This window comes from Solanum lycopersicum, chromosome 1 (genome assembly GCF_036512215.1).
Source record: "Solanum lycopersicum chromosome 1, SLM_r2.1".
NCBI lineage: Eukaryota > Viridiplantae > Streptophyta > Magnoliopsida > Solanales > Solanaceae > Solanum > Solanum lycopersicum.
The window spans coordinates 48,482,621-48,554,709 of record NC_090800.1 but is presented as its reverse complement, the minus strand read 5'-3'; positions in this window follow the sequence as shown (position 1 = coordinate 48,554,709).

Here is a 72,089-nt window from a genome sequence, read left to right as displayed (position 1 = left end):
ATTATGTTAAATAATTGTTTTAATGTACACATAATTGATTTGAAATTAGTTTTAGAACAAACGTCAAATAACGTCCGAGACGTTTGAAAGTTAGCCTTGAGATGTGCTTGTGTATCTTTGTTTGTCTTAGCATGTTTTATGAGTTTGTTTTGGTTGAAATTGATATGGAAGGTATTTAACTTATATAAGATCTTATATGCATAGGAAACGTACATGTAATTCGCTCCAAGGACAACCCAATGAGTCCTTGAGGAGGACCCTAAAGGCTGCCTATACACTACCTTGGTAGTGTCAATCTACACCTAAGAAATACGCCTCGTACTCTAGGTGATGCCACATCAATGAGGGTTGTTGCTCCGCACATTGTTTTGGGAATTTCATACCCCAAAATGAAGCCTCAATCACCATCTATGGAAGAACAGTACAACGCTGTCAACAAGGCAACATTCCGTCGACTGGCTCCAGTCGGTGTTGCCTAGAATTTGCAGCATGCACGCTTGCATGCTAAGAGGTAAACGGGAAATTCACGTCACGTTCCTAAATTAATATGGACGTTTATTATGCTTTATTTTAGGTATTTTAAGTTAGTAATAACATCAAAACGCTTTTCCCATTTGAATATTAAAAAATTAGACTTCCTTCTCAAAACAAAACATCTCGAGAAACCTCTCTTTGAGATGAAGCTCAAGAACATCTTGGCTAATGGATTGTGATTTTTTACTTTTGATGTTTTGGTTATTTTTTAATTATAATGTGTTATGGTGATCCTTTATCTTCAGATTTGAATTTATAAAGAGGTATCCTGCAATGGTTTTCAAAGAGAATTATTGATCAAAAGTCCATATTTTTCTACGTCCGTTCATATAATTTTAAAAATTATTCAATAGGTGCGGCTCTATTTTAGGTCATTGATTTTCTGGGTTGTTAAAGTATCCCCCCTTAAAATTCATCCCCAATTGTCACTTTTAACCTCTTATAGGGACAAGAAATAAAAGACTCAATACTAACAGACCAACAAGAACAATATAATACTTAGTCACACCTCATACGAGGAATTCTCTACACCTATCACCACATAAATCATATCATTAATGCAAAAAAACTTTATTACGAAGTCAAGACACATAATAGCTCACATTTTGATATCACATAAGGAAGAAGTACCTTTCACATTTCATTATGAGCTCACTATGAACATTTTTAAGAGTTGACATGCTAATTTATTTTAAAAACAGAACTAATTTATGCACAACACAACTCTCATAAAGACAATATAGAAGACTACATATAAGTGCAAGTTAACCATGAGGACAAATTTCATGAAAAATCTATATAAACATTACTTTCTACAGGGATGTGCAAATACAAGGAATTCATATCACCGTCCCAAACATATGAACCACAATTTATATTAAAATAGGAGGATGCAATAACCTTAACTTTAACTAGGAGTAAGAGGAAAGATATGATTATAGTGATTTTTCATGATAGGCTCGGCCTCTCATGTTGCACCTTCAACTAAATGGCTTCTCCAAACTGTTTTAAAGAGGCAACCTCTTTATTCCTAAATTATTTGACTTGAAGAGCTAAGATCTCAACCAGAATCTCTTCATATCAAAGGTTCTCATTCACCCCAAAACCTTCCAAATGGAGAATAGACACTAGTTCACCTATACATGTATTGAGTATAGAAACATGAAACATCGGCTGAACCGGGGCAAATTCATTTTGTAAATTCAAGTGATAAGTAACTTTGTCCAATTACTTCAAAATTTCATTGGGTCCCATATATCGGGGACTATGGTTTCCATTCATACTGAACCTCATCACCCCTTTAATGTGTGAATTCTTTATGTAGATGCAATAACCTTATTCTAACTCAAGGTCCCTTCTTCTATTGTCGGTATATGAATTTTTCTGACTATAGGCTATTTTTAACCTATATCTTATCCTTGGAACTTTACCCGTGGCCTTGTACACTACGTCAAGATCATGAAGTGCGCATTCACCTATCTCAAACAAACCAACTGGAGATCGGCATCTCCTACCATAAAGTGATTCAAATTGTTCAATGGAAATACTCGAATAATGGTTAACGTTGTAGGAGAATACTATCATAGGTAGTTGGTAATCTAAATTACCCTTGATGTCATGACACACACTCTCTATATATCTTGTAGGGTTTGGATGGTACGGTCCACTAGACCATCCCTCTGGATGTGAAATGTGGTGCTATATTTCACATGAGTGTGAAGCCCACTTTTGAATGACCTCAAAAAGTTAGAGGTGAATTGTTCACCTCTATCCGAAAGTAATGACGAAGGGGCCACATGAAACCTTACAATCTTATTAAGGTACAATCTAGCATATTGTTCCATTGAATAAAAAACTTTGACAGAAACGAAATGGTTTCTTTAATAAACCTATCCTCAATAAACCATAATGAGTTATGTTTCCTACGTACAAAGGGATCCACCACAATTTTCATGTTGAAATCTTCCCACTACCAAGAAGGTATATAAGTATCTTGAGCTAGACCTTCCAATCCTTGATTATCGGTCTTTACTTGTTAACATTTTAAGCATCTAGCACAAAGTTTGTTGTTTCCTTTTTCATTCATTCAATCAGTAAACCTTTTGCAAGTCACAATACATTTTTGTGGCTCCCGAATGGATATAATAACGATAACCATGCACCTTCTTTTAGATTGTTCCCCTTTGTCACGACCCAAACCGGGTTGCGACTGGCACCCACACTTACCCTCCTATGTGAGCGAACCAACCAATCTAAACCTTAACATTTCAATATAATATAAACAGAAAGTAATGCGGAAGACTTAAACTCATTAATAAAATCAATAACTATTATTATTCAACATCTATTATTCCCAAAACCTGGAAGTCATCATCACAAGAACATCAACTTTAAACTACTAATTCTAAGAGTTTCTAAGAAGCTAACAATACATAAGAAGCTAATCCATGCCGGAAGTTCAAGGCATCAAGACATGAAGGAGAAGATCCAGTCCAAGCTAGAAGCGTTAGCTCACCCTGAAGATCCGGTGTGACGAAGACTGGCTTGAGTTACTGTTGAGTCGAAGATGATGGCACGTTTGCTGCACTCCACAAATAACAAGAAGAAAACATAAAAGTAGGGGTCAGTACAAACCACGGGTAATGAGTAGATATCATCGGCCAACTCAAAATAGGGAACAGTTTATATCAAATATTATCGTAAATCAACTATAAAACTCAACATGTAGCAACAACAAGTACTATAATTATCAATAAGTACCATCAAGTTCATCCATGAGGGCTCAAGACTCAACACCATACTCATTTGGGAATTTAGTTTATTAAGTTTAGTATATTATCACCTTTCAAGATTCATTATCTTTCCTCCTCTTGTGTCGGTACGTGACACTCCGATCCCCTACCACTATGTGTCGGTACGTGACACTCCGATCCCCTAATTCTATGTGTTGGAACGTGACACTCCGATCCCCTACATTTCTCGGAACGTGACACTCCGATCCCCTACATGTGTCGGTACGTGACACTCCGATCCCCTACATGTGTCGGAACGTGACACTCCGATCCCCTACATGTGTCGGTACGTGACACTCCGATCCACTACTACTATGTGTCGGAACGTGACACTCCGATCCACTTATACTATGTGTCAGAACGTGACACTCCGATCCACTAATACTATGTGTCGGAACGTGACACTCCGATCCACTAATACTATGTGTCGGAACGTGATACTCCGATCCACTAATACTATGTGTCGGAACGTGACACTCTGATCCACTAATACTATGTGTCGGAACGTTACACTCCGATCCACTAATACTCTTCTGTAAATCATCAAGCCTTCTCTATTCCAAGGCATCATAGATCCCATTACTTTAATTCATCAAGCCTTCTTCTATACCAAGGCATCATCACTAATAATGTATATTAAAGTTTCTTTTCAAGATTTGGGATTCAATATTTTCATCATGCTTTTCTTATCATAATCACATAATCATATTCATGCAAACATACCATTAAGCATATAGTAGGGTTTACAATACTACCAATGCATATCATTCACTATTAAGAGTTTACTTATGAAGCATGAAAACCATAACCTACCTCCACCGAAGAATTGAAATCAAGCAAGTTAATCCTCAAAGCTTGGTGTTTTCCTCTTCTTCTCGATCGTTTCTCTCTCTCCCTTCTTGTTCTTTCTATTTTCTTATTCAAACCCTCTTTCTTTTACCCTAATTAGTATATAATTAAGAATAAAAGATGGCAATAATACCCCACTAATTAACTTAGGGTTACCTCTTTTAACCCCCAAGAATTTGAGTTATTAATATAAACCCACGAAATCTATAATTAAGGAAAGAATAGTCCAAAAACGTCCCTTAAAATGTGTAAGGAAATCCGATTTTGCCTTGGATTTGCGCAACCTGTGACGGGCCGTCGTGTCTGCGACGGTCCGTCCTGCAGGTCTTCGCAGAGTTCAGAGACCCAAATTTCCACCAAGGATCTGTGACAGTCCGTCACAGCTGTGACTGTCCGTCCTGCCATTCCGTCACAAAGTTCAGAGAGTCGATTTTTAGTACCCAATTTCAGATTTTCTAAGTGTTTTGAAACGAGACCCTGTGACAGTCCGTCGTGCCCATGACGGTCCGTCGTGGGGTCCGTCGCCTCAGCCTGTTTTTCCAGAATAAAATATGCTGCTCAAAACGACTAAACAGGTCGTTACAATAGATACCAATTTACCCATCGTTCGTCCCCGAACGATCACAAGAAGAAAAACAGGGGCGAGAAGGAGCACCTAAATCTTTAAACAGATGTGGGTATTTTTCTCGCATATCCGCCTCCTTCTCCCAAGTGGCTTTTCAACAGGCCGATTCTTCCATTGCACCTTGATGGATGCAATCTCTCTTGACCTCAACTTGCGAACTTCTCTATCTAAAATAGCAACAGGCTCCTCCTCATAAGACAAGTTCTCATCAAGCAAAACTGAATCCCAACGGATAATGTAGTTCCCATCCCCATGGTATCTTTTCAACATCGACACATGGAATACCGGGTGTACTCCGGACAGCCCTGGAGGCAAGGCTAACTCATAAACCACCTCCCCTACTCGCTTAAGTACTTCAAATGGTCAAATGTACCTTGGACTTAGTTTACCTCTTTTACCAAACCGCATCACCCCTTTCATGGGTGAAACTTTCAACAAGACTTGTTCACCCTCCATGAACTCTAAGTCTCTAACCTTTCGATCTGCATATTCTTTTTATCTACTTTGCGCCGCTAGAAGTTTTCTTGATTAGACTTCACTTTTTCCATCAAATCCCTCAACAGATCAGTACCCCAAGGTCTAACCTCGAACGCATCAAACCAACTAATGGGAGACCTACATCTCCTACAATACAATGCTTCAAATGGAGCCATATCAATGCTTGAGTGATAGCTATTATTGTATGAAAACTCCTCTAATGGTAAGAAGCTATCCCAATGGCCACCAAACTCTATCACACATGCACGAAGCATATCTTTCAACACTTGGATCGTTCGCTCATACTGACCATCGGTCTGGGGATGGAACGTAGTACTAAGGTCAAGCCTAGTACCCAATTCTGCATGCAATGTTTTCCAAAACTTAGAAGTAAACTGCGTACCTCTATCTGATATGATGGATAGTGGAACCCCATGCAATCGCACCACTTCCGAGATGTAAAGTTTCGCTAACTTCTCTGCATTGTAAGTCACCTTGACCGGAATGAAGTGAGCAGACTTAGTTAACCTATCAACAATTATCCAAATAGAATCAAACTTTCCCAATGTCTTGGGAAGACCAACCACAAAGTCCATTGCAATTCTCTCCCACTTCCATTCAGGAATGGGCATTCTCAGAAGTGTTCCTCCGGGCCTCTGGCGTTCATACTTTACTTGTTGACAGTTTGGACACTTGGCAATAAAGTCAACAATATCACGCTTCATTCTACTCCACCAAAAGTGTTGCTTTAGGTCATGATACATCTTGGTTGCACCCGGATTTATAGAATACCTTAAACTATGAGCCTTTGTCAGAATAGTGTTGATCAAATCGTCGACGCGGGGTACACATACCCTTCCCTTGATTCTCAAAACACCTTCCTCATCGATTTGTGCTTCCTTAGCCTCTCCTCGCAATACTTTATCTTGAATTCTGCGCATTTTCTCATCATCAGACTGTCTTCCCTTAATCTTGTCAAGAAAGGAAGATCTTTCCTCCACAGAAGCCAACAATCCTCCCCTCTCATTTACTTCTAATCTCATCAAGTCATTAGCTAGAGTTTGAACCTCTCTAGCCAGTGGGCGTCTAGAAGCTTGCAAGTGAGCTAGGCTTCCCATGCTTCCTGCCTTTCTACTTAAAGCATCCGCTACAACATTCGCCTTCCCCGGATGATACAAAATAGTGATGTCGTAGTCCTTTAGTAGTTCCATCCATCTCCTCTGTCTTAAGTTCAAAGGACATCACCACAAATTCGTAAGACCAAAGGACATCACCACAAATTCGTAATGCCCATACATCGTTCGAAAAGCAGTTTTTGGCACATCCGTTGCCCGTATTTTCAATTGATGATAACCGGATCTCAAGTCAATCTTAGAGAAGACACAAGCACCTTGTAACTGATCGAACAAGTCATCAATGCGAGGAAGAGGATACTTGTTCTTAATAGTTACTTTATTCAGTTGTCTGTAGTCTATGCACATCCGAAAACTCCCATCCTTCTTCTTTACAAACAAAACCGGAGCACCCCAAGGAGATGCACTTGGTCTAATAAAGCCTTTGTTTAACAACTCTTGAAGTTGGGCTTTCAACTCTCTTAACTCCGCAGGAGGCATTCTATAAGGGGGTACCGAAATGGGGCGAGTACCCGGTTCAAGGTCAATATAGAAATCAATATCCCTATCTGGTGGCATACCAGGAAGATCTACAGGGAACACATCCAGAAACTCGCGGACTACCGAAACCGACTCAATCAAAGGTACTTGGGTAGTGTCATCCTTAAGATGTGCCAAGAAAGCTAAACACCCTTTACTAACCATTTTCTTAGCACGAAGAAAGGAGATGATACGCACCGGATTGGAAGTGTAGTCACCCTCCCACACTAACGGATCTGTCCCAGGCTTGGCCAACGTCACCATTTTAGCATTACAATCCAAGATCGCAAATTGCGGAGAAAGCCAAGTCATACCCAGAATTACGTCAAAATCATCCATTTCTAAGATAACCAAATCTACATAAGTGTTGCTCCCCACAAAGTTCACCAACCAAGACCTATATACCTTTTCAACTACCACAGACTCACCCACCGGAGTAGAAACACGAATAGGCATATCAAGAACTCATCCCTTTTCCTATCCCTCAAAGTTCGGGGGATATACTTCTCCATAAACAAGCTAGAGAATGAGGCCCAAGTCATAGGTGGTGCCTCTGTTGGCTGACACTCAATATGTGACCGCCACCACATTTTGGCATTCCCTTGAAACTGATAAGTCACAAATTCCACACCAAACCATTCTACTATACCCATCTTGTGTAGTAGCTCGTGACAGTCAACCAGAAAATCATAAGCATCCTCCGATTCAGCACCCTTGAAGACCGGAGGTTTCAATTTCATGAACTTATTGAAAAGTCCATGCTGATCATTTGTCATTATAGGCCCAGTAGTCAGACGTGGAAATGTGCCTATGTCCAATGGAACATCCATGCGGGGAGCCATAGTAGCCGCATGTTGTACTCCGGAGACTGAGGTGCTGGTGCAGAAAACACTGGGGGTGTCTGGCCCTGATCAGATAACCCGCTAAGATAAGCCAGAACCTGATTGATCATCTCTAGGGTAGGTTGGGGTGGCATTTCATCATTTTGCACTTGTTCATTCACCCCATCCTCCCCCTCTCTTATCACTTCCTCAGTCGGTGGAGGAGTCACCGCCCTAGTACAAGATGGGCTAGGTGCTCGTCCTGTTCACCTAGAGGACGTCCTCCCACGACCTCTACCATGGCCCCTTGCCGCTGTTCTTCCTCGAGCCACAGCCCTAGTGGCTGGCTCAGTTGTTTCTTGTCCGGCCGGTGTTGGTGTTGACGTAGTCGTTGCTCTAGTTCTAACCATCTGTGAAAGAGAGTGAAGGTGGTCAGATACCAATTCGTATCGCCTAGATACCAATTTGACTCAAGTAGTAGCACGAAAGAAAGAATGAAAGAGTGAAGTTTTCCTAAAGTCTTATAGCCTCTCAAGGAAAAGTAAAGGCGTCCCCCTACCGTTCCTTAAGACTCTACTAGACCTGTTCTTGTGTGATGAGACCAACGAACCTAATGCTCTGATACCAAGTTTTGTCACGACCCAAACCGGGTTGCGACTGGCACCCACACTTACCCTCCTATGTGAGCGAACCAACCAATCTAAACCTTAACATTTCAATATAATATAAACAGAAAGTAATGCGGAAGACTTAAACTCATTAATAGAATCAATAACTATTATTATTCAACATCTATTATTCCCAAAACCTGGAAGTCATCATCACAAGAACATCTACTTTAAACTACTAATTCTAAGAGTTTCTAAGAAGCTAACAATACATAAGAAGCTATTCCATGCCGGAAGTTCAAGGCATCAAGACATGAAGGAGAAGATCCAGTCCAAGCTAGAAGCGTTAGCTCACCCTGGAGATCCGGTGTGACGAAGACTGGCTTGAGTTACTGTTGAGTCGAAGATGACGGCACGTTTGCTGCACTCCACAAATAACAAGAAGAAAACATAAAAGTAGGGGTCAGTACAAACGACGGGTACTGAGTAGGTATCATCGGCCAACTCAAAATAGGGAACATTATATATCAAATATTATCGTAAATCAACTATAAAACTCAACATGTAGCAACAACAAGTACTATAATTATCAATAAGTACCATCAAGTTCATCCATGAGGGCTCAAGCCTCAACACCATACTCATTTAGGAATTAAGTTTATTAAGTTGAGTATATTATCACCTTTCAAGATTAATTATCTTTCCTCCTCTTGTGTCGGTACGTGACACTCCGATCCCCTACTACTATTTGTCGGTACGTGACACTCCGATCCCCTAATTCTATGTGTCGGAACGTGACACTCCGATCCCCTATATATGTCGGAACATGACACTCCAATCCCCTACATGTGTCGGTACGTGACACTCCGATCCCCTACATGTGTCGGAACGTGACACTCCGATCCACTAATACTATGTGTCGGAACGTGACACTCTGATCCACTAATACTATGTGTCGGAACGTGACACTCCGATCCTTTAATACTATGTGTCGGAACGTGACACTCCGATCCACTAATACTATTCTGTAAATCATCAAGCCTTCTCTATTCCAAGGCATCATCGATCCCATTACTTTAATTCATCAAGCCTTCTTCTACACCAAGGCATCATCATTAATAATGTATATTAAAGTTTCTTTTCAAGATTTGGGATTCAATATTTTCATCATGCTTATCTTATCACAATCACATAATCATATACATGCAAACATACCATTAAGCATATAGTAGGGTTTACAATACTACCAATACATATCATTCACTATTAAGAGTTTACTTATGAAGCATGAAAACCATAACCTACCTCCACCGAAGAATTGAAATCAAGCAAGTTAATCCTCAAAGCTTGGTGTTTTCCTCTTCTTCTCGATCGTTTCTCTCTCTCCCTTCTTGTTCTTTCTATTTTCTTATTCAAACCCTCTTTCTTTTACCCTAATTAGTATATAATTAAGAATAAAAGATGGCAATAATACCCCACTAATTAACTTAGGGTTACCTCTTTTAACCCCCAAGAATTTGAGTTATTAATATAAACCCACGAAATGTATAATTAAGGAAAGAATAGTCCAAAAACGTCCCTTAAAACGTGTAAGGAAATCCGATTCTGCCTTGGATTTGCGCAACCTGTGACGGGCCGTCGTGCCTGCGACGGTCCGTCCTGCAGGTCTTCGCAGAGTTCAGAGACCTAAATTTCCACCAAGGGTCTGTGACGGTCCATCCTGCCATTCCGTCACAAAGTTTAGAGAGTCGATTTTTAGTACCCAATTTCAGATTTTCTCAGTGTTTTGAAATGAGACCCTGCGACGGTCCGTCGTGCCCATGACGGTCCGTCGTGGGGTCCGTCGCCTCAGCCTGTTTTTTCTAGAATAAAATCTGTTTCTCAAAACGACTAAACATGTCGTTACACCCTTAGACCTTCCACATCTGGTAGACATAACCTTTCTTAGTGCCTTAGCACCTCGTCTTTTTCTTCAAATAAAGTTTCTATTTTTTTGTTGAGGACTGATTGTTTTAATTCCATCAATAAAGGGTCAACATGTCGTTTAGACATCACACCAACAACAATGGATGACTTAGAATTATGAGCGATCATGACACCGACTTTTCAATAATATTCTAGTCGAACACCCTAAGTAACTAGCCTATGCACATCAAAGTCTATAACTTTTTTCATATATTCGCCACGAGACACACTACCCATAAAGACACGACTCAAGGCATCTGCGACCACATTGGCTTTCCCGGGGCAGTATAGGACACTCATATCATAGTCTTTTAGAAGCACTAACCATTTTTTTTGTCTCAAATTCAAATATATTTTAATGAAAACATATTATACTCCAATAATTTGTGAACACATCAACATGTACCCCATAGAGATAGTATCTCCAAAATTTTAAAGAAAATACCACGGTCGCCAGTTCAAAGTCATGAGTTCGATAGTTCTCCTTAAGAATGTTGAGGTCTCGATGCATATGCTATTACTTTACCATGTTGTGTGTGGCCACAACCAAAACCTATTCAAGAAAAATCAGAATAAGCCACAACCCTTATGTACACTATGGTAAGGTCAACACCATAACGAAGGTGAGTTTATCTTTCAACAATTGGAAGCTTTTTTAATATGATTCTGGCCATTCTAACGTAGATTTTTTTGGTTCAAGGTCGTCAATGGAATTTCGGTAAGAATAAAGGGTCTCGGTAAACTATTGATTGTATTGGTCTCTCTCGAATTGACCTCTAACCTTTCACTAGATACTTTGGGACAAACAAACTCAATCGAGCTCAAAAAAATTCTTATTTACTAAATTTGTTAAGGAGTTCCATTTCCTTGAGGACTTGCAAAACATCTCTCAAATGGTCCATATGATCATCCTCGCTCTTAGAGTATATGAAGATGCCGTGGATCAAAATAATCATAAACAAATTAATAAAGCTTCTTAAAACTCAATTCTTAAGTTCCATGAAACGGTCAAGGAATTTGTATGACAAAAAGACATCTCTAAGAATTCCAAATGACCATTTCTTGTGAAAAATCTCGTCTTTAGATATCGACACCCTTCACACTAAGTAGGTGATAACCTGACCATATTTTAATTTTTGTAAAGTTGCTTGTTCCTTGCAGTTGATCAAAGAAATCATCAACCCTTAGATGTGGATATATATAATTTATGGGTACATTTTTCAATTGCCGATAGTCAATAGAAATTTGAAGAGACCCATCTTTTTTATTCATAAACAACACAAGAGCACCCTATTTAGATATGCATTCTCGAATAAAACCCTTATCTAGTAAATCCTTGAGTTGATCCTTTAATCCCTTCAACTCGATTAGAGCCTTTCGTTAAGGAAGGAGCGAGACGGGTTTTCAATTCTTTATTAAGTCAATACCAAAATCTATTTACCATTCAAGAGAAATTCTGATTAAGTTATTGAGAAAGACTTTCGGAAAATCCTTCACTACGGGAACCTGCTTAATTGACGAGCCTCGGAAAAAATATCCCTAACTATCACAACATGATAGATACATTCCTTATCAATCATCTTTCATGATTTAAGATGAAATAATTAAACTGTTTTGATCTAAGTTTCCCCCATCCATTCCTAAATAGTTTATTAAACTTCACTACCCTAGTATTAAAATCAATGGAAGCAAAACAAGCATGTAACCTATCCTTCTCCAACATAAAGTAAACTCAAACATGTCATGTTCTACGGAATAAACCAATGTGAGTCAATTGGGCAGTGAAATGGGACATCGTTTATAAAACGTTTTTGGACCGCGGAATCACCCACCTGTGTAAAAATAAAAAATGGTTCATCAAAGTCATCACGAAGCATATGAAACTTCATAAACGCTAGAGGGGTAAGAAAAGAAAAAGTGTTACATGGATCAATCTATTCATAAATATTAATGTAAAATGCCTTCACCATTGAATTAATAACATCAGGAGATCTCTCACGATCACCTCATGAAAGGAGAGATAAATCAATTTGTATAGAGGAGTATAAGTACCGGGTCCACTTTCTTGTGCTTGAACATTTTTCCATCCTTTATTCTACATCATAAATCAATCCCTATTCATATGGAATATCATACCTCTAGAATAGGCATAACTCATGCCAACTAGAAACTTGCCTTCATGTTTTCCACCATAGTTAGAACAAATAGGTTCCTCGTGTTAACGACTACCACCTTTACCCTTTTGAGACTTTGGGGTATCCAATTTACATTTGTCAACCCTTGGAGTGTTAGGAGGAAATTTGTTGGAAAATGTCTTCTTGAAGCTTTGATTTATTCCAACCTCAAATCTAGTCTTGGAAGAGTTCCCATCGCCGGCCCTTGTTATATCTAATTCCCTACAAACCTTCTTACGCTTATGCTCCTCAATTTTCATAGCATGAAACATGATACGAGACAAGTCCATCCTATGAATCCGCATAGCATACCTACATTCATTAACTACAAGGTCGGATATCCCCATGACAAATTTATTCATCTTTTCCATAGAATCTGCCACCATATTAGGAGCATATTTGGATAGTTGATTGAATTTGTGGCCATACTCCTTAACACTCATACCCACTTGACAGAGATTGAAATTTTTTTGCATATTCCTTTCCCTTTATTCGAAGGGGAAGAACCTATCATGAAGGTCTTCCTAAAGGAAGCCCGATTAATCAAACATTCTCTAATGGGTCTTTCGTCCTTCCATTGTTCATACCAGAATAGATCCATATCTTTCAGTTACTAGGTAGCTAGATGCGCCTTTCTTAAGAAGAAATATTCATAGCCTGTAGAGCCTTGAACACTTCATCAATGAACCCTTGTGGGTCCTCCTCCATATTGGAGACAAAGAAAGTAGGAGGATTCCTCCTCATGAATTCCTTAATCTTTGAAATGGTAGAGCTAGCATTGGGGTTCACATGCACCTTTTTATCCATAGAATCTTGATTAGCTAACACTTGAGTAAAGGTATGTATATTTGCCATTATCTAAACATTAGACATAGCCACTTCTTCATTAGGAACATGAGGGTTTGAGAACCTTGATAGGGAATCACCTCATTAACATTCTCCTCTTCAGCCATTCGAGTGATGTTCCTTATTGAATTAATTTTGCCGTAAGCACAAGAAAAGGTTTAGATGAAAAAGACTTGGCATAGTTAAGACTATTAGGCACGACTAAGGAATAATAAGAAATTGAAAGTTCGTAATAATCTCATAGACTCTCATTCATAAAGTTGGTGCGCTTCACGCCTTTAACAAGACTCTACTTTACTTGGTACGTCATGACATCAATTGTATATTATTCTCAACCTTATGCATTGATAACTAGTTTGTAGAAGATCCATGGTATCCCCTAGAAATCACCTGCGTCTTCGTCCTCAAAGAGGACTTAGACAGCCCTTAACATTCATCATAGAATATATTATAGAAGAAAAATGCATACAAAATTAAGAATTTTACTTTGGAAATTCACTTCTCTTCATATATGAAACTAGTTTAAATTTGTCAATTCATACCATATAAACATATGAATATAGAAATTTGTGATTCATAACATACATCAATATGAACATCTTGAATAATAAATTGCACATTGTCTAGCAAACATAACAAAACTAGAAAACTAGAGTATGTGTCTTCGTCCTCAAACTTGAGGACTCACAAACGTTCGGAAGAATTTTTCATTTATTATTGAAAGTTGCCTTGAACTCCTCAATGACCTGATCATAAATTGCTTAGGAAAGAGCGAAAAAATATGGGTTTATACATCACACATACTGAGTGTGGTAACTATACATAAAAATCATCAATGCATGTATTAAAGGAAATTTTAGTGAAAAACATGCTTTTATCAAGTAAATCTAATTTACATATACAGTAAGAATAATAAGTCAACCCAACATAATATTATCCGAACATATAGACCACCCAAGTAATACTTGTGAAATTCGAAGAATAGAATCCCATAACCGTATTTAAAGATAAGCATCACATTAAGAAATACACTTCATACATACCTTCATAAAATAATACTTCATCATAACATGATTTATTTATAAGGATCATAAATAACTTACTTACTATGTACAAGTCATACTGAACGAAATAATAAAAGAAAACTAGTGGAAACATATCTTAGGATACAACAATACAATATGTAAGAGTAGTCACACACCCTCCCTCACACTATATATAAAACCTCTCAAGAAAACCATTAATAGCAGTTCATACATTTACCTTGCTCCTTTTAATTTTACATTTAAAAATAAGGTCGCAATAACCTTCATTAGACCATGTGAGCTACATAAAATAACGTGTTCTACTCCCACATAAAAAAGAGAGGGTCAACACATGCCTAAGGTGTAACCTTTAGTACATGGCTATCTAGGTGGATCCAGTAAGATAATGTCCTATGTGGGAACATATTTAAGGGTCAAGGAGATGTTACCATAACTTTCTAAACTTTGAGATTTCCATGTGAAGAGAAAACACATATATTGGGAATCCAGATATGCTAAATTTGTGGAATACATGTAGGGATTTAAACTTATTAAATGTGAGAATTCCATCTCATTTACATGTCAATTCAGTGCTAAGTTTCTATTCCCTTTAGTAATAATATTTAGTGATCACATAAGTTAACATTAGCCTTTGGGATACCCTTATGTAATCATCATTCCAGAATAAGACAAAGTTGATCATAAGTGAACAATTCTTTTACAATAGATACACTAGCAAATGAGTAAACCTTTCACTTTAACAATTCATTATAATCATGAGAACTACCTTGCAATAATATAACAAACCTAACATAACATAAATTCATACTTCATAGTTAATTTAAGAGTATAGGGTTAAGGATGAGTAAAACTTTTCATCAACAAAACATAAACATATTAGCTACAACACCATCACAATCAATTTAGTTTATCTTACATAACTGGGTTCAAGAAAGAACAACCATTCATAACTCAATACCCTTTCATGGGACTCAAAAATTGAATTAACAAATAATGCATAATCAATACAGAAAACAAGGTTATTCAAGAAGCAATTACATAATTTACATTAATGTATTCAATCAACATATTCATCATATTATGAATTCACCATATGAATTCAAGGTTTTCATCAAAATATACATAGAAAACATTAATTTACCACAATTCATCACAACTTATTCTTAATTTTTTTTTCAATGAAAACTCATGTGTAGAGAAAAACCCTAGTTTGGGGAAGTTTTAATATCTCTTTGAAAGAACCTCTTCGGCAAAGGATTCCAAACAGTGAAATAAACCATACCTGAACCATTACACCTGACAACAATTTGAGTAGAAAACTTAGAAGTTATGTCTTTTTCTTCAAGCTTCAATGTTCCTTCAATGGAGGTTGGGTAGAGAGACAATGTAGAGTGAAGGGAGAGCTTTTGGATTTTGATTTGGTGATTTTATTTTGAGTGAGAAATTATGGTGTAAATATGATCTAAAACAAATATATAACCCTCCGCTAAAATAAAAGTCAAAGTTGACTTCAAATTTCCAAATTTTTATGGGAAGAAAAGTACTCATGGCGGAGCTGTTCCCACATGATTTTAAAAATAAATTCATTAGACAGTAGATTCTACAATGTGATTGCTACGCAGAACTACAAATGTAATTTATAGGTGAAACGGCCTGCTGCCATAGGAAGCTTGTTGGCAAATCATAGGGTCCTCCTCAAGGAATCCTAGGCTTGTCCTTTGGGGTCGGACCTAGAAATCTTTACCCTATACATAATTTTACTTATTTTAGAGTATTTTTACAAGTTTTAGACTTTATATGGAACTCCCATACCTTTACAACACCTAAGGACATTATTGATCGTAATCCACTATAATAATTAAGACCTATGTTCATCATAACATATCATAAATATGCCCCTAGGCCACCTCAAAACATACTTTGTCAATGCATATGAAGCATCCCATACTACCTCACACACTAAGAATATCTTCAACGCACCCTATCTTATTTCATGTTATCTAGGAGTCTCTAGTAGACTTACTTCATCTTTTCAAGGAACCATCATCTTATGTAAAACATGTTATATTATGAAAATATAGTCACCATCAAAGCTAATCATAAATCATGAAGGGGTCATGTCATAGGTAGCTTGAAGTCATACCTGTGCAATGTATAGATGACATCCTATACTACCATCCATACTAAATACTTCTCTAGAATATCCTAATCCAATATAACATATCTTTAAAACTTGTCTATTAAAATCAACATAGTACCACAATAGAAGTAGTAACACGAGAATTATCTCAATATACTAACAAAGCTACTTATGAAAGGTTATAACCATCCTAATTACCATGCAACAAATCATGTAGATTTAAGATAACAAAAGAGGATCATGAATGCTCAACCATAAGCTACCATGAGAAACTAATTTCAAGCTATTCAATGAAATACACCTTACATGTAAATGAAGCTACCATTAGGAGAATATAGGCCTTTCTCCTAAAGTTACCATGAAATTGTCTTGGCCAGACAAAGTATAGGTCCCACGAAGTTCAATACCTCAAGCAATCATGAGTAATCTAACCTTCTCTTGTAGGAGATTTAAACATCTCATGTTATACTTTAGATCTTAATATCACAAGTTATCATGAGTTTTTCATCTCAAGGTAGCATGAGTATTTTAGCTCAAACTAGCATACCCTTGATTTTGTCTCACCAAGTCTACTACTAAAGAAGTTATCATCAAACCCATTTTAAGTATAATATTAGTCTATCATGGCTCATACTAAATTAAATGTTAATCTATTCAATTTCATTATGAGAAAGTAATTCTAGTCATACGTGATCACGTAGGTTCAATTCAAACTTCTTTGAACAAGATCATCCTTAATTAATTAGATCTAGATAAATTCATATCCCAAATACTCTATCATGATCCAATAGCATAGAATACAATTGAATTTAGAATATTAACATAAACCTTAACCTAGCCACTAATGACCTAAAATCATTATGATCACCTACAAGATCAGTTACAAGAATTCACCATAAAAATACCATGAATCACAATATAATCATAATTTAAACAACATTGAATGATACACAGTATATTGGGATCACAATCAAGCCTCACCCATATTGCAATCACAAACCTCTCTAGAATAGGGTTATTTGGATTCACAATTCAGGGGAAATTAGTGGGGATTAATTGATGAAAGAATACATGAATGAATAATCTTCCCATACCTTATAATAAATCCTTAAACCCAGATTGAAACCTTGATCAATACATCCTATAAAAGCTTCGAATTTCTTTTCTTCTTCAATGGTGGTTTTGGGAGAATTTTGGTATAGAAGAGTTTTTTTTATCTGGAGTCGAGGGTCAATATGGATATTGTACTGCTTATATAATCTTTAGAGACCTAAAATAAACAATGATAATTAATTAGTAAAGTGACTAAAATATCCCTGAAACTATTGGACCATTTAACCAATTCTAATTTTACCTAATAAAGATGGGACAAAATCTGGACTATTACTACGCGTCGCGTTGTTTAGGAAATTAGTTTGGTACTGAATGGTTGGAGATGTCCACGCTTCTTAGGGCCATAATTTCACTTTACGTGATGGCTACGCGTCATGCAACAACCTCTAAATCTTTGTTACCCGACAACTTCAGTAGTCTATGTTTGGGTCTTCCTCAGGAATACTCAATACTTAGTCTTGTGAGCTTAATACCCAAGTTATGTCTTAGTCACCATTGAGAAAGTGTAGGATATCCTCTCACTGCATCGACTCCCCGTCGTATTGCTTTCGTCACTTGAGTTTGCAACCTGTAGCATGCAAGGGGTGAATCGAAAAAATTACCCCATGTCAAAAAATGACACTAGGAGGTTATTTTACGTATTTTTGGGTATAATAAGTTGATTAACAACATCAAATTCCCATTCCCAATTATGTCTTCAAAATATAGACTTCCCTCTCAAACAAAACCTCTCTAGCACCCTCCATTAGAGATGAAGCTCAAGAACAACTTTTACATTGGACTGTGAAGGCTTATTCATCATATTTTAGTTGTTTTGTACTATAATGACGTATGATGATCCTTCATATTTATATAACCTTCCATCTAAAGAGTTCCTTCAATAATTTTAAAAGAGATTTCATGAGCAAATTGTGTTTCTTTCAATCTAGCCATGAGTTATTTAAAAAAATTATTTCAAAAGCATATGATATTGAATTGATGATTATCTAGTGTTTTGAATATGATTTCAAATCCAATTTCAGGATGAACCGACGATCATCCCAGCTTATCAACCTAGCCTTTATTGTGGTTATTTTTGTAATCATATTAGAATGATAATAGTGTGATTCAATAATGGTAAATTGATATAGCTACTGCCTAATAATGCAAAAGGATGGTGAATTATGTGTTATTGATCAATGAAGATCAAGGTTTGAATACTGTCTATGGTCTACCTATATTCGTTTACTGTCAATAGCATTGATTATGTAGTGTACCCTATGTTATCTTGATCCTATGATGGTTGAAACATGATTTTGTCTATGTTTAGTGTATTTTTATCTACTTCCATATATATGAAGTGTGTATAAAATATGAGTATTGATCAATGCTGATCAAATCTTGGATAAATTGTAAGTTGACCCTATTCTCTCTACTTCAATATATATTTGCGAGTTGAATTTACCTTCTATGGCATTTTCCGGTATGGTCCACTTATGGTTGCAGTGTTCAATTTATTTTCAATCATTCTACATTTTGATCATGTCTTTTATGGGAAGCATGTATTATTAATGGTTGTTATGATAATAATACAACTGAAGTACTATGTCTAGTCTTTAAATCTAGAATCATCTTCTAGGTGTTGATGGTGTCTTCTATATTAGAATGAAGTTGTCACATGCAGAATAGGTTGTTCCAGTGATGAAGTAATAATGGTTAATAACTTGTACATATGTACCTAATAAGAATACTTTATCTTAAACAATGTTAGGATCCTAGAATACAAATGTTGATGTTATCTTGTGTCCTATGCTATTATATGGTGTGTGGTCTATGCTTAAATGTGCCTTGTGATCTTAAGACGGTGGATGCCTCAATATTTTTTTGATATCCATTATGTGATCATTTTGACCAATGTACACAAACTCACACTGTAAAGACCTGTTTAGTCATTTTGAGCAGTAGAGTTTATTCTGGTACGAACTGCCTGCGTCAACGGATCCCACGACAGACCGTCATGGGCACGACGGACCATCGAGGGGGTCTCGTTCCAAAACACTTGGATTCTGAAAATTTAGCTACTGAGATCGACTCTCTGAACTTCACGACGGAGTGGCAGGATGGACTGTCGTTGGCATGGCGGACCATCACAGTCTCTTCAAGGAATTGAGTCTCTGAACTTTGTCATGGAAGCAGCAGGACGGATCATCGCAGGCACGACGGGCCATCATAGTCTGCGTAACCCTGACTGGGTCGGATTTCGGTTAAATGTTTTAAGGGGCGTTTTGGACTATTCTTGCTTATAATTATAATGTTAGTGGTTAAATGTTAATAATTCAATTAGTTGGGGGTTAAAGGAGACAACCTTGGATTAAATAGTGGGTTACTTTTACCATATTTATATTTAATTATATGACAATTAGGGTAAAAGACAAAAGGGTTTGAATAAGAAAAAGAGAAAGAACAGAGAGTAAAGAGACGAACGAGCGAGAGAGAGAGAAACGAAGAGGGAAGCAAAGCTTTGGAGAAGTAGATTGATTTATTTCGAATTATTCGGTAGAAGTAGGTTATGGTTTATGCTATTCATAGTAAACTCTTAATAGCGAATGATATGTATTGGGTAGTTTTGTAAAGTCTCATATATGCTTAATTGTATGCTTGCATGATGTGACTATATAATTGCGATAAAATAAGCATGATGAGGCTATTGAATCCTAAACCTTGAAACCTCTTTGTTAATGATGATGCCTTGGTATAAAAGCAGGCTTGATGACCTAAAAGAATGAGGTTAGTGGATCGGGTGTCACGTTCCGACACCAGGATAGTAATAGAGGATCGGGTTTCACGTTCCGACACTAGGATAGTATTAATGGATCGGGTGTCACGTTCCGACACCAGGATAGTATTAATGGATCGGGTGTCACGTTCCGACACCAGGATAGTTTGAATAGGATCAGGTGTCACATTCCGACACTAGGATAGTAATAGTGGATCAAGTGTCACGTTCCGACACCAGGATAGTATGATGAGGATCGGAGTGTCACGTTTCGACACCAGGATAGTAAAAAGAATGAATCTTGAAATATGTTAATATACTCAATTTAATGAACCTATTTCCCAAATGAGTAAGGTATGGAGGCTTGAGTCCTCATGGGGAGTACTTGGCGTTAATTATCAATGATTTTCGTACTTGTGTTGCTACCTGTTGAGTATTATAGTTGATTTTATGATATTATGTGATATATATTGTTTTCTATTTTGAGTTGGCCGATGATACCTACTCAGTACTTGTGTTTTGTACTGACCCCTACTGGTATGTTTTCTTTTTATTATTTGTGGAGTGCAGCAAACGTACTGTCGTCTTCAACTCAATCGCAACTCTAGCCAATCTTCGTCACACTAGATTTTAGGGTGAGCTGAAGCTTCTAGCTTGGACTGGATCTTCTTCTTCATGTCTGGATGCCTTGATGTTCTGGCATAGTATAGTTATTATTTATGTTTAGTTTCTTAGATACTCTTAGCTTTAGGAATTTGAGGATAGATATTCTTGTGATGATGACTTCCAGATTTTGGGGATAAAGATAAGTTTTGAGTTTTAGAAGTTCATTATTGATTTCGTTATTGAGTTTTAAGTCTTCCGCATTATTTTTATGTTTATTATTTTTGAAATGTTGGGGTTTAGATTGTTTGTTTCGCTCACATAGCAGGATAAGTGTGGGTGCCACTCGCGGCTCGTTTTGGGTCGTGACACACACCTCATGCATGCTTACATGTACTATGTCTAATGGAAGGATATTTCTCATATTCACTAATGTCTACTACTATTCATCTAATGTATATGTCCATAAAAGTATTAATATATCTTACCTAGGATGACTTGACAGATGTACTAGTGTAGACAATGGTATCTGACTTTTTGTATACATTCAACAAGTCTTCGTTGATAGAATATTTCCTAGGGTGATTACTCTATATATATGAAAATGAATGCATTAATTAAGTTATGAACATGAAGGTATATTGTATAATATAATGTATATGATATGATAATGTATGCATATGTGTAGTGTCTAAATGTAGTATGTGAAAGGTTTCCTTATATATGATTATGTACGTACACATAAATTAATGTATGATGAAATATGAATGATTATCTAGTAAAGAGAGGGTCTTTTGACAAGTTTGGTCAATTCTACTGTAAACTAGATTGTGCTTTAATATACTATGTCCATGTGGAAGATTTGTCAAATGATTTAGGTTGATGAAAGTACACTATCATCCATTACATATTATTTTATAATATAATGGGTTGAATATCCTAAATTCATTTTTGTAATGCAAACTTAATAAGGTCTTTTCAATAAAGTGAACTTAGATTAGCACTGAGTCTAAATGAAAACTAAGAGGGAGGTGCGCCTTCCTTGTGAGGAAAGATTTTTCACAAATGGTCCCCTATATGGTGTTGACTTCCCTTTGAGGAAAATTCACGTTATAATTCAGATGAGATAGAAGTTATAATACCAATATGTTGAAAGAGGGCTTCAATATATATCTCCTAGCTCCATAACAATGTTCACCCAATTGAATAAGAGGGTCCACCTAGATACTAGTATTATACTAATGTTCTACATTTTGAGTAGTACATCTCTTCATGCTGTGGAATTCCATGACAACAAATTCCACATTTGACTTAGATTGTGTTATTATTGGTTAAGGCTTGATTACCCTACTATAACATTGGCAATAGAAGTAAAGTAATAGACCCTAACAAGGATAACCTAAAGTAAGTTGCTTAGTGTAGGTTAGGCTATGAGACTTTACCTATGCATTGCACAAGTAGCTATAGAATGAAGCGCTAGGGAGGTATTCTATAAGAATATGACTCTTATTATGTCTCCTATGCATGACATTATGGTATTGACTTACTCACATGATTATATTCTTTTTACGAGTCTTATAGTGTCTCTATGAGGAGGTCTTATCCTTGATGCATAATGTTTGTCTTGTTCACTATGTGATAAGAACATTCTTGATATGTATGTAGTTTTCGATATTTTTCTTAATGACACATGGAGTATGTGATTCTTGCATCCTCTTATAGGTTAACTTAGAATGCGTGAGGTTACGGAACATCACATGTACATTGCAGTAGTAGGCTTGTATTGGGATTATTAGTTGATTCTTATCATATTTATTTGATGTGAAGGTAAATTTTGTTAATGTTGACTATTGTCTTACTATGATGATATTCAAAGTCTTAAATTATATGTCGCCATGTAATTTGTTCTTCTATGTGGTTCATTAAGTATATTGGGTCAAATGTAATGTACGTGTCTTATGATATTTGATGCTCTATGAATATATATGTTGGGTAAATGAATGTTTTATATGTGTTTACCTAGTTACATTAAGGTGATGATTAAGTGTGGGTAAAGTGGGGAATTATTCATACATTTAACAAAGTATCTCCATAGTGTTACTTTTGAAGTTAAGGAGTTCAGTAAAGAACGAGATTAGCGTAAAGGAAATGAGTTTACTGTGTAAGAAAAGTGGTAACTGTAAAGTAATGCTAAACGTGTCTTAAATATAGTGTATGGTTTTATATGATTTTATAACTATTTTATATGGATATATGATGTGTGTATTTTGTGATTCTTATCCTATCAATGTTTTTTATGACGTTTTCACAAAAAGGCATGATACATATATTAAAAGTAAAATGTCATCTGAAAATTCATGTTTTTGCATAGTTTTCATACATAGTGTTTTCATGTAATAACACCATTCTTCTTCACCTTTTTACACAAATAGTATGTTATGGATGCTTAAAGGATGTCTATAAATTCTAGGGTTTGATATGTGTTTCCCATGATCAAGAAAGAAATCCTTATTTTCCATGTATTTCCCATGACAATATATTTTAAAGTTATTTAATAGCTTAGTTATTATATTATCTTGATAGGGGTTGCATCCCTATTATATTCTAATATTGTTGTGTCTATGTTGGCAAAAGAGACATAGAGTCTAATTATGTATTATGTCTTGTATTATATACATATATATATATATTATATTATGTGATGTTCTAGCATACGTTGTGCTATGAAAAGTTTTAAATTTTCAACTAAATTTAACTATTATAATGCGAATAAAGGTTACTATGGGATTGTATAAGACGTGTGAGACGTCAAGTATGCCATGATAAATCTAGGGAGTTCTCCAGTGTCATGACACCTGCAAGGACTATAGGATGTTGAGTCTCTTACACAAACGATGGACCAATGGAGAAGGCGTCTTTCAATTGAGTGTCCGTTGTTGTGGGAATCGAATAGGCACTTGAAAAAGATGTTAAGCCGCAGTAAACATATGGGTGATATGGTAAATTCCATGTTTTTTAAAGTGCATGAACGATTGTTTTAGGTTTTTTTTTGTATGTTAAGTATATTAGATTGATTAAACTCTTTTTTAGACACTAACATCTAAATCAAAACCCTTCCTTCAAAATATTCTCCCCAAAATCCCCCTTGGATGCTCAAGGTCAATATGGATCTGATGTATTTTTTCTTCAATTTTAATGCGATTTATTCTAATAAGGTATGGGATGTTTGTACCGAAGTATTGTTATAACCTTATATCCTATTTCAAAGTAATTTCAAAGTTAATGAAAAAATACAATTTTAACTCTAACTCCAAGATTCAATGACAAAATATTTTCAAAACATTAGAATTGAAATTATTGATGTTTAATTTATAATTTCTAATGAAAATCTCCAAGAACTGTTGATATTCTCAATTGTCTTAATTTTGCTTATGAAGTCCGTCTATTGATTATGATCTAATGATAATAGAATTGGGTTTATATTATGTTGTAGTCGTGTTTTATATGGTTAATTAAGTTATTATATTGTGAATTGTTTGATATTTTAAGGAATGGTCGTCCTGTCTATTGGAAAGGTTAAGTTGACATAATTCCCTTATTTAATATAGAATTGATATGGAATTGCTATTGACTGGTATGATTCATTTATTGTGGTGGTCCTTTCTTGTTGTTCTTACTGTGAACATTGACTTATCAGCATTATTATGTGAAATGTAGTAGTATTATGTTACGCTATATATGAAGGTGTAATGTGAAGTATGTTACGGGAAGTAAGTTTACTATGTTAACGGTGTTATGCCTTATATGAATGTACAAACTGCAAGATACTGTTATGTTTGTTTGATCTTGTAAAATGCTGATATAATGTGATGAAAGTATATTTTCTTCAAATGTTAATATGTAACTATAATGTGTTGTGAAGAGTCTTATATAATGATGTTGTTTCATTATTACAAAACATAGTTCTCGCTTTTTCAAACATGAAAGTTTCAAGATTATGAACTCTTTGATTTGGTAGACGTAGGTGCCTTATCATTGATGCATAAAGGATATATGAATATGTGACCTCTTGACTTTTTAGTATATGCACCCTTGTCATGTACGTATAAGAATAAATTAGAGTCTTGGCGCGGTATACCTAAAGTACCTACTCTTCTATTAAAATGTCTTATGTGAAAGCCTTAATATTAAAAATAGGTTAAAAATGTGAAACATTTAATATGAAAAAAAGATGTTAAGAAGGTGAAATTTTGGATTATGAAATTAAGGTTAATGAAGAATCCTTGATCAATAACCCAAAATGGAATCCTTCTTAAGTGGAATGATGCACTTAGAGGTAGGCTAGGCAGAACATATAATCATCTTTATGAATGTCATAGTCGCTATACTAATATTCCTTGACCTTTAAACCATTTTGGATACCTTCTTAGCAATGATATTATGTGTCGATAAGCCAAATCTTAGATCCCTCTCTAATAAACTTATATGAATGATAATTCTTCTACGAAAACACAGGCAAAACACCGAGTGGATACGCTTCTGGTATTAGCTCTACATGAGATGAGACGAGAGTCAAAAGAAGCCCTTTATATCCCTTAGCCATGTCTCTACATGGAATTTGTCTTAGTTCTACCCTTTGAAATAAGAAGACCTTCCATAGTGTAGTGTCTTTATGACACCAGATTCCACACATATCTTTTATGGTCTATGTCAATTAATGCCTCTTATCATAATATGTGATGCTCAGTTTTTTTGGGATGTGTTCTACAACGTGTAGGTAGTTGAATGAGTCTCTATCTACATATGGAACAAGTACGATTTGAAGATACTAGAATGTGTTACCTAGGTCTTCTGAGACCATTATATGAAGTCCCCTACTTGTCTAGTTTTCTCTTAAGTGTCCTTAAATGAATATTGTCTACTTAGTAAAATCATGTTGTGTTCTTATCTTTGGTATCTTTTATGATCACTTAGGTTTGTTTGAAGAGGGTTTATGGGTGGTCTCGTCATATCTTACATAAGTGTGTAATAGAGTAACAATAGGTAGAGAGTCTAAATTATGAAAAGGTTTACTTGATGAATATGGAATTAAGTCTTATATGTTGATATTAGTTTTGTAAGTCTCATATGTTATTGTTGACATTAATTTTGTCTCTTAAACTCTTATGATGATGATTTTTATTAAAATTTCATGAAAGCATGTGTGTATATTTTTTTTCTTTTTGCTTTGCTTCCATACTTAGTTTTTAATGTGCTAACCCTTATTTTCCGTTATTGACCAAATTGTAGGGATTGGAAGTCATGGTGTGCCATGGATGATGGATATGTTTCTATGTTTTGGCGAGTCTTCATAGATTCGAGGAGAAGCACCCAAATGTTTATGTTATGTATTTTCGCCTTTATTTCAACTCTTTTATGAGCTTAATCCCAATTTTTTAATTCCAATGTATTACATGGGTTAGCGACACATGGTAGAGTTATATTTTGTAAAAGTATTCTACAACAGAATTAATGAAAGTATTCTTTATTTGTGAAGAATGTTTTAAATTCTAAGTTATTTGGATATCTTATGCAATGTATAATCCATGTGGCTTGTATCAGACCTCTGAAAGGTCAATTATATCACATAATGCATAGGGTGTGCTCTGGCGTCGTGACAATTGTTGTATCAAGGCATGAGGCTATAGGATATTCATCGGTTGTCTGAAAAACAACATATAGTAGGGTCTTGTACATAATGTGAATCGCTCAATATTATAAATAAGAGGTTATTGGGTTATAAGAATATTTCACTTCTTCATTCTTCTAATTGTCCCTTAGAGTTTTATTCGATGATGTTTTTCCCTTGTTCCTTATGTTGTAGTCCTTAAAGTTTGGTGGAAGTTGTTTAGGGAGAGAGGAATGGTTAAGTGTTACTTTATAGATTCGATATTGAAGGTTGGATGAGTGGTCCTATGATGGTGAGTATTGGTGTTTGCAATGTATAGGTGTGATGAATAAGGACTTTTGATGTCGCATTGATTCCCCAATAGAGAAGGAGGAGATCATGTCAAAAAACTTAGGAGTTCTCCTCATAGGGGATGTTCTGAATAAATGAATAGTCTTCGAGAGTCTTTGGTTTTCATGAAATAGGTTTGACAAATGTTGTTGTTTTCAAGGGGTTTATTGAATTGAAGAGTAGGATGAGAACAGTGTTGGTAAGATTAATGCTTTCACAAAAGAGGTGCTTATAGTGTGTAAATGTTGACCTTAGATTGTTTTCTCCCAAGTGGGGGATTATGGCGAATTGTAGGGTTGTTAGGGGTGATATAGCCTTATTTTTTCCTTATTTTTCTATTCAATACTAAAAGTAAGTGTTACTAGTATCTTGCTTCATGTTAGACTATTTTGTGAAAAATGAGTTTCCAAATATTCTCCAAAAGATATGAATGTTTTGGTTATATTTTTTTTAAATGAGAAAATGATTTGTAATGCTTTATATTCCCTCATGTTCATGTGCATTTAGTGTAGATTGTATATCTGCTTCATGAGGTGAAATTTTCTACATACCCAACTGTTACATGAGTTGACTTAGTAAACATGCCTAATGAGTTCTGATAAGTTGCATGTTGAATTTTTATGGATAATATTTCTCAAAATGTGGCTTATTGAATTATTTCATGATTATGCTTTGATGACAAATTGCATGATGTTCTACGGTATGTATGAATGAGAATGATGTAACTTGTAGAATGAATTTCGTCCAATATCATGAGAAAAAGTGAATAATCATGCATAAGGACTTGGTAGATATAGCTCTACATTCTTGAATTAAATGATGTTGTTTGACCCTTTTTGGTAAAGTGATGTTCCTGCTAACTATTTTTGAGGACCTATGTTCTGAAGCGGGGGAGACTATAACAATCCTTAAAATTAGCTATGGTGAATTAGAGATTCAATTGTTTTTTGAGTGATGTTTACTAGTTAACTTAATGTGTAAATGAGTTTATAGGTCAGTCCTATTGTGTTTGAGGTCAAATATAAAGGAAATACTAAGGCGTTGGGATATTAGTCGTGTATGTTCTTGGATGTAAATAAGGCTTTTGATCGATGTTTTGCGTGTTTTTTAAGGTCTAAATAAGTTGTGATTATCATAGTACTTATATAATAATGTTTCAGGGTTTAATAACCAAGTACAACTCCATCAAGGACTAAACAGGGCCCTTAAGAAGGACCCAAGCCTTTGTCCATGAAGATGCCTGGTAACATGAAACAATGACCTCGTTAACGGCTAGTTAACCAATTGATGGCTTTTCAGTGGTGCGCATCGTTCAGGCTTTCAAGGCCTACATGATGTTGATATACTATGACAAACGGCAGACCCATAAATGAGGCAACATTATATTAAAGGTTTGTCATTCTGCGCGTTGAATGGGAAGCGGCAAAAATTAAAAAGTAGTGGCTAACATAGGGGTGATATAGTATATTCAACCAAGTCTTTTTATGTGGATGGATAGTTGTTTTAGTTTTAATTATGTATTTAAAGTATATAAGATTAATCAAATCCTCTATTAGATCCTAACACCTAAATAAAAACTATTTCCTTCGAATATTCTCTCAAAAAACACCCATGAAATGTCAAGGTCCAGATGGGAATAGGGTTGTGGATTCTAACGGAAGTCTTCTTAAACTTCACTGGAATTTATTTTAATAAGGAATAGATTTCTTTATATAAGGATTTATATCACCTTATAGCCAATCTCAATGTTATTTCAAGGATTGCAAAGATTATGAAAAAGTTCAATTTATATTCTAACTCAAAGTTTCGTAAATGGAACAGTTTAAAATAATAAGATATTATATAATTGATGTTAGTTATATGTTTTCCAATGAAAACCTTCATGAACCCTTGTTCTTCTATAATCTTTAAATATTGCTTATGAAGTGTGTCTATAACTTATGATCTATTGATGATGGCATTGAGTTTATATTATGTTATAATTTTTTATTTCTATGGTAAGTTATGCTATTTTATTTTGAATGTATTAGATGTTAAGAAATTGTGATCTTGGCTATTGGAAGAGAGGAAATTGAACTAATTCCGTTATTTATTGTAGAATGGATATATAATTATTAATGATTGGTATGGTCAACTTATTATGGAAATGTTTTCTTGTTGTTCTAGTAGTGATCATTTCTTTGTCGGCATTATTATATGAATTTTTGTAATATTCCGTCAGGGTATGCATGAAGGTTTAATGTGTTTTTTCTTATATGAAGTAATATTACTATGTGCAAGGAGTAATGGCTTATACGAATGTATAAAGTTAAGGATAATGTGATGTCTGTCTGATCTTGTTTAATGTGTATTTAATGTTATGAAAGTATATTCTCTGGTAATGTTAATGTTTAATGATGATGTATTGTGAAGTGTTTGACATGACTATATTGTTTCTTGATTAGTTGACGTAGGTCCCTCTTCTTACGAAATGAAAATTTCTCGATTGTGAACTCTTGTATTTTATTGACGTAGGTGCCCTCTCCTTTATGTATGAAAGTTCTTTAATATGTGATTTATTAACTTGGTAGTCTTAGGCACCCTTTTCATGTATGTGTATGAACAAATGAGAGTCTAGAATTGTTAGACCTTAACTAGGTGCCCTTCAACGAAAGACTCATGTAAAACTTTGAATATGAAAAGAAGTGTAAGAATGCGACACCTAGAATATAAAAAAAAGGTCAAGAATGTGAAACCTTAACAATGAAAAGAATGTTAATAAAAAAACGTTGATGGTGTCGTACCCTTCCTTGGTTGAATGATAGACATAAAGGTTTTTTGACCGGAACAAAATGCAACAATAATTAAGAAAGTCATAAGAGCTATCATAATGAACCTAGATCCGTAGACCCTTTTGGACCCCTTTGTGGCAATGCTATTATCGGTCGGTAGGTCAAATGATGTCACCGTCTCTAATACATTTATGTGAATGAACGTAATCTATGATAAAAAAGGCAAAGAATAAAGTGGATATTCGTATTCTAGTAGCTCTACTAGAGATGAGTCTATCGTAGAAAGAAGTTGTTGATATCCCTTAACCATGAGCCAACATATGATTTGTCGTAGTTCACCCTTGGAAAATAGAACACCTTTCACGGTGTGGTCTTTAAGCCAGCGGATTCATGTATCTTGTATGGTCTATGTCGGTTAGTACTTACACTCATAATGTGGCATGTGCACTCTAGTACTTAATGGGTTCTAAATCATGTAGGTAGTGAAATTTGACATTATCTACAGATTGCACGAGTAGTCGTTGAAGATACTAAAGTTAGTTCCTGAGGTCTAGCAAGACCATAATGCAAAGACCCCTTATTGTATGATTGTATCTTAAATATCTTTAAATGAATATTCATTACTTAGAAAACACATGTTAAATAGATAGGTTCTTATCTAGCGTAGCTTTGAGGATCATTTAGGTTTTCTTGAAGAGGGTGTATGGGTGGTTTCTGCATGTATTACGTAAGTTACTCTAAGAGTAACTTTAGGTTGAGAATCCAAATGATTAAAAGATTTACATGATGAATATGGAATTAAGATTAATATATTGATGATAGTTTAATACGTCTTTATGTGGTTTTTTACTTGTATTATATCTCTAAAACTCTTATGATGAAAGTTTTTATCAAAATGTCATGAAGGCATGTTTCTATAGTAATTTCCCCTTTTTCATGGTTTTTGGTTGGCTTCGATACATAGTGATTAATGCACTAACCACTTATTTCCCCTTGTTTACATTGTGTAGGGATTGGAAGTCTTGGTGTCATATATTGGGAGAAACCCCTACAAGTAACTGTTGTCATCGTCATCGAGGAGGACTATGATTAACCTCTTAGGATTCGTCATTACATTTCATAGGTTAAATTGCGAGAAACGTAAAACTTTTCAACTACATCTAGATTGAGGTTTACATAGACCTCTCGCTTGCACATTATATATGCCTAGGGAGTTTACATAGATTCCTCGCATGGGAAGCACTACATAGACTTCTACTTTAATTTCACGTACATAATATATAAAGATATATGATGATGATGTCTAGGATAAGTTTCACATCTAAACTAGCACAATCTAATACAAATTTTGGTGATAGACCTTACTTTGCTTCAACAAAAGACACATATAGGCAGATACAACAATCGTCTTCAAGTGAAAAGGGAAAGAGCTAAATGTCTTCAAAGAAGAAAAACATTAATATCTAGATCGTGACATCATCCTCGGATGGTGGGGACTTACGAAACTTTGAGAATGATACTCCGTGTTATCTTAAAATTGCCCTTTCAAATGTTCAACGGCCTGAACTTATATAATTGTAGAAACATAGAACTATGGATTATTACACCACTTGTACTATGTATGGAAACATTCACATAAAACATTTAAAATCACGTTAAAGGGGACATTTGCTCATAACCATGCCAAGTTAATTTTAAAAGCCTTATGCACAATCAAAAACACATATAATCCAATAATCATATAATCTATAAGACAAGATCATATACAACATAAGACTAACATTATCAATTATCATAAAGTCGACATGTATCATAGTATAATTGAGCATATAAAGAAAACAACTGCAACATTATTCTGAAACAACAAAATATGTTTATGCATTAATACAATAAAATCATATGCAAGAACCTTACTCACATCCTCTCATGAATTCTACGAGTTCAATGACCAAGTAAAGTCTCATACACTTACTCAACCAAGTAAACCTAACAGTAAATAATAAGAAATGCCTAGCATCACATAACATAGCATTAAGAGTATTCGTTAAAAGATTTATCATTTAGAAGAATAGAATGTTCATAAATTAAACTAACATCATATAGGATCATGAAAATGTAAAATTACCATTTGCATAACACATAAGAAAAACCTTCTAAGACTTCCCTCAAGGGTCCCTAGTTGTGTTCACTTTATTACTTCATTTCACGTTCTATAACAGTTGCCTTAACTTACATAGACCACATGAGCAAAATGTGAAACCCTGTGTTGAAGACCTACACCTAAAGAAGGTTGACTTCTTGCCATGGTAGTACCAAAACATGAACATAACATTCTAGGTGTATCCACTAGCTAGAATTCCTCTGGGGACAACATAGTTCATGAACTAGAAGATATTCTTAGGACTCGTTTTACGCATGTTGCATTATAGTCACCAATCTCATGAGTAACATAGTGAACCTACCTTCCCACATTGGGAAAGGACACTCCTCAATACTATTTAAGTTGGTGCTAACTAGAGTCCCTTTTTGAAACGTCTTTGAGCCTTATTAATCATCATAAATTAGTATACACAATAAGAGACTAACCCATTGTATATTAATAACATTAGCTATTTGGATTTATCATAACAATTTCCTTGCAATTCAACCCTTATATGTGAGACAACATATTGTCATCATCGTGTCATAATAAGGAACACATGCAATTCATAACCAAGCTTATATCGTTTCATCTTAAACATAATCTCACATCTTCACATAACATTTCAATTACATCATCATACAACACATATACTTAATAAAATCCCAAGTCACAATTAAATTGAACTTCATTACAAAGTATAACAAATCACAATTGACGTAAATGTTCTAGATCACAAAGTCTTACAACTTCTTCTTCAACAAGCTATCATAAATTTTATTACCCTTAATCATTACAATTTCAACCATAAATATGTGTAAAAACATTATTAAATTGTAACTAATAAAATATCTAACTAAATTGCATCAATAATAATCAATTCAATATGAGTTCATAACCAAATGTTAGGGAATTTAGTTAATTCATGGTAAAGTCTGTGATTTTGCAAGTGTGTTTAAGTAGGGTCATTTAACTAGTTAATTAGTTCATTGGTTAATTAAGGGTAAGGATAGGTCTAATTAGTTAGTTAAGGACTTAAATAAATAGCTAGTCCTAACTAAACTAAGAGAACTCACACAATTCCCCAAACTCAAATCACTCTACCTTTACTCTACTTTCTCATTCCCATAGAAACTCCAGAGAAGACCAAGGTCAAAGGGTTCTAGGAAAGAAAGAAATTCAGTTTACTCAAACTATATTCAAGTAGTAACAAGGTATGGGAACCTTTAACCTTTAAATTCCTTTTTGCAAATGGTTGTTTTAAAATTTATTTTAAAAAGTTGAATTGTATATGAGGTTATTTCTAATCTGAAATTGATCTTTCAAATTGTATTGGTCTTGTTTTATAATGATTTTTATGATTGCATTATGAGTCATTATTATTCAATTATGGTCGTCTTTATCTTCAACCTAATATTTTGAATATATCAAGACTTTACCCATCTTCTCTAATACTATGATTCGAACTCATGTTGAATCAATTAGGATTGATGCAATGGAGTTAGTGCTTGTGTTAATTGATATTATAATGATGTTATCAAAACTATGGATGGATTAATTTTGTTGCCTGATAGTAATATTGTGGACTATGTATTTTGAAGTAGAATTGCTAAGACTTTGTGATCGTGAACATTAACTTCAATTTTGATGGTTTGTACCATGTGATGAAGTTCGATTAAAGTGTGCCTTATGATAATATTTCGATATTCATGCAAGATGATTCAATTGAAAGGTCTTTGTAATGACCTGTTTAGTAATTTTGAGCAGCAGATGTTATTTCTGGAAAAACAGGCTGAGGCGACGGACCCCACGACGGACCGTCATGGGCACGACGGACCATCGCAGGGTCTTGTTTTAAAACACTTAGAAAATCTGTAACGACCTGTTTGGTCGTTTTGAGCAACAAACATCAATTCTTGAAAAACAGGCTGAGGCGACGGACCAAACGACGATCCGTCATGGGCACGACGGACCGTCGCAAGGTCTCGTTTCAAAACACTTAGAAAATCTGAAATTGGGTACTGAAAATCGACTCTCTGAACATCGTGACGGAATGGCAGGACGGACCGTCACAGGCGTGACGGACCGTCATAGATTGTTCAGTGGAAATTGACTCTCTGACTCTTGCGACGACCTGCAGGACGGACCGTCGTAGGCACGACGGCCAGTCACAGGTTGCGCAAATCCCAAGCAGAATCGGATTTCCTTACACATTTTAAGGGACGTTTTTGGACTACTCCTTTCTTAATTATAGATTTTGTGAGTTTATATTAATAACTCAAAATCTTGGGGGTTAAAAGAGGTAACCCTAAGTTAATTAGTGGGGTATTATTGCCATCTTTTACACTTAATTATATGTTAACTAGGGTAAAAGAAAGAGGGTTTGAATAAAGAAAATAGAGAGAACAAGGAGAGAGAGAGATTGATCGATCAAGAGGCAGAGGGAATATCAAAGCTTGGGAAATTGCTTGTTGATTCCAATTCTTCGGTGGAGGTAGGTTATGGTTTTCATGCTTTCATAAGTAAACTCTCAATAGTGAATGATATGTATTGGTAGTATTGTAAACCCTACTATATGCTTAATGGTATGTTTGCATGAATATGATTATGTGATTGTGATAAGATAAGCATGATGAAAATATTGAATCCCAAATCTTGAAAAGAAAACTTTAATATACATTATTAATGATGATGCCTTGGTATAGAAGAAGGCTTGATGAATTAAAGTAATGGGATTGATGATGCCTTGTTATAGACAAGGCTTGATGATTTACAGAATGATATAAGTGGATCGGAGTGTCACGTTCCGACACATAGTATTAGTGGATCGGAGTGTCACGTTCCGACACATAGTATTAGTGCATCGGAGTGTCACGTATCGACACATAGTATTAGTGGATCGGAGTGTCACGTTCCGACACATAGAATTAGGGGATCGGAGTGTCACGTTCCAACACACATAGGGGATCGGAGTGTCACGTACCGACACATGTAGGGGATCGGAGTGTCACGTTTTGACACATAGAATTAGGGGATCGGAGTGTCACGTACCGACACATAGTAGTAGGGGATCGGAGTGTCACATACTGACAAAAGAGGAAGAAAGATAATGAATCTTGGAAGATGATAATATACTCAATTTAATAAAACTTAATTCCCAAATGAGTATGGTGTTGAGGCTTGAGCCCTCATGGATGAACTTGATGGTACTTATTGATGATTATAATACTTGTTGTTGCTACATGTTGAGTTTTATAGTTGATTTACGATAATATTGATATATATTGTTCCCTATTTTTAGTTGGTCGATGATATCTACTCAGTACCTGTGTTTTGTACTGACCCCTACTTTTTTGTTTTTCTTCTTGTTATTTGTGGAGTGCAGCAAACGTGCCGTCATCTTCGACTCAACAGTAACTCAAGCCAGTCTTCGTCACACCGGATCTTCAGGGTGAGCTAACGCTTCTAGCTTGGACAAGATCTTCTCCTTCATGTCTTGATGCCTTGAACTTCCGGCATGGACTAGCTTCTTATGTATTTTTAGCTTCTTAGAAACTCTTAGAATTAGTAGTTTAAAGTAGATGTTCTTGTGATGATGACTTCCAGGTTTTGGGAATAATAGATGTTTAATATTGATAGTTATTGAAATGGTTTTTATTAATGAGTTTAAGTCTTCCGCATTACTTTCTGTTGTTATTACATTGAAATGTTAAGGTTTAGATTGGTTGGTTCGCTCACATAGGAGGGTAAGTGTGGGTGCCAGTCACGATCCGATTTGGGTCGTGATAAACTTGGTATCAGAGCATTAGGTTCGTTGGTCTCATCACACAAGAACAGGTCTAGTAGAGTCTTAAGGAACGGTAGGGGGACGCCTTTACGTTTCATTGAGAGGCTATAAGACATTAGGAAAATTTCACTCTTTCATTCTTTCTTTCGTGCTAATACTTGAGTCCAATTGGTATCTAGGCGATGCGAATTGGTATCTGACCATCTTCACTCTCTTTCGCAGATGGTTAGAACTAGAGCAATGACTACACCAACACCAACACCGGACAGACAAGAAACAACTGAGCCAGCCACCGGGGCTGTGGCTCGAGGGAGAATAGCGGCAAGGGGCCGTGGTAGAGTTCGTGGGAGGACGTCCTCTAGGGGAAGAGGACGAGCACCTAGCCCATCTGATACTAGGGCAGTGACTCCTCAACCGACTGAGAAAGTAATAAGAGAGGGGGAGGATGGGGTGAATGAACAAGTGCAAAATGAGGAAATGCCACCCCAACCTCCCCCAGAGATGATCAATCAGGTTCTGGCTTATCTTAGCGGGTTATCTGATAGGGCCAGACACCCCTAGTGTTTTCTGCACCAGCACCTTAGGCTCTAGAGGTACAACATGCGGCTACTATGGCTCCCCGCATGGATGTTCCATTGGATATAGGCACGTTTCCACGTCTGACTAGTGGGCCTATAATGACAAGTGATCAGCATGAACTTTTCAGTAAGTTCTTGAAATTGAAACCTCCAATCTTGAAGGGTGCAGAATCGGAGGATGCTTATGATTTTCTGGTTGACTGTCACGAGCTACTACACAAGATGGGTATAGTAGAACGGTTTGGTGTTGAGTTCGTGAGTTATCAGTTTCAAGGGAACGCCAAAATGTGGTGGCGGTCACATATCGAGTGTCAACCAATAGAGGCACCACCTATGACTTGGGCCTCATTCTCTAGTTTGTTTATGGAGAAGTATATCCCCCGGACTTTGAGGGATAGGAAAAGGGATGAGTTCCTGAGTCTAGAGCAAGGTAGGATGTCGGTTAATGCTTATGAGGCTAAGTTCCATGCACTGTCCAGATATGCCACTCAACTCTGTTTCAGTCCTCAAGAGCGGATTCGCCGGTTTGTGAAGGGGTTGAGGTCAGACTTTGTTATAGAAGTGGAAGGAGTGAAGCCAGACGACTTCACCACAACATCGACATCAAAAAGGTTTCGAAAGAGAGGTGAGTTTAATGGTTCTTACACTTGAGGATAGGGTTCGGGAAGTTACTCAGTCCGACCAATTCAGTATTCACTACAGACTGTAGTTGGGGGACCACCTCAGACCCGTCAACACTTCTCCGAGGGGCCTATGATTGACTCCAGAGAATGTTATGGATGTGGGGAGATTGGACATATTAGGAAAAATTGTCCCAGACAAAGTTATAGACCCCCAATAGCTAGAGGTAGAGGTGGTCATCGTAGAGGCCGTTATTCTTGAGGACGTGGTGGTCGAGGTAATGGTGGTCACCAAAACGGCAGAGGTAATGGGCAAACTGGGGCCACTACATCACAACATGGTAGGGGCAATGGACAAACGAACGATAGGGCCCAGTGTTACGCTTTCCCTGGGCGGTCTGAAGCGGAGGCATCTGATGCTGCCATCACAGGTAATCTTCTGGTTTGTGATTGCATGGCTTCTTTATTGTTTGATCCTGGATCCACGTTTTCTTATGTATCTTCCTCATTTGCTAATGGTCTAAATTTACATTGTGAATTTCTTGATATGCCTATTCGTGTTTCTACTCCGGTGGGTGAGTCTGTGGTAGTTGAAAAGGTATATAGGTCTTGTGTGGTAAACTTTGTGGGGAGCACTACTTATGTAGATTTGGTTATCTTGGCAATGGATGATTTTGATGTGATTCTGGGTATGACTTGGCTTTCTCCGCAATTTGCAATCTTGGATTGTAATTCTAAAACGGTGACGTTAGCCAAGCCTGGGATAGACCCGTTAGTATGGGAGGGTGACTACACTTCCAATCCGTTCCGCATCGTCTCCTTTCTTCGTGCTAAGAAAATAATTAGTAAAGGGTGTTTAGCTTTCTTGGCACATCTGAAGGACGACACTACCCAAGTACCTTCGATTGAGTCAGTTTCAGTAGTTCGTGAGTTTCTGGATGTGTTCCCTGCAGATCTTCCTGGTATGCCACCGGAAAGAGATATTGACTTCTGTATTGATGTTGAACCCGGTACTCACCCCATTTCTATACCCCCTTATAGAATGGCTCCCGTGGAGTTAAGAGAGTTAAAAGCACAGCTTCAAGAGTTATTGAACAAAGGCTTCATTAGACCAAGTGCATCTCCTTGGGGTGCTCCGGTTTCGTTTGCAAAGAAGAAGGATGGGAGTTTTCAGATGTGCATAGACTACAGACAACTGAATAAAGTAACTATTAAGAACAAGTACCCTCTTCCTCGCATTGATGACTTGTTCGATCAGTTACAAGGTGCGTGTGTCTTCTCTAAGATTGACTTGAGATCCGGTTATCATCAATTGAAAATACGGGCAACGGATGTGCCAAAGACTGCTTTTCGAACGAGGTATGGGCATTACGAATTTGTAGTGATGTCTTTTGGTCTTACGAATGCCCCTGCTGCGTTCATGAGCTTGATGAACGGGATTTTTAAGCCACATTTGGACCTCTTCGTGATCGTATTTATTGATGATATATTTGTATACTCAAAGAGCAAGAAGGAACATGAAGAGCATTTGAGAATGGTATTGGAAATGTTGACGGAGAAAAAGCTTTATGCCAAGTTCTCTAAGTGTGAGTTTTGGCTAGATGTGGTGTCCTTCTTGGGGCACGTGGTTTCTAAGGATGGAGTGATGGTGGATCCTTCTAAGATTGAGACAGTGAAGAATTGGGTAAGACCTACTAATGTGTCGGAAATAAGGAGCTTTGTTGGGTTAGCAAGCTACTACCGCCGATTTGTCAAGGGATTCTCTTCTATTGCTTCTCAATTGACGAACTTGACTAAGCAGAATGTTCCATTTGTATGGTCGGACGAATGTGAGGAAAGCTTTCAGAAGCTCAAGACTTTGTTGACTATCGCACCTATCCTTACCTTGCCAGTAGAGGGTAAGAACTTCATTGTTTATTGTGATGCATCCTATTCTGGTTTGGGTGCAGTACTAATGCAAGAGAAGAGTGTGATTGCTTATGCTTCAAGGCAATTAAAGGTGCATGAACGTAACTATCTGACCCACGATTTGGAATTGGCTGCGGTAGTGTTTGCATTAAAACAATGGAGACACTATTTATATGGGGTTAAGTGTGAGGTCTAAACGGATCATCATAGCCTACAGTATGTCTTTACTCAGAAAGATTTGTACTTGAGACAGAGAATATGGATGGAACTACTGAAGGACTACGACATCACCATTTTGTATCATCCGGGGAAGGCGAATGTTGTAGCGGATGCTTTAAGTAGAAAGGCGGGAAGCATGGGAAGTCTAGCCCACTTGCAAGCCTCTAGACGCCCATTAGCTAGAGAGGTTCAGACTCTAGCTAACGACTTGATGAGATTAGAAGTAAATGAGAAGGGAGGATTGTTGGCTTGTGTGGATTCAAGATCTTCTTTTCTTGACAAAATTAAGGGAAAATAGTTTGATGATGAGAAACTAAGGCGAATCCAAGATAAAGTATTGCGAGGGGAGGCTAAGGAAGCACAAATCGATGAGGAAGGTGTTTTGAGAATCAAGGGAAGGGTATGTGTACCCCGCGTCGATGGTTTGATCAAAACTATTCTGACAAAGGCTCATAGTTCAAGGTATTATATACATCTGGGCGCAACCAAGATGTATCGTGACCTAAAGCAACACTTTTGGTGGAGTAGAATGAAGCGTGACATTGTGGATTTTATTGCCAAATGTCCAAACTGTCAACAAGTAAAGTATGAACACCAAAGGCCCAGAGGAACACTTCAGAGAATGCCCATTCCGGAATGGAAGTGGGAAAGAATTGCAATGGATTTTGTGGTTGGTCTTCCGAAGACAATGGGTAAGTATGACTCCATTTGGGTGATTGCTGATAGGTTAACTAAATCTGCTCATTTCATTCCGGTCAAGGTGACTTACAATGCAGAAAAGTTAGCCAAACTTTACATCTCGGAAGTGGTGCGATTGCATGGGGTTCCACTATCCATCATATCAGATAGAGGTACGCAGTTTACCTCTAAGTTTTGGAAAACATTGCATGCGGAATTAGGTACTAGGTTGGACCTTAGTACTGCGTTCCATCTTCAGACCGATGGTCAGTCTGAGAGAACGATTCATGTGTTGGAGGATATGCTTCGTGCATGTGTGATAGAGTTTGGTGGTCATTGGGATAGCTTCCTACCCTTAGCGGAGTTTTGATACAATAATAGCCATCACTCAAGCATTAATATGGCTCCATTCGAAGCATTGTATGGTAGGAGATGTAGGTCTCCCATTGGTTGGTTTGACGCATTTGAGGTTAGGCCTTGGGGTACTGACCTTTTGAGGGATTCGATAGAGAAAGTGAATTCTATTCAAGAAAAGCTTCTAGCGGCGCAAAGTAGACAAAAAGAATATGCAGATCGAAAGGTTAGACACTTAGAGTTCATGGAGGGTGAACAAGTCTTGTTGAAAGTTTCACCACTGAAAGCGGTGATGCGGTTTGGTAAAAGGGGTAAACTAAGTCCAAGGTACATTGGACCATTTGAAGTACTTAAGCGAGTAGGAGAGGTGGCTTATGAGTTAGCCTTGCCTCCAGGGCTGTACGGAGTGCATCAGGTATTCCATGTGTCGATGTTTAAAAGATACCATGGGGATGGAAACTACATCATCCGTTGGGATTTAGTTTTGCTTGATGAGAACTTGTCTTATGTGGAGGAGCCTGTTGCTATTTTAGATAGAAAAGTTCGCAAGTTGAGGTCAAGAGAGATTGCATCCATCAAGGTGCAATGGAAGAATCGACCGGTTGAAGAAGCCACTTGGGAGAAGGAGGCATATATGCAAGAAAGATACCCACATCTATTTACAGATTCAGGTACTCCTTTTCGCCCATTCTTTCCTTCTTTTGATCGTTCGGGGACGAACGATGGGTAAATTGGTATCTATTGTAACGACCTATTTGGTTGTTTTTAGCAACAAACTTCAATTCTGGAAAAACAGGCTGAGGCGACGGGCCAAATGACGATCCGTCATGGGCACGACGGACCGTCGCAGGGTCTCGTTTCAAAACACTTAGAAAATCTGAAATTGGGTACTGAAAATCGACTCTCTGAACTTCGTGACGGAATGGCAGGACGGACCGTCACAGGCGTGATGGACCGTCATAGATTGTTCAGTGGAAATTGACTCTCTAACTCTTGCGACGACCTGCAGGACGGACCGTCGCAGGCACGACGGCCTGTCACAGGTTGCGCAAATCCAAGGCAGAATCGGATTTCCTTACACGTTTTAAGGGACGTTTTTGGACTACTCCTTCCTTAATTATTGATTTTGTTGGTTTATATTAATAACTCAAATTCTTGGGGGTTAAAAGAGGTAACCCTAAGTTAATTAGTGGGGTATTATTGCCATCTTTTACACTTAAATATATGTTAACTAGGGTAAAAGAAAGAGGGTTTGAATAAAGAAAATAGAGAGAACAAGGAGAGAGAGAGATTGATCGATCAAGAGTCAGAGGGAATATCAAAGCTTGGGAAATTGCTTGTTGATTCCAATTCTTTGGTGGAGGTAGGTTATGGTTTTCATGCTTTCATAAGTAAAGTCTCAATAGTGAATGATATGTATTGGTAGTATTGTAAACCCTACTATATGCTTAATGGTATGTTTGCATGAATATGATTATGTGATTGTGATAAGATAAGCATGATGAAAATATTGTATCCCAAATCTTGAAAAGAAAATTTTAATATACATTATTAATGATGATGCCTTGGTATAGGAGAAGGCTTGATGAATTAAAGTAATGGGATTGATGATGCCTTGTTATAGACAAGGCTTGATGATTTACAGAATGATATTAGTGGATCGGAGTGTCACGTTCCGACACATAGTATTAGTGGATCGGAGTGTCACGTTCCGACACATAGTATTAGTGGATCAGAGTGTCACGTACCGACACGTAGTATTAGTGGATCGGAGTGTCACGTTTCGACACATAGAATTAGGGGATCGGAGTGTCACGTTCCGACACATGTAGGGGATCGGAGTGTCACGTACCGACACATGTAGGGGATCGGAGTGTCACATTCCGACACATAGAATTAGGGGATCGGAGTGTCACGTACCGACACATAGTAGTAGAAGATCGGAGTGTCACATACCGACACAAGAGGAAGAAAGATAATGAATCTTGGAAGATGATAATATACTCAATTTAATAAAACTTAATTCCGAAATGAGTATGGTGTTGAGGCTTGAGCCCTCATGGATGAATTTGATGGTACTTATTGATGATTATAATACTTGTTGTTGCTACATGTTGATTTTTATAGTTGATTTACGATAATATTGATATATACTGTTCCCTATTTTGAGTTGGACGATGATATCTACTCAGTACCCGTGTTTTGTACTGACCCCTACTTTTATGTTTTTCTTCTTGTTATTTGTGGAGTGCAGCAAATGTGTCATCATCTTCGACTCAACAGTAACTCAAGCCAGTCTTCGTCACACCGGATCTTCAGGGTGAGCTAACACTTCTAGCTTGGACTGGATCTTCTCTTTCATGTCTTGATGCCTTGAACTTCCGGCATGGACAAGCTTCTTATGTATTTTTAGCTTCTTAGAAACTCTTACAATTAGTAGTTTAAAGTAGATGTTCTTTTGATGATGACTTCAAGGTTTTGGGAATAATAGATGTTGAATATTGATAGTTATTGAATTTTTTTTTATTAATGAGTTTAAGTCTTCCGCATTACTTTCTGTTGTTATTACATTGAAATGTTAAGGTTTAGATTGGTTGGTTCTCTCACATAGGAGGGTAAGTGTGGGTGCCAGTCGCGATCCTATTTGGGTCGTGACAAAATCTGAAATTGGGTACTGAAAATCTACTTTCTGAACTTCATAACGGAATGGCAGGACGGACCGTCACAGACTCTTCAGAGAAATTGAGTCTCTGAACTCTGTGACGGAGCAGCAGGACGGACCGTCGCAGGCGCGACGGGCCGTCACAGGCTGCGTAATCCCTGTCTGAGTCGGATTTCATGATACGTTTTAAGGGACGTTTTTGACTATTCCTGCTTTAATTATAAAGTTAGTGGGTTAATGTTAGTAAGTCTATTTTCTTGGGGGTTAAAAGAGGTAACCTTAAGTTAATTAGTGGGTTATTATTGTCATTTTTTATTATTAATTATATACTAATTAGGGTAAAAGAAAGAGGGTTTAAATAAAGAAAATAGAAAAAACAAAGAGAAGGAAAGAGAAACGATAGAGAGAGGATCGAACGAGAGGAAAAACACAAAGCTTAGGAAATTGCTTGCTTGACCACGAATCTTCGGTGGAGGTAGGTTATGGTTTCTCTTAAGATATTCGTAGTAAACTCTTAATAGCGAATGATATGTATTGATAATATTGTAAATCCTGCTATGTGCTTAATTGTATGCTTGCATAAATGTAATTATATAATTGTGATTATATAAGCATGATGAAGTTATTAAATCCCAAATCATGCAAAACCCTAATCTCTTTGTTAATGATGAGGCCTTCGTATTAAAGAAGGCGTGATGAACTAAAATAATGAGATTGATAATGCCTTGGTAAGAAAGAAGGCTTGATGAATTGATAGAAGAAGATTTAGGGGATCGGGTGTCGCGAACCGACACGTAGATTTAGGGGATCGGGTGTCACGAACCGACACATAGATTTAGGGGATCGGGTGTTATGAACCGACACGTAGATTTAGCCAATCGGGTGTCACGAACCGACACGTAGATTTAGAGGATTGGGTATCACGAATTGACAGGTAGATTTAAGGGATCGGAGTGTCACGTACCAACACAAGAGGATTAATGAATATGAGGGAGCGGAGTGTCACGTACCGACACAAGAGAAATAAAGATAATGAATCTTGAAAGATGTTAATATACTCAATCTAATGAACATAATTCCCAAATGATTAAGGTAGATTTAGGCAATCGGGTGTCACGAACCGACACGTAGATTTAGAGGATTGGGTATCACGAATTGACAGGTAGATTTAAGGGATCGGAGTGTCACGTACCAACACAAGAGGATTAATGAATATGAGGGAGCGGAGTGTCACGTACCGACACAAGAGAAATAAAGATAATGAATCTTGAAAGATGTTAATATACTCAATCTAATGAACATAATTCCCAAATGAGTATGGTATTGAGGCTTGAGTTCCCATGTGTGAACTTGACGGTAATAGTTAATGATATATTACTTGCTGTTGCTACATGTTTGAGTATCATAGTTGATTTTATGATATTACTTGGTATATATTGATTTCTCTTTTGAGTTGGCCGATGATATCTACTCAGTACCCGTATTTTGTACTGACCCCTACATTTATGTTTTCCTTTTGTTTACTTGTGAAGTGCAGAAAACGTGCCGTCATCTTCGACTCAACAGTAAATCTAGCCAGTCTTCATTACTCCGGATATCAGGGTGAGCTAATACTTCTAGCTTGGACTGGATCTTCCTCTTCATGTCTTGATGCCTTGAAGTTCCGGCATGGACTAGCTCTTATGCATTTTTAGCTTCTTAGAAACTCTTAGATTTAGTAATTTAAAGTTGATGTGCTTGTGATGATGACTTCCAGATTTTTGAAAATAATAGTTATTGAATTTGTTTTTATTAATGAGTTTAAGTTTTCCGCATTACTTTATGTTGATATTACATTGAAATGTTTAGGTTTAGATTGGTTGGTTCTCTCACATAGGAGGGTAAGTGTGGGTGCCAGTCGCGGCTCGGTGTTGGGGTCGTGACAAACTTGGTATCAGAGCATTAGGTTCGTTGGTCTCATCACACAAGAATGAGTCTAGTAGAGTCTTAAGGAACGGTAGGGGACGCCTTTACTTTTCTTTGAGGGGCTATAAGACATTAGGAAAATTCCATTCTTTCATTCTTTCTTTCGTGCTATTACTTGGGTCCAATTGGTATCTAGGTGATACAAATTGGTATCTGACCATCTTCACTCTGTATCACAGATGGTTAGAACTAGAGCAACAACTGCGCCAACAACAACATCGACAAGACAAGAAGCGTCCGAGCCAGCCACTGGAGCTGTAGCTCGAGGAAGAGTAGCGGCAAGAGGCCGTGGTAGAGGTCGTGGGAGGAAATCCTCTCGAGGAAGAGGACGAGCACCTAGCCCGTCTGATACTACGGCAGTGACTCCCCCACCGACTGAGGAAGTGGTAAGAGAGGGTGAGGAATGGGAGAATGAACAAGTGCAAAATGAGGAATTGCCAACCCAACCAACCCCAGAGATGATCAATCAGGTTCTCGCTTATCTTAGTGGGTTGTCTTATCAGGGTTAGGCCCCTCCAATGTTTTCTGCACCAACACCTCCGGTTTCAGAGGTACAACATGCAGCCACTATGGCTACTCGTATGGATGCCTCATTGGACATAGGCACGTTTCCACGTCTGATTATTGGGCCTATAATGACAAATGATCAGCATGAACTTTTCAATAAGTTCTTGAAATTGAAACCTCCAGTATTCAAGGGTGCTGAATCTGAGGATGCTTACGATTTTTTGGTTGACTGTCATGAGCTACTACACAAGATGGGTATAGTAGAACGGTTTGGTGTTGAGTTCGTGAGTTATCAGTTTCAGGGGAACGCAAAAATATGGTGGCGGTCACATGCTGAGTGTCAATCAACAGAGGCACCACCTATGACTTGGGCCTCATTCTCTAGCTTATTTATGGAGAAATATATCCCCAGGACTTTGAGGGATAGGAAAAGGGATGAGTTCTTGAGCCTAGAGCAAGGTAGGATGTCGGTCAATGCATATGAGGCTATGTTTCGTGCGTTATCCAGATATGCCATCCAACTTTGTTTCAGTCCATAAGAGCGGATTCGTCATTTTGTGAAGGAGTTGAGGTCAGAGTTGCGGATTTCAGCCTTACAGGTAGCGGTTACGGCAAAATCCTTCCAAGAAGTTGTAGATTTCGTGGTAGAGGTGGAAGGAGTGAAGCCTGATGAATTCACCATGGCATCGACATCAAAGAGGTTTCTAAAGGGAGGTGAGTTCAATGGTTCTTACTCTAGAGGACATGGTTCCGGAGGTTACTCAGTTGGACCCATTCAGTCTTCGCTACAGACTGTAGTTGGGGATCCACCTCAGACCGGTCAACACTTCTCTGAGAGACCTTTGCTTGACTCTAGAGAGTGTTATGGATGTGGGGAGACTTGATAGTTAGGAGTAATTGTCCCAAACAGAGTTATAGACCCCCAATAGCTAGAGGTAGAGGTGGTCATGGTAGAGGCCGTTATTCTGGAGGACGTGGTGGTTGAGGTAATGGTGGTCACCAAAATGGCCAGGGTGATGGGCAAACTTGAGCCACTACATCACAACATGGTAGGGGCAATAAACAAACAAACGAAAGGGCCCATTGTTATGCTTTCCCTGGGAGATCGGAGGCAGAGACATCTGATGCAGTCATCACAGGTAATCTTCTGGTTAGTGATTGCATGGCTTCTGTATTGCTTGATCCTGGATCCCCATTTTCTTATGTATCTTCCTCATTTGCTAATGGTCTAAATTTACATTGTGAATTACTTGATATGCCTATTCGTGTTTCTACACCGGTGGGTGATTCTGTGGTAGTTGAAAAGGTATATAGGTCTTGTTTGGTGAACTTTGTGGGGAGCAACACTTATGTAGATTTGGTTATCTTAGAAATGGTTGATTTTGATGTAATTTTGGGTTTGACTTGGCTTTCTCTGCAATTTGTGATCTTGGATAGTAATGCTAAAACAGTGACGTTAGCCAAGCCTGGGACAGATCCGTTAGTGTGGGAGAACGACTACACTTCCAATCCGGTTCGTATCGTCTCCTTTCTTCGTGCTAAGAAAATGGTTAGTAAGGGTTGTTTACCTTTCTTGGCACATCTCAGGGATGATAATACTCAAGTACCATTGATTGAGTCGGTCTCGATAGTTCGTGAGTTTCTAGATGTGTTTCCCGCAGACCTTCGTGGCATGCCACCGGATAGAGATAATGACTTCTGCATTGATCTTGAACCGGGTACTCGCCCCACTTTTATACCCCCTTATAGAATGGCTCCCGCGGAGTAAAGAGAGTTAAAGGCACAACTTCAAGAGTTGCTAAGCAAAGGCTTTATTAGGTCAAGTGCATCCCCTTGGGGTGCTCCGGTTTTGTTTGTGAAGAAGAAGGATGGGAGTTTTCGGATGTGCATAGACTACCGGCGGTTGAACAAGGTAACTATTAAGAACAAGTATCCTCTTCCTCGCATTGATGACTTGTTCGATTAGTTACAAGGTGCTTGTGTCTTCTTTAAGATTGACTTGAGATCCGGTTATCATCAATTGAAAATACGGGCAACGGATGTGCCAAAGACTGCTTTTCGAACGAGGTATGGGCATTACGAATTTGTAGTGATGTCTTTTGGTCTTACAAATGCCCCTGCTGCATTCATGAGTTTGATGAACGGGATTTTTTAGCCATATTTGGATCTCTTTGTGATCGTATTTATTGATGATAACTGATATACTCTAAAAGTAAGGAGGAACATGAGGACCATTTGAGAATGGTATTGGAAATGTTGAGGGAAAAAAAACATTATGCCAAGTTCTCTAAGTGTGAGTTTTTGCTAGATGCAGTGTCCTTCTTGGGGCACGTGGTTTCTAAGGATGGAGTGATGGTGGATCCTTCTAAGATTGAGACAGTGAAGAATTGGGTAAGACCTACTAATGTGTCAGAAATAAGGAGCTTTGTTGGGTTAGCTAGCTACTACCGTCGATTTGTCAAGGGATTATCTTCTATTGCTTCCCAAATGACGAACTTGACTAAGCAAAATATTCCATTCGTATGGTCGGATGAGTGTGAGGAAAGCTTTCAGAAGCTCAAGACTCTGTTGACTACTACACCAATTCTCACCTTGCCAGTGGAAGGTAAGAATTTCATTGTCTATTGTGATGCATCCTATTCGGGTTTGGGAGCAGTGCTAATGCAAGAGAAGAATTTGATTGCTTATGCTTCAAGACAATTAAAAGTGCATGAACGTAACTATCCAACTCATGATTTGGAATTGGCCGCGGTAGTGTTTGCATTAAAGCAATGGAGACATTATTTATATGGGGTTAAGTGTGAGGTCTATACGGATTATCGTAGCCTACAGTATGTCTTTACTCAAAAAGATTCGAATTTGAGATAGAGGAGATGGATGGAACTACTAAAGGACTAGGATATCACTATCTTGTATCATCCGGGAAAAGCGAATGTTGTGGCAGATGCTTTAAGTAGAAAAGCGGGAAGCATGGGAAGTCTAGCTCACTTGCAAGCTTCTAGACGCCCATTGGCTAGAGAAGTTTTAGATTCTGGTGAACGACCTTATGAGATTAGAAGTAAATGAGAAGGGAGGATTGTTAGCTTGTGTGGAGGCAAGATCTTCCTTCCTTGACAAGATTAAGGGAAAGCAGTTTAATGATGAAAAATTGATCAGGATCCGAGATAAAGTGTTGCAAGGAGAGGCTAAAGAAGCGACAATCGATGAGGAAGGTGTTTTGAGGATTAAGGGAAGGGTATGTGTACCCCACGTCGATGATTGATCAATACTATTCTGACAGAGGCTCATAGTTCAAGGTATTCGATACATCCGGGTGCAACCAAGATGTACCGTGACCTAAAGCAACACTTGTGGTGGAGTAGAATGAAGCGTCATACTGTGGATTTTATTGCCAAATGTCAAAACTGTCAACAAGTAAAGTATGAACACCAAAGGCTCGAAGGAACACTTCAGAGAATGCCCATTCCTGAATGGAAGTGGGAAAGGATTGGAATGGATTTCGTGGTTGGTCTTCCAAAGACATTGGGAAAGTTTGATTCTATTTGGGTAATTGTTGATAGGTTAACAAAGTCTGGTCAGTTCATTTCGGTCAAGGTGACTTACAATGCAGAGAAGTTAGCCAAACTTTACATCTCGGAAGTGGTGCGATTGCATGGGGTTCCACTCTCTATTATATCAGATAGAGGTACGCAGTTTACTTCTATATTTTGGAAAACATTGCATGCGGAATTAGGTACTAGGTTGGACCTTAGTACTGCGTTCCATCGTCAAACCGATGGTCAGTCTGAGCGAACGATTCAAGTGTTAAAAGATATGCTTCGTGCAAGTGTGATAGTATTTGGTGGTTAGTGGGATAGCTTCTTATTGATGAGGAGAGGCTAAAGAACCAATAATTGATGAGGAAGGTGTTTTGAGGATTAAAAAAAGGGAATATGTACCCCGCATAGATGAGTTGATTCACACTATTCTCACTGAGGCTCATAGCTTAAGGTACTCTATACATCCAGGTGCAACCAAGATGTATCGTGAGCAAGTCTTGCTGAAGGTTTCGCCCATGAAAGGGGTGATGCGGTTTGGTAAGCGAAGTAAGCTAAGCTCAAGGTATATTGGTCCATTTGAAGCTCTGAAGCACGTGGGGGAGGTAGCTTATGAATTAGCCTTGCCCCCAGGACTGTCCTTAGTGCACCCAGTATTTCATGTGTCTATGTTGAAAAGATACCATGGGGATGGAAACTACATCATTCGTTGGGATTGAGTTCTGCTTGATGAGAATTTGTCGTACGAGGAGGAGCCTTTTGCTATTCTAGATAGGGAAGTCCGCAAGTTGAGGTCAAGGGACATTTTATCCATCAAGGTTCAATGGAAGAATCGACTAGTTGAAGAATCAACTTGGGAGAAGGAGGCTGATATGCAAGAAAGATACTCACACCTTTTTACAGATTCAGGTACTCCTTTTCGCCCTTATTTCTTTTCTTGTGATCATTCGAGGAAGAACGATGGGTAAATTATTATCTATTGTAACGACCTATTTAGTCGTTTTGAGCAGAATATTTTATTTTTGGAAAAACTGGCTGAGACGACAGATCCAATGACGGAGCGTCATGGGCACGAAAGACCGTCGAGGGGGTCTCATTCCAAAACACTTTGAATTCTGAAATTCGGGTACGAAAATTGACTCTCTAAACTTCGTGACGAAGTGGCAGGACGGACCGTCACAGGCATGACGGGCCGTCACAGGCATGACGGGCCGTCACAGGCAGGATGGGCCGTCACATACTCTTTAATAAATCAAGTCTCTGAACCATGTGACGGAAGCTGCAGGATGGACCGTCGCAGGCACAACGGCCCGTCACAGATTGCGTGATCCCAAGCTGGATCAGATTTCTGTTTAATATTTTAAGGGGCGTTTTGGACTATTCCTTCTTATAATTATAAAGTCAGTGGTTGAATATTAATAATCCAATTTCTTGAGGGTTAAAAAAGATAACCTTAAATTAATTAGTGGGTTACTTTTGTCATCTTTTATACTTAATTATATGCTAATTAGGGTAAAAGAAAGAGGGTTGAATAAGAAAAATAGAAAGAACACAGAGAGGGAGAAGAAAGATCGAGAGAGAGGAGAAACGAAGAGGAAAACAAAGCTTTGGGGCATTTTCTCTCTTGATCACTATTCTTCTGCGGAGGTAGATTATGGTTTTTATGCTATTCGTAGTAAACTCTTAATAGCGAATGATATGTATTGGGTAGTGTTGTAAACCCTTCTATATGCTTAATTATATGCTTGCATGGATGTGATGATATAATTGTGATGAAATAAGCATGATGAAGCTATTGAACCCTAAATCTTGAAAACCTCTTTCTAATGATGATGCCTTGGTATAAAAGAAGGGTTGATGAACTAGAAGAATAAGGTTAGGGGATCGGGTGTCACGAACCGACACTTAGTATTATGGGGATCGGGTGTCACGAATCGACACATAGTATTAGGGGGATCGGGTGTCATGAACCGACACGTAGTATTAGGGGGATCAGGTGTCACGAACTGACACGTAGTATTAGGGGGATTGGGTGTCATGAACCGACACGTAGTATTAAGGGGATCGAGTGTCACAAAATGACACGTAGTATTGGGGGGATCGGGTGTCACGAACGGACACGTAGTATTAGGCTATCGGAGTGTCACGTTCCTACACAAGAGGAATAATGAGAGGGAATCTTGAATTATGGTAATATACTCAGATTTAATGAACCTATTTCCAAAATGAGTATGGTATGGAGGCTTGCGTCCTCATGGGTGTACTTGGCGTACTTATTAATGATTATAGTACTTCTTGTTGCTACCTGTTGAGTATTGTAGTTGAATTTATGATATTATCTGATATATACTATATTCTATTTTGAGTTGACCGATGATATCTACTCAGTACTCGAGTTTTGTACTGACCCCTACTTGTATGTTTTCCTTTAGTTCATTGTGGAGTGCAGCAAACGTACCGTCGTCTTCAATTCAACCGCAACTGTAGCCAATCTTCATTACACCGGATTTCAGGGTGAGCTAACACTTCTAGCTTGGACTGGATCTTCTTCTTCATGTCTTGATGCCTTGAAGTTCCGGCATGGACTAGCTTTTTAGTTATTCTAGCTTTCTAGATACTCTTAGAATTAGTAATATGAGGATAGATGTTCTTGTGATGATGACTTCCAGATTTTTGGGATAATGATATGTTTTGAGTTTTAGAAGTTGATTATTGATTTTGTTAATGAGTTTTAAGTCTTCTGCATTGTTTTCTATTTATTATGTTTGAAATGTTGGGGTTTAGATTGGTTTGTTCGCTCACATAGGAGGATAAATATGGGTGCCACTCATGACACGTTTTGGGTCGTGACATAGAAGTAACAACTCAAGGTTGGATAGAATTAGATATACAAGACAATTTTTATGATGAATTTTACTACGACAGAAATGATTTATATGATGGTATAGATATATTTAGAGACCAATGATAAATTACGAATACTTACAATATTGGGTAAAAACCATAGGAAACATAGATCTACTTCAAAAATTACTAATTGAAAATTTATTCGATTATTTAAGAACTCGAGAAGTTGAACATCTAGAATATATTATAAACAATGCTAATGAAATACAACGATTAGATGTACTTAAAAGGGAATATTATAGAAAGACATTTTATGATGAATAAAATAACACCAAGCAAAGAAACTAAAACAACAAAAACCAAGATAGATAAAAAAGTAAGAAAGATATGGAAAAAATTAAAACCATTATATATAGAATATGAACTATCAAAACTCATCAAAACAATTAATGATAAAAAAGATCATTTGACAAATATAATTTCAAAAACAGAATACAAATAAGTTTGTTATTTGAAAAAACAGTATGAACAAAGAAAAATATAAACAACAATTGATAGAAAAAATAGCTGAAAAAGGACAAGAATTACAACATAGAAAAAGAAGATTAGAAGAAAATATTTTAGCAGGAGTATGTAATAAATCAATATTAGCACAAAGAAAAATTATATTTATGTTCGAACTAGAAATAGATTGTCTTTAATATAGGCTACAACATAATATATTACATAAATTATAATGAACAAAGAAGAATTTGCAGTAGACGAAAAGACATATGAAAATCAAGACGGAATGATAATAAAAATAATATTTTCAAATTTAGGAAGAAGATATAAGAAAATAGGAAATAACCTATATTTAATGTTAGAAAAAGAAACATGAAAATTAGATGATAGTTAAACAGCTATGATAAGAATAACAAAAGAAAATGAAGAAATAGACAAATCAAAAGAAATTGAAAAAATAAAAATACAAGCAAAACAAGAAGTACAACATTTAGAAGAAAAAAAATACAAGAATAAGTGAATTAGAAAAAGAAAAGCTAGTTTAAAATTATTATATGAAACTAAACAAAAACAAAAGGAAAAAGATAAAGAGCTTGAATTAACTAATGAAATAAAAGAGATGGAACAAAATCTAAATGAAGATCTTGAAGTAAATGAAATAAACGAAAATGAATCAGATACAATAAATGACCAAAAATCAGAAATAAGTGATATAAGTGAGATATATACAAAAATTCTAGAACAGGTAAATAAACAAAAAAAATTAGAAATAAACACAGGAGATATGAATAGACCTAGTACGTCAAGAGTTAAAACTCCAGACAATAGTCCAAGAAATAGTCCCAGAATTAGTCCCAGATGGACACAACCAACTTATTATACAGAAATTTATCAACAATCAGATAGCACTAACGCAATAAGGAATAGTAGGTTAAATAAAAATTGGATACCAAAACCAATAAACGAACAATATAATTTCTTAGATTTAGGTTGTGTTATAGATATAAATAAAGCAATATTACTATGAATAGGAAATATGGCTAAGCAACTAATAGATAACAAAATAAAAACAACAGAAACACCAAGGTATATAGAAAGAACATTTGTAGGAAGAACAAGATTATGGATAGAAAATCTACCCTCAGAATGTTTAGAAGTACTTAGAAGTGACATGAAAATAGATGGATCTCCATCAGCAACAAATATAGATATACTAGACAAATATGAATCAGAAATAAGAAGTGAATTTGGTAGTATGACCACGATATAAGAGAACAAAACACGGAAAAAATAATAAATAGGCAACTTATGAAAAAATTAGCTATATGTAAAATGTGTTATGCAGAAGAATACACATGTGCATTTAAAGAATAATATTATAAAGCAAAATACAATTTTAATGAAGCAAAAGTAATAAGAAAATAATATTTTACGAAATTACCAGAACCATTTAGTACAAAAATAATTAAAGATTGGAATGATGAAGGATAAGTAGATACTTTAGGAGCTACAATAAAATTTTTACATCAATGGTTCATACAACTATGTGAAAACCAAAAAGAAAAATTAAAAATGGAAAAAGTACTAAGCAAAAATTTAGCCTATTGTAAAAATAAAACAGCACCACAATTCGGATGTATAACTAAAAATTATAAAAAGAAAAAACCAAGGTAATATAAAAATTACAGAAAAACTAAAACTATGTATAAATACAAAAAATCAAGACAAAGATATTATGTAAAAAATTATAAAATGAAAAGATCTTGTAGACCAAAAAGAAAAATATCCCAATGTACATGTTATAATTGCAGAAAAATAGGACACATAGCTAGAGATTATATGTTACCAAAAGACCCAAAAAAGAAGCAAATTGCAGAAATAATTATATATAGTGACAAATATATGTAAATAGAATATGTAGACTATGAACTAAGTGAAAACGATAGTATATACGGAGTATCGGACTTAGAAACAGAAAATGAAGAAGAATATACTAATCTAGAAAATGATATAATAGACAAAGAAATATAATGTCTGATGACAATATAAAAATAATATCCAAAGAAGATTATCAAAATGAAGAGTTATCAGGCAAAAAAATTATATTTGATAATACAATTTTTGAACAAATAAAAGGAAAAAAATTAGACTTAAGTGTTGAAAAAGTACTTCAAATACCTACTTTGAGAAATTGGTTTAAAAGACAAAAGGAAGAATATTATGTAGTTAGTCAGAAAGAACATATTATAGATTGTAAATATGCAAGAGGAAAAGCATATATACCTATACTAAGTAATCGAATAATAAATAATGAAATACAAGATATAAAAGCTAAAACACCTATAAAATATATACATTTAGGAGGAACGGAAATATTAATAAAAGCTTGTTTTAGAGAAGAAATAGATACACCTATTGGAATATACTTAGTAGATGATAGAAGTATACACCCTATAGAAAAAAGCGTAATAAGTGCAGTAAAAGGAAACCTAATATACCAAAAATTTAAATATATAATAAGTGTCAATTATAAAGTAGCATTAACAGATAGGAATATAGATAAATCATTAGTATTATATTGGAAAATGTCAGGAATAGAGTTAGCACCAACCAGTAAAATATTTACAGCAACATGCAAAAACTTATGAAGAAAATATCCTGATAATCTATGTTCAAAATGTGAAGGAGAAGATAATTACGTGCCAGATGTACAGTTAGAGTAAGGATGGAAGAAGCAAGATATAGGAGATAAGATTAACAATAAAAATCGTAAAGTAAATGGTTAGTGTGTCGGCCATAAAGGCCAATCATGTAAAATGTATTTTATTTTCTTGTGTTAGTCATAAAGTAAATAGTGTGTGTGTAGTAAATAGTGTGTGTGTTGGACAGAAATAAAAAAGAAGAAGTCATTATGTAAAGTAGTAATAGTAAGTATTTTGTTTTCTTGTGTCACCAGAATATAAAAAGGTCAGGTGTAAAGTAGTAGTGACTGCCATTAGTCCATCAGGTGTCAAGTTTTCTTGTATAAATAAAGGGTTCTTCCTCGTAATAAAATACTCCCCTTTCAAATACATCTCTCTTTCACTCTTAATTTCGCTTCCATCCCTTCTACCCCACATTGGTATCAGAGCCAGATAATCAAAAGAGAAGATATGGAAAACACATCAGAGATAACAAATCTACAAAAGCAGGTATACATTTTTACCTTCATGAGTAGCTAAATTAATTTATTGCTGATAATCTCTTGTAGATTATAATTGTTGACAATGTCTTAATAATGTTATAATAATCATCTTTAGAAAGTTTGCTATAGAAATATTCTTCGAATAAGTATGCCCAGACTATGCCATTCTAAGGTTGAAACCGATAGGCAAAGAAGGCCGTTAGGGGAGTAAACAAAGTTGAGGCGCTATTAGGGTAACTAATCGAAGAAGAAAACTGTAGTAGTGACAAGGCGAGATGATTATTATAACATTATTATTACATAATAAATAAGTATAATCCATTAAGAGGTTGGAAGGAATAAAATTTTAGCGAAAGTGGAGAATAATAAAAATGAATACTTACCGACTAGACGATGATGTTAACTATAAGATATTAATACTCTATATCTTAAAAGATCATAATACAGATATAAAAAAAAAATTTATGATTTATTAGTAACATATGAGTAATAGAAGTAACAACTCAAGGTTGGACAGAATTAGATATATAAGACAATTTTTATGATGAATTTTACTATGACATAAATGATTTATATGATGATATAGATATATTTAGACACCAATGATAAATTACAAATACATAAAATATTGTGTAAAAACCATAGAAAATATAGATCTACTTGAAAAAATACTAATTAAAAATTTATTCGATTATTTAAGAACTCGAGAAGATAAACATCTAGAATATATTATAAACAATGCTAATGAAATACAACGATTAGATCTACTTAACAGGGAATATTATAGAAATACATTTTATGAAGAATAATATAACACGTAGCAACGAAACTAAAACAACAAAAACCAAGATAGATAAAAAAGTACGAAAGATATGGAAAAAATTAAAACCTTTATATATAGAATATGAACTATCACAACTCATTAAAACAAGTAACGATAAAAAAGATCATTTGATAAATATAATTTCAAAAATAGAATACAAATATTTTTGTTATTTGCAAAAACAGTATGAACAAAGAAAAATATAAACAACAATTGATAAAAAAAATAGCTGAAAAAGGACAAGAATTACAACATAGAAAAAGAAGATTAGATGAAAATATTTTAGCAGGAGTATGTAATAAATCAATATTAGCACAAAGAAAAATTATATTTATGTTAGAACTAGAAATAAATTGTCTTGAATATAGGCTACAACATAATATAATACATAAATTATAATGAACAAAGAAGAATTTGCAGGAGACGAAAAGACATAGGAAAATCAAGACGGAATGATAATAAAAATAATATTTTCAAATTTAGGAAGAAGATATAAGAAAATAGGAAATACCCTATATTTAATGTTAGAAAAATCAACAGAAATATTAGGAGATAGTTTAACAGATATGATAAAAAACAAAAGAAAATGAAGAAATAGATAAATCAAAAGTGTCACGACCCAAAACCGGGCCGCGACTGGCACCCACACTTATCCTCCTATGTAAGCGAACCAACCAATCTAACCTTAACATTTCAATGCAATAACAACAGGAAATAATGCGGAAGACTTAAACTCATTAGTAAAATCAATAATAAACTTCTATAACTCAAAAACTTATCATTATCCCCAGAATCTGGAAGTCATCATCACAAAAACATCTACAAGCAAATGACTAAACTAAGAGTATTCTAAAAGCTAAAAATACATAAGAAGCTAGTCCGTGCCGGAGATTCAAGGCATCAAGACATGACGGAGGGGATCCAGTCCAAGCTAGAAGCGTTAGCTCACCCTGAAGATCCGGTGTGACGAAGACTGGCTTGAGTTACTGTTGAGTCGAAGATGACGGCACGTTTGCTGCACTCCACAATTAACAAGAAGAAAAATAATAAAAGTAGGGGTCAGTACAAAACACGGGTGCTGTGTAGATATCATCGGCCAACTCAAAATAGAAAACAGTATTTATTAAGCAATATCACAAAATCAACTAATATCCTTAGCATGCAGCATCTACAGTTACCATAACCCTTGGTTACAACACCAAGCACATCAATGAGGACTCACACCTCCTCATCATACTCATTTGGGAATTTAGTTCATTAGATTGGATATATTAACATATTTCAAGTTTCATTATCTTTATTCCCCTCGTGTCGGTACGTGACACTCCGCTCCTCAATATACTATCCTGGTGTCGGAACGTGACACTCCGATCCTCATTCTATCCTGGTGTCGGAACGTGACACCCGATCCATATTCTATCCTGGTGTGGGAACGTGACACTCCGATCCTCATTCTATCCTGGTACCGGAACGTGGCACCCGATCCATATTCTATCCTGGTGTCGGAACGTGACACCCGATCCATATTCTATCCTGGTGTCGGAACGTGACACCCGATCCATATTCTATCATGGTGTCGGAACGTGACACTCCAATCCTCATTCTATCTTGGTACCGGAACGTGGCACCCGATACCCTAATCTCACCACTTTCGTTCATCAAGCCTTCTTTTATAGCAAGGCATCCTCATTAACAAAGTAGATTAGAGTTTCTTTTAGAGATTTGTGATTCAATAGCTTCGTCATGCTTATTTATTCACAATTACATAATCACATCATTCATGCAAGCATACAATTCAGCATATTGAAGGTTTACAATACTACTAACACATATCATTCGCTATTAAGAGTTTACTACGAATAGCGTTAAATAACCATAACCTACCTCCACCGAAGATTAGAAATCAAGAAAGCAAGTTCCCAAGGCTTTGTTCTTCTTCTCGTTTCTCCTCTTTCTCGTTCGTTTCTCTCTCTTTTTCTGTCTCTTTTTGTTCTTTCTATTTTTCTTATTCAACCCTCTTTCTTTTACCCTAATTAGTATATAATTAAGAATAAAAGGTGACAATAATACCCCACTAATTAACTTAGGGTTACCTCTTTTAACCCTCAAGAATTTGAGTTATTAATATAAACCCACGAAATCTATAATTAAGGAAAGAATAGTCCAAAAACATCCCTTAAAACTTCACCAGAAATCCGACTCTGCCTGGGATTGGCGCAACCTGTGACGGGCCGTCGTACCTGCGACGGTCCGTCCTGCAGGTCGTCGCAGAGTTCAGAGACCCAGATTTCCACCAAGGGTCTGTGACGGTCCGACACACCTGTGACGGTCCGTCCTGCCATTCCGTCACAAAGTTCAAAGAGTCGATTTCAGCACCCAATTGCAGATATTCCAAGTGTTTTGAAACGAGACCCTGCGACGGTCCGTCGTGCCCATGACGGTCCGTCATGGGGTCCGTCGCTTCTGCCAGTTTTTCCCTTATTGAAGTCTGTTGCTCAAAATGACTAAACGGGTCATTACATTAGATACCAATTTACCCATCGTTGTCCCCGAACGATCAAAAGAAGGAAAACAAGGGCGAAAAGGAGTACCTGAATCTGTAAACAGATGTGGGTATTTTTCTCGCATATCCGCCTCCTTCTCCCAAGTGGCTTCTTCAACGGGTCAATTCTTCCATTGCACCTTGATGGATGCAATCTCTCTTGACCTCAACTTGCGAACTTCTCTATCTAAAATAGCAACAGGCTCCTCCTCATAAGACAAGTTCTCATCAAGCAAAACCGAATCCCAACGGATAATGTAGTTTCCGTCCCCGTGGTATCTTTTCAACAGTGACACATGGAATACCGGATGTACTCCGGACAGCCCTGGGGGTAAGGCTAACTCATAAGCCACCTCCCCTACTCGCTTGAGTACTTCAAATGGTCCAATGTACCTTGGACTTAGTTTACCCCTTTTTCCAAACCGCATCACCCCTTTCATGGGCGAAACTTTCAACAAGACTTGTTCACCTTCCATGAACTCTAAGTCTCTAACCTTTCGATCTGCATATTCTTTTTGTCTACTTTGCACCGCTAGAAGTTTTTCTTGAATAGACTTCACTTTTTCCATCGAATCCCTCAAAAGGTCAGTACCCCAAGGCCTAACCTCAAATGCATCAAACCAACCAATGGGAGACCTACATCTCCTACCATACAATGCTTTGAATGGAGCCATATCAATACTTGAGTGATAGGTATTATTGTATGAAAACTCCGCTAAGGGTAGGAAGCTATCCAAGTGACCACCAAACTCTATCACACATGCACGAAGCATATCCTCCAACACTTGAATCGTCCTTTCAGACTGACCATCGGTCTGAGGATGGAATGCAGTTGACCGGGATGAAATGAGCATATTTAGTTAACCTATCGACAATCACCCAAATGGAGTCATACTTACCCTTTGTCTTCGGAAGACCAACCACAAAATCCATCGCAATTCTTTCCCACTTCCATTCCGGAATGGGCATTCTCTGAAGTGTTCCTTCGGGCCTTTGGTGTTCATACTTTACTTGTTGACAGTTTGGACACTTAGCAACAAAGTCAACAATATCACGCTTCATTCTACTCCACCAAAAGTGTTGTTTTAGGTCACGATACATCTTGGTTGCACCCGGATGTATAGAATACCTTGAACTATAAGCTTCTGTCATAATAGTGTTGATCAAATCATCAACACGGGGCACACATACCCTTCACTTGATTCTCAAAACACCGTCCTCATCGATTTGTGCTTCCTTAGCCTCCCCTCACAATACTGTATCTTGAATTCTTCTTAGTTTCTCATCATCAAACTGTTTTCCCTTAATTTTGTCAAGAAAAGAAGATCTTGACTCCACACAAGCCAACAATCCTCCCTTCTCATTTACTTCTAATCTCATCAAGTCGTTAGCTAGAGTCTGAACTTCTCTAGCTAATGGGCGTCTAGAGGCTTGCAAGTGAGCTAGGCTTCCCATGCTTCCCGCCTTTCTACTTAAAGCATCCGCTACAACATTCGCCTTCCCCGGATGATACAAAATAGTGATGTCGTAGTCCTTCAGTAGTTCCATCCATCTCCTCTGTCTTAAGTTCAAATCTTTCTGAGTAAAGACATACTGAAGGCTACGATGATCCGTGTAGACCTCACACTTAACCCCATATAAATAGTGTCTCCATTGCTTTAATGGAAACACTAGCTGCAAATCATGAGTTGGGTAGTTACGTTCATGCACTTTTAATTGCCTCGAAGCATCAGCAATCACACTCTTCTCTTGCATTAGTACTGCACCCAAACCCGAATAGGATGCATCACAGTAAACAGTGAAGTTCTTACCCTCTACTGGCAAGGTAAGGATAGGTGCGGTAGTCAACAGAGTCTTGAGCTTCTGAAAGCTTTCCTCACATTCGTCCGACCATACAAATGGGACATTCTGCTTAGTCAAGTTCGTCAATTGGGAAGCAATAGAAGAGAATCCCTTGATAAATCGGCGGTAGTAGCTAGCTAACCCAACAAAGCTCCTTATTTCTGATACATTAGTAGGTCTTACCCAATTCTTCACTGTCTCAATCTTAGAAGGATCCACCATCACTCCATCCTTAGAAACCACGTGCCCCAAGAAGGACACCACATCTAGCCAAAACTCACACTTAGAGAACTTGGCATAAAGCTTTTTCTCCCTCAACATTTCCAATACCATTCTTAAATGCTCTTCATGTTCCTTCTTTCTCTTTGAGTATACTAGTATATCGTCAATAAATACAATCACAAAGAGGTCCAAATATGGTTTAAAAATCTCGTTCATCAAGCTCATGAACGCAGCAGGGGCATTCGTTAGACCAAAATACATCACTACAAATTCGTAATGCCCATACCTCGTTCGAAAAGCAATCTTTGGCACATCCGTTGCCCGTATTTTTAATTGATGATAACCTGATTGCAAATCAATCTTAGAGAAGACACAAGCACCTTGTAACTGATCGAACAAGTCATCAATGCGGGGAAGAGGGTACTTGTTCTTAATAGTTGCTTTATTCAGTTGTCTGTAGTCTATGCACATCCGAAAACTCCCATCCTTCTTCTTTACAAACAAAACCAGAGCACCCCAAGGAGATGCACTTGGTCTAATGAAGCCTTTGTTCAATAACTCTTGAAGTTGTGCTTTTAACTCTCTTAACTCCGCGGGAGCCATTCTATTAGGGGGTATAGAAATGGGGCGAGTACCGGGTTCAAGATCAATACAGAAGTCAATATCCCTATCCGGTGGCATACCAGGAAGATCTGCAGGGAACACATCCAAAAACTCACGAACCACCGAAATCGACTCAATCGAAGGTACTTGGGTAGTGTCATCCTTGAGATGTGCCAAGAAAGCTAAACACCCTTTACTAATCATTTTCTTAGCACGAAGAAAGGAGACGATACGCACAGGATTGGAAGTGTAGTCACCCTCCCACACTAACCGGTCTGTCCCAGGCTTGGCTAGCGTCACCGTTTTAGCATTACAATCCAAGATTGCAAATTGTGGAGAAAGCCAAGTCATACCCAGAATTACATCAAAATCATCCATTCCTAAGATAACCAGATCTACATAAGTGTTGCTCCCCACAAAGTTTACCAAACAAGACCTATACACCTTTTCAACTACAACAGACTCACCCACCGGAGTAGAAACACGAATAGGCATATCAAGAAATTCATAATGTAAATTTAGACCATTAGCAAATGAGGAAGATACATAAGAAAACGTGGATCAAGGATCAAACAATACGGAAGCCATGCAATCACAAACCAGAAGATTACCTGTGATGATAGCATCAGATGCCTCTGCTTCAGACCGCCCCTACCATGTTGTGATGTAGTGTCTCCAGTTTACCCATCACCTCGGCCGTTTTGGTGACCACCATTTCCTCGACCACCACGTCCTCCAGAATAACGGCCTCTGCCATGACCACCTCTACCTCTAACATTTGGAGGTCTGTAACTCTGTTTTGGACAATATCTCTTAACATGTCCAATCTTCCCACATCCATAGCACTCTCTAGGTTCATGCATAGGTCTCTCAGAGAAGTGTTGACCGGTCGGAGGTGGACCCCCAACTACAATCTGTAGTGAAGACTGAATTGGTCGGACCGAGTAACTTCCCGAACCCTGTCCTCTAGTGTAAGTACCATTAAACTCACCTCCCCTTCGAAACCTTTTTGATGTCGATGTCGTAGTGAAGTTGTCTGGCTTCACTCCTTCCACTTCTATCACAAAGTCTACCACTTCTTGGAAGGATTTTGCCGTTGCCGCTATCTGTAAGGCAGAAATCCGCAATTCTGACCTCAACCCCTTCACAAACCGGCGAATCCGCTCTTGAGGACTGAAACAGAGTTGAGTGGCATATCTGGATAGTGCTCGAAACTTAGCCTCATAAGCATTAACCGACATCCTACCTTGCTCTAGGCTCAAGAACTCATCCCTTTTCCTATCCCTTAATATCCGGGGGATATACTTCTCCATAAACAAATTAGAGAATAAGGCCCAAGTCATAGGTGGTGCCTCTATTGGTTGACACTCGATATGTGATCGCCACCATATTTTGGCGTTTCCTTGAAACTGATAAGTCACAAACTCCACACCAAACCGTTCTACTATACCCATCTTGTGTAGTAGCTCGTGACAGTCAACCAGAAAATCATAAGCATCCTCCGATTCAGCACCCTTGAAGATCGGAGGTTTCAATTTCAATAACTTACTGAAAAGTTCATGCTGATCATTTGTCATTATAGGCCCAGTAGTCAGACGTGGAAATGTGCCTATGTCCAATGGAACTTCCATGCGGGGAGCCATAGTAGCCGCATGTTGTACTTCTGAAACCGGGGGTGTTGGCGGAGAAAACACTGGAGGTGCCTGACCTTGATCAGATAACCCGCTAAGATAAGCCAGAACCTTATTGATCATCTCTGGGGTAGGTTGGGGTGGCATTTCCTCATTTTGCACTTGTTCAGTTTCCCCATCCTCCCCTTCTCTTATTACTTCCTCAGTCGGTGGAGGAGTCACTGCCCTAGTATCAGATGGGCTAGGCGCTCGTCCTCTTCCCCTAGAGAACGTCCTCCCACGACCTCTAACACGGCCTCTTGCCGTTGTTCTTCCTCAAGCCACAGCCCCAGTGGCTGGCTCAGTTGTTTCTTGTCTGGCCGGTGTTGATGTTGGCGTAGTCGTTGCTCTAGTTCTAACCATCTGAGAAAGAGAGTGAAGATGGTCAGATACCAATTCGTATCGCCTAGATACCAATTGGACTCAAGTAGTAGCACGAAAGGAAGAATGAAAGAGTGAAATTTTTCCTAAAGTCTTATAACCTCTCAAGGAAAAGTAAAGGCGTCCCCCTACCGTTCCTTAAGACTCTACTAGACCTATTCTTGTGTGATGAGACCAACGAACCTAATGCTCTGATACCAGGTTTTGTCACGACCCAAAACCGGGCCGCGACTGGCACCCACCCTTACCCTTCTATGTGAGCGAACCAACCAATCTAACCTTAACATTTCAATGCAATAACAACAGGAAATAATGCGGAAGACTTAAACACATTAGTAAAATCAATAATCAACTTCTATAACTCAGAAACTTATCATTATCCCCAGAATCTGGAAGTCATCATCACAAAAACATCTACAAGCAAATGACTAAACTAAGAGTATTCTAAAAGCTAAAAATACATAAGAAGCTAGTCCATGCCAGAGATTCAAGGCATCAAGACATGACTAGGGGATCCAGTCCAAGCTAGAAGCGTTAGCTCACCCTGAAGATCCGGTGTGACGAAGACTGGCTTGAGTTACTGTTGAGTCGAAGATGACGGCACGTTTGCTGCACTCCACAATTAACAAGAAGAAAAACAATAAAAGTAGGGGTCAGTACAAAACACGGGTACTGAGTAGATATCATCGGCCAACCCAAAATAGAAAACAGTATGTATTAAGCAATATCACAAAATCAACTAATATCCTTAGCATGCAGCATTTACAGTTACCATAACCCTTGGTTACAACACCAAGCACATCAATGAGGACTCACACCTCCTCATCATACTCATTTGGGGGTTTAGTTCATTAGATTGGATATATTAACATATTTCAAGATGCATTATCTTTATTCCCCTCGTGTCGGTACGTGACACTCCTCTCCTCAATATACTATCCTGGTGTCGGAACGTGACACTCCGATCCTCATTCTATCCTGGTGTCGGAACGTGACACCCGATCCATATTCTATCCTGGTGTCGGAACATGACACTCAGATCCTCATTCTATCCTGGTTCCAGAACGTGGCACCCGATCCATATTCTATCCTGGCGTCGGAACGTGACACCCGATATATATTCTATCCTGGTGTCGGAACGTGACACTATGATCCTCATTCTATCCTGGTACCGGAACGTGGCACCCGATCCCCTAATCTCACCACTTTCGTTCATCAAGCCTTCTTTTATACCAAGGCATCATCAATAACAAAGTAGATTAGGGTTTCTTTTCAAGATTTGGGATTCAATAGCTTCGTCATGCTTATTTATTCACAATTACATAATCACATCATTTATGCAAGCATACAATTAAGAATATAGAAGGTTTACAATACTACTAACACATATCATTCGCTATTAAGAGTTTACTACGAATAGCGTGAAATAACCATAACCTACCTCCACCGAAGATTAGAAATCAAGCAAGCAAGTTCCCGAAGCTTTGTTCTTCTTCTCGTTTCTCCTCTTTCTCGTTCGTTTCTCTCTCTTTTTCTGTCTCTCCTTGTTCTTTCTATTTTTCTTATTCAACCCTCTTTCTTTTACCCTAATTAGTATATAATTAAGAATAAAAGGTGGCAATAATACCCCACTAATTAACTTAGGGTTACCTCTTTTAACCCTCAAGAATTTGAGTTATTAATATAAACCCACGAAATCTATAATTAAGGAAAGAATAGTCCAAAAACGTCCCTTAAAACTTCACCAGAAATCCGACTCTGCCTGGGATTGGCGCAACCTGTGACGGGCCGTCGTGCCTACGACGGTCCGTCTTGCAGGTCGTTGCAGAGTTCAGAGACCCAGATTTCCACCAAGGGTCTGTGACGGTCCGTCCTGCCATTCCGTCACAAAGTTCAGAGAGTCGATTTCAGCACCCAATTTCAGATTTTGCAAGTGTTTTGAAACGAGACAGTGCGACGGTCCGTCGTGCCTATGACGGTCCGTCGTGGGGTCCGTCGCTTCTGCCAGTTTTTCCAGAATTGAAGTCTGTTGCTCAAAACGACTAAACGGGTCGTTACAAAAAGAAATTGAAAAAATAAAAATACAAGCAAAACAAGAAGTACAACATTTAGAAGAAATAAAAAAAAGAAGAATTAGTGAATTTGAAAAAGAATTAGCTAGGTTAAAATTATTATATGAAACTAAACAAAAACAAAAGGAAAAAGATAAAGAGCTTGAATTAACTAATGAAATAAAAGAGATGGAACAAAAACTAAATGAAGATCTTGAAGTAAATGAAATAAACGAAAATGAATCAGATACAATAAATGACCAAAAATCAGAAATAAGTGATATAAGTGAGAGATATACAGAAATTCTAGAACAGGTAAATAAACCAAAAAAATTAGAAATATACACAAGAGATATGAATAGACCTAGTACGTCAAGAGTTAAAACTACTGACAATAGTCCCAGAATTAGTCCCAGATGGACACCACCAACTTATTATACGTAAAGTTATCAACAATCAGATAGAACCAACGCAATAGGGAATAGTAAGTTAAATAAAAATTGGATACCAAAACCAATAAACGAACAATATAATTTCTTAGATCTAGATTGTGTTAAAAATATAAATAAAGCAGTATTACTATGGATAGAAAATATATCTTAGCAGCGAATAGATAACAAAATAAAAACAACAGAAATACCAAGGTATATGGAAAGAACATTTGTAGGAACAACAAGATTATGGATAGAAAATCTACCCTCAGAAAGTTTAGAAGTACATTGAAGTGACAATAAAATAGATGGATCTCCATCAGCAACAAATATAGATATACTAGATAAATATGAATCAGCAATAAGAAGTGAATTCGATAGTATGACCATGGATATATGAGAACAAAACAGGGAAAAATTAATAAATAGGCAACTTATGACAAAATTAGCTATATGTAAAATGTGTTATGTGGAAGAATACACTTGTGCATTTAAAGAATATTATTACAAAGTAAAATACAATTTTGATGAAGCAAAAGAAATAAGAAAACAATATTTTACGAAATTACCAAAAGCATTTAGTACAAAAAAAATTAAAGATTGGAATGAAGAAGGATTAGTAGATAGTTTAGGAGCTAGAATAAAATTTTTACATCAATATTTCATAAAACTATGTGAAAACCAAAAAGAAAAATTAAAAATGGAAAAAGTACTAAGGAAGAATTTAGCCTGTTGTAAAAATAAAACAGCACCACAATTTGGATGTATAACTAAAAATTATAAAAAGAAAAAACCAAGGCAATATAAAAATTACAGAAAAACTAAAACTATGTATAAATACAAAAACCAAGACAAAGATATTATGCAAAAAATTATAAAATGAAAAGACCATATGGACCAAAAAGAAATATATCTAAATGTACATGTTATAATTGCGGAAAAATAGGACACATAGCTAGAGATTGTATGTTACCAAAAGACCCAAAAAAGAAGCAAATTGTAACGACCTGTTTAGTCGTTTTAAGCAGCAGATTTTATTCTCGAAAAACAGGCTGAGGCGACGGACCCCACGACGGACCGTCATGGGCACGACGGACCGTCGCAGGGTCTCGTTTCAAAACACTTAGAAAATCTGAAATTGGGTACTGAAAATCGACTCTCTGAACTTCGTAACGGAGTGGCAGGACGGACCGTCACAGGCCATTAACCCAAAATCAAGTTTCTGAACTATGCGACGGACAGCAGGACGGACCGTCGCAGGCGCGATGGACAGCAGGACCGACCGTCGCAGGCGCGATGGACAGCAGGACGGACCGTCGCAGGCGCGACGGCCTGTCACAGTTTGCATAATCCTTGTTGTAGTCGGGTTTCTGGTTAAGTTTTAAGGGACGTTTTTGACTATTCTTGCCTTAATTATAAAGTTCAAGGGTTTATATTAATAACTCAAATTCTTGGGGGTTAAAAGAGGTAACCCTAAGTTAATTAGTGGGGTATTATTTCCATCTTTTATTCTTAATTATATACTAATTAGGGTAAAAGAAAGAGGGTTTGAATAAGAAAATAGAAAGAACAAGAAGGGAGAGAGAGAAACGATCGAGAAGAAGAGGAAAACACTAAGCTTTGAGGATTAACTTGCTTGATTTGAATTCTTCGGTGAAGGTAGGTTATGGTTTTCATGCTTCATAAGTAAACTCTTAATAGTGAATGATATGTATTGGTAGTATTGTAAACCCTACTATATGCTTGATTTGCATGAATATGATTATGTGATTGTGATAAGATAAGCATGATGAAAATATTGAATCCCAAATCTTGAAAAGAAACTTTAATATACATTATTAATGATGATGCCTTGGTACAGAAAAAGGCTTGACGAATTAAAGTAATGATATTGATGATGCCTTGGAATAGAGAAGGCTTGATGATTTACAGAATGATATTAGTGGATCGGAGTGTCACGTTCCGACACATAGTATAAGTGGATCGGAGTGTCACGTTCTGACACATAGAATTAGGGGATCGGAGTGTCACGTACCGACACATGTAGGGGATCGGAGTGTCACGTTCCGACACATGTAGGGGATCGGAGTGTCACGTACCGACACATGTAGTGGATCGGAGTGTCACGTTCCGACACATGTAGGGGATCGGAGTGTCACGTTCTGACACATAGAATTAGGGGATCGGAGTGTCACGTTCCGACACATAGAATTTGGGGATCAGAGTGTCATGTACCGACACATAGTAGTAGGGGATCGGAGTGTCACGTACCGACACAAGAGGAGGAAAGATAATGAATCTTGAAAGATGATAATATACTCAACTTAATATACTTAATTCCCAAATGCGTATGGTGTTGAGGCTTGAGCCCTCATGGATGAACTTGATGGTACTTATTGATGATGATAATACTTGTTGTTGCTACATGTTGAGTTTTATAGTTCATTTACGATAATATTGATATATACTGTTCCCTATTTTGAGTTGGCCGATGATATCTACTCAGTACACGTGTTTTGTACTGACCCCTACTTTTATATTTTCTTCTTGTTATTTGTGGAGTGCAGCAAACGTGCCGTCATCTTCGACTCAAAAGTAACTCAAGCCAGTCTTCGTCACACCGGATTTTCAGGGTGAGCTAACGCTTCTAGCTTGGACTGGATCTTCTCCTTCATGTCTTGATGCCTTGAACTTTCGGCATGGACTAGCTTCTTATGTATTTTTAGCTTCTTAGAAACTCTTAGAATTAGTAGTTTAAAGTAGATGTTCTTGTGATGATGACTTCCAGGTTTTGGGAATAATAGATGTTGAATATTGACAGTTATTGAATTGGTTTTATTAATGAGTTTAAGTCTTCCGCATTACTTTCTGTTTATATTATATTAAAATGTTAAGGTTTAGATTGGTTGGTTCGCTCACATAGGAGGGTAAGTGTGGGTGCCAGTCGCGGCTCGGATTTGGGTCGTGACAAAATTGCAGAAATAATTATAGATACTGACAAATATATGCAAATAGAATATGTAGACTATGAACTAAGTAAAAATGATAGTATATACGAAGTATCAGACATAGAAACAGAAAATGAAGAAGAATATACTAATCTAGAAAATGATATAATAGACGAAGAAATATAATGTCTGAAGACGATATAAAAATAATATCCAAAGAAGATTATCATAATGAAGAGTTATCAGACCAAAAAATTATAATTGAAAATACATTTTTTGAACAAATAAAAGGAAAAGAATTAGACTTAAGTGTTGAAAAAGTACTTGAAATACCTACTTTGAGAAATTTGTTTAAAAGACAAAAGGAAGAATATTATGTAGTTAGTCAGAAAGAACATGTTATAGATTGTAAATCTACAAGAGGAAAAGCATATATACCTATACTAAGTAAACGAATAATAAATAAAGAAATACAAGATATAAAATCAAAAACACCTATAAAATATGTACATTTAGGAAGAACATAAATATTAATAAAAGCTTGTTTTAGAGAAGGAATAAATACACCTATTGAAATATACTTAGCAGATGATAGAATTATACACCCTATAGAATAAAGCGTAATTAGTGCAGTAAAAGGAAACCTAATATACCAAAAATTTAAATTTATAATAAGTGTCAATTATACAGTAGCATTAACAGATTGGAATATAGATAAATCATTAGTATTATTGTAACGACCTTCTTAGTCGTTTTAGAAATTCCAACTATTATTCTTATATTAACCTTTTTAGTAGATTTTATAAATAATTTATATGACTTGTAACAATGAGTGACATGATATTAGATTTAATAAAAGAATATTTTATTGCTAATAATAATGAAAAAGAAAAAAAAGAAAATAAAGAAGGAAAAGGAAATTAATTAATTAAACAAATAAAATAAAATAAAAAGAAAAGGGGCAAAGTGCCCTACACTTATAAAAGCCTGACGGCTTATATGAGAAAAAAAAAGAACGATTTGAAGAAGAACAGAGAAGCAAAGAAAAGTAAGGGGGAAAAGAAAAGGGAAAAGGGAGGAGAAAAATCAATATTTTCATCTCAAGGCGTCAAGGTAATTATTTTCATCCTTTCTATTAAGTTTTTATGTAATTAGAAGTAGATTTTAAGGTTAAAATGTGTATAATTTATACTAATATGTAAACTTGGGGTTATAAATGTGTATAAGTATTATGGTTCAATCATTGGACAATGATTACTCCAAGATTATGATTATTAATAGTGGAACGATAAATATGAATTAAAACATTGAAAATAAGTGGTTTCAGCAGATAGTTTTGTATTCCGCCATTGATGTGTTGGGCAGTTAGTTTCAGCTTTAATTATTTTCATTTGATTATCATATTAGGATTCAAGTTTTGATATATTGAGATATGTGTTAAATAGTGGGTGCATTATGATATATAAAAATCATTATAATTATGTTATTCGGAGAATTAAGATTTAACCCTAAACTTGAAATTCAGAAAATATGAGATTTGATCAATTGGTTGGAATAAAGATTTAGAAATTTTATTATAAATTTGGATGAATTTTGGGTCTAAGATAGAGATATAGCAATATTAATGTTGTTAGTTTCGAAGTCATATCGTGGTTATTTATTTAAATAGATTTTATTGGTTTGGAAGTCAACAAAAAGAGGAAGGCTAAAGTTTTGGACTCATTGTTCGACTATTTGAGGCAAGTTGATTTCTAAACCCTTGTTAAGTGTATGAAATGTGTGTATGTCCTTGTGGTATATGTTGGGGGTAACGGGATTGGTGATGGGTTGACTTGTCCACATTGATTAATTCTAATGATGAAAAGAATGGGGATAACAAAAGGCAATGTGATTAATTGTTTATGTCTGTTGTGTTGAGAAAGGGTTGAAAGCTTGTTGAATCATTGTTGATGTAACTTCATGTTTGTGTGGTTGTGAACTGCGTGATGTTATGAAAATGGTCATCTCCTCATTATATGTGTGAACTTGTCATCTGCACTATTCTGAGGCATTGGTTGTGACAAGTGTTATGTGCATTGAGAAAGAATGGGTACTTAAGAGTATGTACCATTTAGAGGGACGTATCGCGTGCCGCGATGGATACTATATTTCGAGGGACGTATCGCGTGCAGCGATGGATACTATATTTCAAGGGGCGTATCGCGCGCCGCGATGGTTTCTATTATCGAGGGTCGTGTCGTGCGCTGCGACAGATGCATGGACAGATATGTCCCCATGGGTCCCGGACTGAGAGATAGCGGGTGTGTATCACTAGGTCAGACATGCATCATTATACTTGACATTGCACATACTTATCATTAGTGAACTTGATATTGTGTTTTGCTGATCTAGTGATTGCCTTTTTGCGGAACTTGTGATTGTTGAATACTGAGCTTGTTATTGAGGATATATAATTTGTTGAAGTGTTATTGTTGAGGATATGTGATTTGTTGAAGTGTGTTATTGAGGATATGTAAATTTTTGGAAGTGTTTCTATTGAGGATATCTAATTTGTTTAAGTGTTGATGTTGACGATATGTAATTTGTTAAAGTGTTGTTGTGGAGGATATGTAATTTGTCTAAATGTTTTTGTGTAGTTACGTTCTATGTACACTGTTAGTTGTTAGGTTGGGATGATGTTTATGTAGGTTGTAGTTGTGGATACTCTTGTTTATGATTTTGTTCTACTCTAGAAACAATATCATATGAGTCTTATATTTTCTTTTTATCCAATTGTAATACTTTAGAGGCTTGTACACGTGACAACCAGGTTTTGGGGTATAATGTAAGTTGATAGTAAATTTTCCGCATTTTTATTGTAATAGTTGAGTTTTAGGCTTACTTGTCTTGGTGGGATAATACGAGTGCCATCATGTCCATTTTGGGTCATGACAAAATGGTATCAGAGCCCTAGGTTCATAGGTCTCACGTGTGTACAAGTCAAGTCTAAATAGAGTCTCGATGATCGGTACGGAGACGTCTGTACCTATCTTCGAGAGGTTGTAGTGACTTTTAGGAAATATTTTCATTTCTTGGATCTCTATTTTGCGTACTTGGTCCCATTTTATTCTTATCGCTTCACTCAATTCGCTCTCATTTATGTGATGACTCGTGCGTATGTTCCTTTTGTGAATCATTGACATGTCGTGTATTGATTTGATGTTAGCTCTGGTGTTAAGGTGAAAATAATATACTTATGAAAAAAAATGTGTGGTTAGATTTAAAAAGTTCAACAATTTCAATGGGCTGTGTGAGATTAGTTACTGTTGTAAAGTTAAT